The 72,089-nt window shown below is 33.0% G+C and overlaps 4 protein-coding genes and 3 pseudogenes across 4 annotated transcripts; 6 read left to right on the top strand and 1 right to left on the bottom strand.

Moving 5' to 3' along the window:
- Window positions 1-2,440: 2,440 nt before the first annotated feature.
- Window positions 2,441-3,346, top strand: LOC114175102 (pentatricopeptide repeat-containing protein At4g38010 pseudogene; annotated as a pseudogene).
- A 1,426-nt stretch (window positions 3,347-4,772) lies between these two features.
- Window positions 4,773-6,509, top strand: LOC146887543 (uncharacterized). The gene is made up of 2 exons (XM_085670344.1): window positions 4,773-5,750; window positions 5,858-6,509. The coding sequence occupies exons 1-2, from the start codon at window positions 4,901-4,903 to the stop codon at window positions 5,890-5,892; spliced, it is 885 nt and encodes a 294-aa protein (XP_085526470.1). The 5' UTR covers window positions 4,773-4,900; the 3' UTR covers window positions 5,893-6,509.
- A 7,139-nt stretch (window positions 6,510-13,648) lies between these two features.
- LOC146887542 (uncharacterized) lies at window positions 13,649-16,118 on the top strand. Its single transcript, XM_085670273.1, has 7 exons — window positions 13,649-13,807; window positions 13,909-13,980; window positions 14,077-14,176; window positions 14,241-14,337; window positions 15,342-15,462; window positions 15,565-15,744; window positions 15,978-16,118. Exons 1-7 carry the CDS (start codon window positions 13,649-13,651, stop codon window positions 16,116-16,118), a joined length of 870 nt encoding a protein of 289 aa, XP_085526399.1.
- A 3,855-nt stretch (window positions 16,119-19,973) lies between these two features.
- On the top strand, window positions 19,974-20,488 carry LOC114179653 (uncharacterized). Its single transcript, XM_028066064.2, has one exon. The coding sequence runs from the start codon at window positions 20,032-20,034 to the stop codon at window positions 20,377-20,379; it is 348 nt and encodes a 115-aa protein (XP_027921865.1). The 5' UTR covers window positions 19,974-20,031; the 3' UTR covers window positions 20,380-20,488.
- Window positions 20,489-28,224: 7,736 nt separating this feature from the next.
- On the top strand, window positions 28,225-28,742 carry LOC114174973 (polcalcin Phl p 7 pseudogene; annotated as a pseudogene).
- Window positions 28,743-35,586: 6,844 nt separating this feature from the next.
- On the top strand, window positions 35,587-37,477 carry LOC114176591 (receptor-like protein kinase FERONIA pseudogene; annotated as a pseudogene).
- Window positions 37,478-63,874: 26,397 nt separating this feature from the next.
- Window positions 63,875-67,960, bottom strand: LOC114176656 (type IV inositol polyphosphate 5-phosphatase 9-like). Its single transcript, XM_028061766.2, has 7 exons — window positions 67,454-67,960; window positions 67,079-67,186; window positions 66,620-66,968; window positions 65,686-65,870; window positions 65,083-65,191; window positions 64,847-65,001; window positions 63,875-64,375 (listed from the first exon to the last, which is right to left on the bottom strand). The coding sequence occupies exons 1-7, from the start codon at window positions 67,615-67,617 to the stop codon at window positions 64,129-64,131; spliced, it is 1,317 nt and encodes a 438-aa protein (XP_027917567.1). The 5' UTR covers window positions 67,618-67,960; the 3' UTR covers window positions 63,875-64,128.
- Between the last annotated feature and the right edge of the window lie 4,129 nt (window positions 67,961-72,089).

Below are 72,089 nucleotides of genomic sequence, written 5' to 3'. Positions count from 1 at the left end.
GTTGATTTCACTTGACTTAAGTGAAACTTGTTGATTGAAAAACAATTCAACTGATTGACTGCATTCATCTTAGAAATTATATACAACAAGTCTTTTAACCAGTTAAAACTCATTTTAACATATTAAAAAAGACACACTAAGACTAATAAGACATCTAACATATGTCTTATAGCTTACTAACATGATATAATATGTAATCATTACATTTAACACATTTTTTCCAGATTTAATACAATAGAAACATAATCTTCAAGTGAATCTTCATCAATCTTCATCAATCACATGTGATCTTCATACACTTAACTTTATCAAATCTTTGCACCAAGCTTGCTTGTGCCAACACAAGGAACAAAGAATCACATGCATACTTATAGAAAAGTTGATCACCTTGAGGTGATAGGTTATACAGATTCATACTTTTTCAACTGTATGGATACAAGAAAGTCTACATTTGGTTATGTGTATCTTTTAGCTGGAGAAGCGATTTCATGGGAAAGTGCAAAGTAGTGTGTCATTGTTGTATCCTCCATGGAAGTTAAATTTGTGGCATGCTTTGAGACCACAGTTCAGGCTAATTGGTTGCAGAACTTTATTTCAGGACTTGGAGTAGTCGACAATGTTTCCAAGCCGTTGAAAATTTGTTGTGATAATTTCACAACAGTCTTTTCTAAGACCGACATGTATTCCAAAGGTGTTAAACATATGGAGTTGAAATACTTTGTTGTTAAAGAAGAAGTTCATAAACGTAAAGTGTCAATAGAACATATTAGCACAAATCTTATGATTGTTGACCCTTTGACAAAAGGGTTACCACCCAAATTGTATGCTGGCCATGTAAAGAATATGAACATTATGTCTACTGGTGAATGTTAAATGTTGAATGTTAATGTTATTAATGCTTATGTGACACTCTAAGCTCTTTAATGTATAAGTTTATGAAAGTTGTATTTTCTTTTTATGTTTATGCATGCAAATTATGATGAAGAAAAAAAATTATGTTATGCAATTATTATTGAAGAATGACATTATGTTTGAACTCATTATGAACTCCTTATCCTAAAGTTATATTAAAGAGAAAAGGATGATATAATAGTACATGGAAGGGATCATGTCGAGTGAACGATGTGTGACCGTCATAACTCTTATTATTTTTGTATCTTTAATTGTGAATAATGATGAAGCCAATTTATGTAAGGTTCTTTAATGCACATTATGTTTATGTATTAAATCACATAATGTTATAATGTTAAAATTAATTGACGAATTAATTCTATTATGTGACTCATGTGAAATATTATGATGAGCCCAATTGTGATTTAATAAAATATAAGGACCTATTGGTTATTATGGAAAGCCGTAATAAAATAAAATAAAGCTCAACTCAACTTGATAGACGTTGGCTTATAAAAGGGTATTAGGATTTTGTCTTTGGTCATAAGGTTCTTTCACACTAAGTCATCGAGAAAGAGAGTGTGAGAGAATAAAGAAAGGAAAATAGATAGATAGGAAAAAGGAGGTTGAAGAACAGAGATTAAAGAACGCATCGACCTTAGATCTCTCTTAGATCAAGGTTAGTATCATATCATGATTTATGTACGTGAATGTGTGAGAATCATGAATCTTAAAATCCTAGAATAGTTTTCTATAATAAATTATTATGGCACGAAAACTACAAGATAATTTACAAAGAGATGTTGAAGGAGGAAGACCATAAAGGATTGAAATAAGTTGAAATAGAAAGAATGAAAAATTGGTATGGTGTTGAATAAATCTAAAAATAAAAAGTCATCTAAGATATTTACAATATCAATTATTTAATTTCCATGGACAAATGTGAACATCAATTTAGTAAAATCACATTAATTTCATTTAAATAAAATGAAAACTAAATTACAAAAAGAAAATATCAAATTGAAAAAAAAATTATATTGAACCGAAATTGTATATCTCGAATACAAATTAGTGTCGGGCCATTTCAGTATGTAGGAAGCTGAAATAGATGGGAATGCGGGTATGTGAAAGCGCCATTACCCTCATTCACCGTTGCAAAACCCTTGCTCATCTCCTCCAACTTCACTCTCTCTTCATCAAAACCTCCCTGGACCACCACCCTTTTTTCATCTCCCAACTCCTCTTATCAGCCTCCGCCATCTCCCTCCCTTTTGCCACCACATTCTTCCACTCCCTCCCCACCTTTCCACCCCTCTTCGCCTGGAACACCCTCATCAGAGCCTTCGCTTCCACACCCAACCAGCACAACTCCTTCTCCCTCTTCCGCCTCCTCCGAACATCTCCCCTTAACCCGGACTGCTTCACCTACCCTTTTCTCCTCAAAGCCTGCGCTCGCTCTTCCTGCCTTCCCCTCGGTGGGACCCTCCATTCTCTAACCTTCAAGACCGGATTCTGCTCCGATCGCTATGTGGGTAATGCGCTTTTAAACATGTATGCTGATTGCCATGCTGTAAGTTCAGCGCGCAAAGTGTTTGAAGAAATGACTGTTAAAGATGTTGTCACCTGGAGCTCCATGATTGCTGCTTACGTGGCCTGCAACTCCCCTTTGGATGCTTTTCGTGTCTTTCATCAGATGGGGCAGACGAATGAAAAGCCAAACTCTGTCACTTTGGTTAGCTTGCTTTCTGCTTGTACTAAAATGCTTGATGTCCGTGCTGGTGAGTCCATTCATTCCTACGTTATAATGAGTCAAATGGAAATGGATGTTGCATTGGGAACAGCTTTGTTTAACATGTATGCTAAGTGTGGAAAAATTGATGAGGCCGTTGTCGTTTTCAATTCAATGGATGGCAAGAATTTGCAGTCCTGCACTGTCATGATGTCGGTTCTTGCTGATCATGGCAGACATAAAGATGTTATCTCTTTGTTTAACCAAATGGAGGATATGGGGCTGCAACCTGATAGTTTGGTTTTTGCTGTGATTCTCTCGGCCTGCAGCCACGCTGGACTCGTTTGTGAGGGGAAAAGGTATTTTGATCGGATGGTGAGAATGTATGGCATAAAACCGAGTGTTGAACACTATGGATGCATGGTTGACTTGCTAGGAAGATCTGGCTTGATGCAAGAGGCATATGATATTATCAAGGGCATGCCTATGGAGCCGAATGGTGTTATATTGAGGAGTTTTCTGGCGGCTTGCAGGAATCACGGGTGGGTTCCTAGTTTGGATGTTGATCTTCTGTCTAAACTGGAGTCTGAGTTGGGGGCGAACTATGTGCTCACTGCAAATGTTTTTTCCACCTTTGCTTCCTGGAAGGATGCCAATAACATTAGGGTAGCCATGAAACAGAAAGGGTTGGAGAAAGTTCCTGGTTGTAGTTGGGTAGAGGTGTGAAGTAAAATTGATATTCAATATACCTTGAGCTTTGGGAAGGAGCTGTTAGAATTAATTGACGAATTAATTCTATTAGTGACTCATTTGAAATATTATGATGGTCCAATTGTGATTTAATAAAATATAAAGACTTATTGGTTATTATTATGGGAAGTGATAATAAAATAAAGATAAAGATAAAGATAAAATAAAAACCAACTTGATGGACGTTGGTTTATAAAAGGAATTGGGGTTCTGTCTCTGGCCATAAGGTTCTTTTCACTGTAACCCATCAAGTACGTGTGAGAAGAGAAAGAAAGGCAAAGAGATAGATTGGGAAACGGTGGTTGAAGAGCACACAAGATTATAAATTGAAGAACGCATATTCACAGGATCTCTCATGTATCAAGGTTAGCGCTCTATTATGATTTATCGTGTGAGAATTATAAATCTTAAAGATCCTTAATTAAGTTTTACATGTGGTATCAGAGCAATGTTGTAGGATTTATGATTCTCCTCTTATGATGTTTGTTTCCAATTTTTATGAGCCCTAATTAAGTTTGAAGGGTTATTTAAGTTTTCCGCTGCTGCCATTAAAATGCCATTAATTAGAATTTATGCGTGCGCGTGCTTTACTTACTGTAATGGAGTTTTGTTTTTAATTGGAATAAAGGAATGAATGAAAGTTAAGAACATGCATCAATTCAATTTACGCGTGCGTGAAACCTGAATTTGAATCAATGAATGAACAGTACAATGCATGCGTGAACGTGAAAAGTTTGGCATTGAATGAACAGTACATTTGGCATTGAATGAAAAGTTTAAAAACGGTTTATTGTGAATGGGAACGTGTGCTGTTACCGTGAGTGAACGTGTGAAAATGGGAAGTTTCCCAATTTCATATTGTGTGAACGTGCACTGTGAAGTTACATTCCGCTACTGTTAATTTATTTATTAAAATTAAAGTGTAATGCTTTTATTAGTTGATGTCACTAATAAAATTAATATTAATTATTTTATTTATATAAATAATTAATAATTTTATTTTAATTTGCAATAATATTTATGTTTGTTATTGTTAAATTAAAATTAATGAGGAAGCTATATAAAGTTTATAGCAATTAAATGTATGTGTATTTATTTATTTGAAATTAAGTATGATAAATTTTGTTAGTCACCAAAGTGGCCAAAATTTTAATGTTTATATAATTTCAAATTATTAATGTTTTTTATTTTAATTACCCATAGTATGGATGCTAAATTATGAATAATTAAATTTATGGGTTAATTAAAATTCATTAATTATAAGACATTTAAGGATCGTCCAAAGGTTGATTAATTGTTCTCATAATTAATGAACATGATTGTAGATAATTTTGTATGCGTCACTAGTTTTATTTATATACCCAAAGGTAGTAGGTGATTCTAGTTGATGCATATTTTAATTATCAATAATGTTATAATGTGATTAGCATCATTATGTTTATGTTTGTGTATTAGTGGATCTCCCAAAGGAGAACATTAGTATGCATAGAATGATTGTTTATATCTGAATCTGTTTTTACGTTTAGTTTTATGACTCAAAGCATTAATGTTAGGCATGTGTTAATTGCAGTCTCTGTTCCGGTATCTTTACACGCGCTTGCTTCGTCTGTTCCAGTCTTTAATGGGTTGAATTTCCCTGACTGGAGTGAGCAAGTCCAATTTCACTTAGGTGTGTTGGATCTTGATCTAGCTCTTCTAGTTGAAAAGCCGACTGCTATCACGGATGCTAGTAGCAATGAAGAGAAAGCCCATTACAAAGCCTGGGTAAGATCAAACAGACTTAGCTTAATGTTTATGAGAATGAGCATAACAAGTAATATAAAGTCAGCTCTTCCCAAAACTGATGACGCAAAAGAATTTATGAAATTTATGGAAGAGCGCTCCCAAACTGCTGATAAGTCTCTCGCTGGGACATTGATGAGTACGTTGACCACTATGAAGTTTGACGGTTCGCGTACTATGCATGAGCATGTGATCGAGATGACAAATATCGCAGCAAGACTTAAGTCTTTAGGAATGGCAGTGGATGAAGGTTTTCTCGTGCAGTTCATTCTAAACTCATTACCGTCTGAGTATGGTCCGTTCCAGATGAACTACAACACCATGAAAGACAAGTGGAATGTGCATGAATTGCACAGTATGCTAGTTCAGGAGGAGACCCGACTGAAGAACTTAGGAAGCCACTCTATTCAATATGTGAAGAATCAAGGAGCTGTTGGAAAGAAAGTTGCTAAGAAACATGGAAAGGGTAAAGGACCACTAAAGATTGACGAGTCCTCAACTAAAATCCAGAAGAAAAATGACAAATGTCATTTCTGCGGGAAGTCTGGACATTTCCAGAAGGACTGCATAAAGCGTAAGGCTTGGTTCGAAAAGAAAGGTGAGCATAATGCTTACGTATGTTTTGAATCAAACTTAACTGAAGTTCCCCATAATACGTGGTGGATTGATTCTGGATGTACGACTCATGTTTCTAATGTGATGCAGGGATTTCTTACAACCCGAACCATAAACCCAAATGAGAAGTTTGTCTTCATGGGCAATAAAGAGAAAGTTCCAGTGGAAGCGGTCGGGACTTATCGTCTAATCCTCGACACTGGATATCACTTAGACCTTATGGATACTTTTTATGTACCTAGTATCACTAGGAATTTAATTTCTTTGTCTAAGCTTGATATTGCTGGATATTCTTTTAAGTTTGGGAATGGTTGTTTCAGTTTGTTTAAGCGTACTTTTATGATTGGATCTGGTACACTTTATGATGGTTTATATAAATTGAATTTGGATAATTTATATGCTGAAACTCTTATGACTGTGCATCACAATGTTGGCACTAAACGTAGTTTAGTGGATGAACGATCTGCTTTCTTGTGGCATAAACGTTTGGGACATATTTCCAAAGAAAGAATGCAAAGATTAGTAAAGAATGAAATCCTTCCGGATTTAGATTTTACTGATCTGAATGTGTGTGTGGATTGTATTAAAGGCAAACAAACTAAACACACAAAGAAAGGAGCCACGAGAAGCACTCAGCTTCTTGAAATCATACACACCGATATATGTGGTCCGTTTGATGTAAATTCTTTCAATAAAGAGAAGTACTTCATCACCTTTATTGATGATTTTTCGCGTTATGGACATGTCTATTTACTGCATGAGAAATCTCAGTCAGTAAATGCCTTGGAAGTTTATATAAATGAAGTGGAAATGCAATTAGACAGAAAGGTGAAAATCGTAAGGTCTGATAGAGGTGGTGAGTATTATGGAAGATATGATGAAAGTGGACAACACCCTGGTCCGTTTGCTAAGTTCCTTGAGAAACGTGGTATTTGTGCTCAATACACAATGCCAGGCACACCACAACAAAATGGTGTATCAGAAAGGCGTAATCGAACCTTAATGGATATGATTAGGAGTATGTTAAGTAATTCATGTTTACCCGTATCATTGTGGATGTATGCTTTAAAGACTGCCATGTATTTGTTGAACAGGGTTCCTAGTAAAGCTGTTCAAAAGACTCCTTTTGAGTTATGGACTAATAGGAAACCCAGTTTGAGACACCTGCATGTTTGGGGTTGTCAGGCAGAAGTAAGAATATACAATCCGCAAGAAAAGAAACTGGATGAAAGAACAATCAGTGGATTTTTCATTGGTTATCCAGAAAAATCAAAGGGGTATATGTTTTACTGTCCTACCCATAGTATAAGAATCGTTGAAACTGGAAATGCTCGGTTCATTGAAAATGGCGAAACCAGTGGGAGTGAAACTTCACGAAATGTGGAGATTAAGGAAGTTAGAGTACAAGTTCCTATAACTAGTACTTCTTTATCAAGAGTTGTTGTTCCACATGTTGTAGAAACTCACAACAATGAAGAAGAACAACAAATTAATGATCCCGAGGTTAACAATGAACAATAGTAGAACAACCACAATAAATAGTATTAAGAAGATCTCACAGAGATAGAAAGTCTGCTATTTCGAATGATTATGTGGTTTATCTACAAGAGTCAGAAAATGACTTAAGTATTGATAATGATCCAATTTCTTTTTCAGAAGCCATTAATGGTGATAATTCTGATAAGTGGTTAGATGCCATGAAAGATGAGCTTAAATCAATGGCACATAATGACGTACGGGACCTTGTGGAATTGCCAGAAGGATGCAAGAGAGTTGGGTGTAAATGGGTCTTTAAGACTAAGCGTGACTCTCAAGGCAATATTGAACGTTACAAGGCCCGTCTTGTTGCCAAAGGTTTTACTCAGAAAGATGGCATTGACTATAAGGAAAAATTTTCGCCTGTTTCTAAGAAAGATTCTTTTAGAATTATCATGGCATTAGTAGCTCATTATGATCTTGAGTTGCATCAAATGGATGTTAAAACTGCTTTTCTGAATGGGGATTTAGAATAGGATGTCTATATGGACCAACCGGTGGGGTTCGCTGAAGAAGGAAAGGAGCACATGGTGTGTAAACTTAAAAGATCGATATATGGACTTAAACAAGCTTCTCGACCATGGTATCTTAAGTTCAATGATACTATTGTGTCCTTTGGATTTAAGGAAAACACCGTTGATCGGTGTATATATCTGAAGGTCAGTGGGAGTAAGTTTATATTTCTGATTCTGTATGTTGATGATATCTTGCTTGCGACTAATGATCTTGGTCTATTAAGTGAGACTAAGAGGTTTCTCTCTAATAACTTTGAAATGAAAGATATGGGTGAGGCATACTATGTGATAGGAATAGAAATATTCCGTGACAGATCACAAGGATTGTTAGGTTTGTCTCAGAATGCATATATTAATAAAGTTTTAGAGAGATTCAGAATGGATAAATGTTCAGCATCTCCTGTTCCAATACAGAAAGGAGACAAGTTTAGTCTCATGCAATGTCCAAAGAATGATTTGGAACGGAAACAGATGGAAAATATCCCTTATGCATCTGTTGTTGGGAGTTTGATGTATGCTCAAACCTGTACGAGGCCAGATATTAGCTTTGCAGTTGGTATGCTTGGTAGATACCAAAGTAATCCAGGTCTGGAGCATTGGAAAGCTGCAAAGAAAGTTTTAAGATACCTACAAGGAACAAAGAATCACATGCTTACTTATAGAAAATCTGATCACCTTGAGGTGATAGGTTATACAGATTCAGACTTTGCCGGCTGTGTGGATATAAGAAAGTCTACATTTGGTTATGTGTATCTTTTAGCCGGAGGAGCGATTTCATGGAAAAGTGCAAAGCAGTCTGTCATTGCTGCATCCACCATGGAAGCTGAATTTGTGGCATGCTTTGAGGCCACAGTTCAGGCTAATTGGTTGCGGAACTTTATTTCAGGACTTGGAGTAGTCGACAGTATTTCCAAGCCGCTGAAAATTTATTGTGATAATTCCGCAGCAGTCTTCTTTTATAAAAACGACAAGTATTCTAAAGGTGCTAAACATATGGAATTGAAATACTTTGCCGTTAAAGAAGAAGTTCAGAAACGTAAAGTGTCAATAGAACATATTAGCACAGATCTTATGATTGCTGACCCTTTAACAAAAGGGTTACCGCCCAAATTGTATGCTGGTCATGTAAAGAATATGGGCATTATGTCTACTAGTGAATGTTAAATGTTGAATGTTAATATTTTTTAATGTTTATGTGACACTTTGAGCTCCCTAATGTATAAATTTCTGAAATCTGTGTTTTCTTCTTTATGTTTATGCATGCAAATTATGATGAAGAAAACAAATTATGTTATGTTATTGTTTTGTAAAATGACATTATGTTTGAACCCATTATGGACTTCTCGTTTTTAAGGTCATATTAAGGAGAAAGGGATGATATAGTAGTACATGGAAGGGATCATGTACTACTAGGGATCAAATGATGTGTGACCGCCATGACTCTTATTATTTCTGTATCTTTAATTATGAATAATGATGAAACCAATTTATGCAAGGTCTTTTATTGCGCATTATGTTTATGTATTAAATCACATATTGTTATGACATCATATGAGTCAAGTGGGAGAATGTTAGAATTAATTGACGAATTAATTCTATTAGTGACTCATTTGAAATATTATGATGGACCCAATTGTGATTTAATAAAATATAAAGACTTATTGGTTATTATTATGGGAAGTGATAATAAAATAAAGATAAAGATAAAATAAAAACCAACTTGATGGACGTTGGTTTATAAAAGGAATTGGGGTTCTGTCTCTGGCCATAAGGTTCTTTTCACTGTAACCCATCAAGTACGTGTGAGAAGAGAAAGAAAGGCAAAGAGATAGATTGGGAAACGGTGGTTGAAAAGCACACAAGATTATAAATTGAAGAACGCATATTCACAGGATCTCTCATGGATCAAGGTTAGCGCTCTATTATGATTTATCGTGTGAGAATTATAAATCTTAAAGATACTTAATTAAGTTTTACAGGAGCTTCATTATAAGTTTTGGAACAGAGGGGTATGGCTTTTAGGATCATCTTTCTACGTTCTTCTTCTGTTCATTGAATTATGGATTGCTTCTGGTAAAGGGATAGCTGCATAAGGAAGCACTGACTGTTAACTGTTAATACTGACCAGAAATTGTAAATACAGATGAGTTAAACCCAATTTTCAACTCTTTGTATTGTTAAGACAGTGTGCTTTAGTCCTCGAGACTCGGATGTTATATACTTCAGGTCATTTCAATTCGATTAATAATATGTTTATTATAAGTATATTCTTAAAACAATCATGTTTTAATTATACAACTTAATAATTTTGTTATATATGTTAGAAGAGTGAAAATGAGTATTGATAAGTCCTACTTTTTTTAAAATTACAACTAAATATGTTTAATAATATTTTTTCCTTCCTAAATTTTTATATTAATTCTAGTATTAAATGTATTTATATAAAAGTTATACTGATTCGGATATTAATATTTGTTGTTTTTAAATAAATTATTCTTAGTGGTTCAAAATATGTACCACAACTTTTTTTTGCATTATATTTATATTCATAATAATTTATCTCAATATATGCATGATAAAATATGTCGTAAAATGCACTCGTATTTCTTTTCATCCTACGCTTTAACTATAATATTAAGGTTAGTTTTTTTTTTTTTATGGATAAGTGGAGTTAATCCAATCTTATCTTAAATATTTTGAATTTTTTATTAGATTAAATTCACCATAATCCTATCAAAACTTTGTAGATGTCATCTATTACTCTAGTGAAACCATATATTTTAAAATAGTAAATGAGAAAAGTATAATATTTAAATAACACTCACATATCTAATGGATATTAGGACTAACATACATTTTGGTAATTACATTTTTAAAAATTTAGATGTATTACAACATTTTTTATTGGCAGGTGGAACTATGTTGATTTTTTTTTTAAATGAAATAAAAAGAATTTATACTCCCATTTATAGGAAAGATTTATAGGAAAGATAAGAGAATATTTTGTCAAAATGAGAGAAGAACAAAAGTGTAAACACATGTTATTTCAACGCAAACTTTCCATAGCAAATTTCAAAATAAGATACATACTAAAGTTGATAGGAAATAGAAATAGGTAAATTTCAAAATGGAATGAAGATACATACTAAAGTTGATTGGAAATAGAAGTGTGTATTGTTTTTACCGAGTTTGGCTGAGTAGTCTTCGAGGTGGACTGACCAAATTGTTGACATGTGAAATGAACTCTCAATCACTAAGAGGGGAAATCCACCTACAAAGTTTGTTCGACGCTTTATGAGTAGTGATTATGAGAAAAAAATGATAATGAGAAAGTATGTCCTTCGTGTTATTAGACATGTATTTGTAGCCCTTTTAGGGCAATGAATATCAAGTATATATATATATATATATATATATATATATATATATATATATTAATAATACAATTCAAGGTAGTACAAAATGCAACTTTTTAAATGACCCACAAAAACCAAAACACAAAAAATTAACTCAAAAGAGCATTTTCTAACATTCTATTTGTTTGACAAGTGGCAAAGCCTCGTGATGACATGTGTCTCTTAATTTCTAAACCCTAATTCCTTCACACTCCACTCTTCTCTCACTCTCTGCCGTCAACACTCTTCTCTCACTCTCTGCCGCTAACAACTCTTCTCTCACTCTCTACCGTCACCCTACTTTCTTTCACTCTCATCACACTCAATTTCTTTCACTCTCTTCACACTCAACTCTTCTCAACCACACCATATTCATCTCCGATCATGTTTTTACATTCTGATTTCACATTTTTTAGGTTTTTTCCGATCATTTTTTGGTTTTGCCTTCACCGTTTACTCTTTATGTTTTTTCTATCATCTCCGATCATGTTTTCATTTTGTTTTTATGGTTTTTTAGGTTTTTTCTGATCAGTTTTTGGTTTTACCTTCACCGTTTACTCTTTATGTTTTTTCTATCATCTCCGATCATGTTTTCGTTTTGTTTTTATGGTTTTTTTAGGTTTTTTCCGATCAGTTTTTGGTTTTCCATCATATTCAACCACTACTTCTTAATTTTTTGTTATTTTATGTTTCCATGCTAATTTCTTTGTTTTTACAGGCTAATTTCACATTTTTTAGGGTTTCTCCTATCAGGTTTTGGTTTTGCCTTCACCGTTTACTGTTGATGTTTTTACTATCATCTCTGATCAGGTTTTGGTTTTGGTTTTTATGGTTTATTTGTATATTTTTCTGTTTTCCATCATATTCGACCACTACTTAATTTTTTGTTGTTTTATGTTTTCATGCTAATTTCTTTGTTTTTACAGGCTGATTTCACATTTTTTAGGGTTTCTCCGATCAAGTTTTGGTTTTGCCTTCACCGTTTACCCTTAATGTTTTTACTATCATCTCCGATCAGGTTTTGGTTTTGGTTTTTATGGTTTATTTGTATATTTTTCTGTTTTCCATCATATTCGACCACTACATTAGAATTTCTATGTTTTTACTATATGATTTCACAAATTTTATGGTTTATTTCTAGCTTTTTCTGTTTTCCATCATATTCGACCACTACTTTGTTTTATTTGTTTTTAAAGGATTATTTAACATTTTTAGTGATTACCTATTTTGTAGGTTTTGAAGATTGATATACAGGATGTCTCAAAATGACAGTCATGAGTTTAGTCTGAAGTTGGAACTCATTGAGTTCTGTTAAAGTTCATTTAGTTGAAGTTGGAACAATGATTATTCTTTTTAATTTTGATATGCATTGACATTATTTTCATCTCAATTTATTCTGTTCATCTTTTATTGTCAGTGGTTGTTGATTTCTTGGTTTGTTGTTGTATTGTATCAGATGTAACAGTATTAATACATAAGTAGTTTATAAGTGTATGTTTGATTTTTGTTTTTTCATTTTTTTATAAGGAATAGCTCAGTTTTCTTCATTGCAACCCAAGGTGGATTTGTTTTCTCAGGCAATGTTGAAATTCAATGTAGAGGAAGTAATGCTTTTTATGCAAAAGATATCATTTTAGTTTTGATAACTAATAATGTAGAAGTTTTGAAACCAGTATTAAATATCATTTTAATTTTGTTAAAACAAATTAGATATCTCTTAATTATTTTATTCAACCTTATAATTTATTTGTAACCTTATGATGGATTTTTTTTATGTAGGTTTACCCATATTTTATGTTGGAGTCCTCAGTTAATTAACATCAAGTCTTTTCTTTCCTTTATCTTTGATGCAGCTACATGACTGCATCAAGTTACTTCTTTCCTTTTTCAGCTTTCTGATCTCTTCATAGTTTTGTTTTTCTTCTCTCCTTTTTCTTCTTTGTTGTCTTCATATTTCATTTTCTTGAAACCTTCAAACATTATCTTTATTTCCTTTTAAATGTCCTGCAACTTTTATTTTTCTTTTGCTCTCTGCCATATTTTCCTTTTATTCCCCAACATTGAGCCGTGTGAAAAAGAGCTTTTGCTTTTTTCTTTGGTCTTGATATGTTTGACCAGTTGCTTTTCCCACATTTTACTCACTTTGGGAAACCAAAACCAGAGTATGCGTATGGTTTTGGTTTGAATGAACCATGGTAGGCATTTCATAAAAGTTGTTTTTCTTTCTTCTGTCCTCTTCATATGTTTGACAGTTGCTTATCCCGATTTTTACTGAATTTGTGTAACCAAAACCACAACATGCGTACGGTTTTAGTTTTGATGTATTATCTCTACAAATACATCAGACTATTCTTATGTTTTTATGTTCTCTACAAATACATCTATCCATAACTTCCTTTCTTCACTATTGTCTAATTTTTCGTTTTCTTTACACCATGTCTGCTTTGCAAAAACAAACTCAGTCATTACAAGAACTGAACCCGGAGAAGGAAAGTTGGAATATTGTTGCAAGAGTGGTAAGGTTATGGTTTGTAGAAGATTACACAAAAGGAAAATCTTCATTTTCCATGGAGATTGTTATTCAAGACAAAGAGGTACTACACCATACTATAAACGTCCGTCATTTGTTTACTTTTCTTTATTTTTTTAGTTTCCATGTTATATTATAATGTGATATATGAAACTGTTTGTGCAGGGTGTCGTAATCCATGCGTCTGTTAGACGCACACTGATATACAAATTTCAAAATGAAATCAAAGAGGATAAGGTTCACTCCATTTAGTCTTTTAGTGTTTCATGTAATGGTGGTTCTTATAGAACTACAAATCATGCCTATAAGATCAACTTCCAATTTGGAACCAAGGTCAATTTGGTAGAATCTACCTTAGTTCCCAAAATTAGTACCGCATACACCCCTTTTTCAACCATCAAAGCACTTGGTTTTGACACAGATTACTTACTTAGTAAGTATATTATTTTTTTTCTTCTTTGCGTTTAAATTTTTATTCATGTTTTATTTTTTTTTAGATGTCATTGGAATGTTTACTGGTGTTGGAACAAAGAGAGAGTTAGAGAAAGGTGGTAAGAAGACCAAGATGAATGTCATCCTTATTGAATCTGATGGGTAAGAGTATTGTTCTTCTTTTATTTGATGTTTAAAATTAGTCTTATCTAACCAAATTTTACATCATGCAATGGTTATCGACTGGAGTGTACAATACTCTTACTACTTTATTTGGTCAATATGTTGATGTGTTAAATGCATTTCTTGCCTCTGGAGAGGATCAATATGTTGTCGTTGCTTTACATTATTGCAAAGTCAAGATCTTCCAAGGTAACTAACTTTTTGACATTTTGTACACCTGTAGTAATTTTTTAAAAAGTGTTTGACATCTTTATATATTTTATAGATAAAGTTTCTATTCAAAACTATATGAATTGTATGAGGATAATTTTTAACTGTGATGGTGAAGATGCTACGAAGTTGAAAAAAATGTAAGTACATTTTGCATTTTTTTATTTTCGTTTATTATTTTCGTTTAATTTGCATGTTTCTTTCTTTGTTGGATGTGGGATAGTACTGAATCTCCTTCTCAACCTCTTACCCAACTTGGTCAGTCTTCAAAAGTTAGCTTAGAAGAAGATTTCATTAAGCTGCATCCTAGATGCTCAATTGAAGGTCTCAAAGATTTTAAACAGGTTGAATTCTTTTCCTCTCTCTTTCATTTAAATTGTTTAGTTTGAATACTGTGCTTTATATTGTTGCATTATTTATGTTCCAAGAAAGTACTTTTGTAGTGAAGGCTCTCTTTTATTTAAATTGTTTAGTTTGAATACTGTGCTTTATATTGTTGCATTATTTATGTTCCAAGAAAGTACTTTTGTAGTGAAGGCTACTATCAAACATGTTCTAGATCATGATGATTGGTGGTACACATCATGTATTTGCAACAAAGCTGTGTATCCTGATTCCAAAATGTTTTTTTGTGAAAAATGTAACAAACATGTCATTAAGGTTACACCTAGGTAATATTATTAATCTTCATAATTCTTATTTTTCTAATTTTTCTAATTTGACTAATAGACAAATTTGAATAAATGAATAATGTTCTATTTTTTTTTTGTTAGGTTTAAACTTAGACTTCATGTAATTGATGCTACTGATTCTACAACTTTTGTTGTATTTGATCGTGATGCAAGTGCAATGTTAAAGAAATCATGCTCTGATATTATTGACTTACAAGACAAGGTTGAGTATCCTATATAGTCAAAGAAATCATGCTCCGATTATTATATACACAAATTATTTTTGATTAAGTTAAATAATTTGCATTTCTACTTCTTTTTATAGAACACTGCTGCTGGTAACTTGTCTAAAGAGTTTGAAGTCCTCATTGATAAGACCTATCTGTTCAAAGTTGAGTGCAAGAATGATTATAATAGCAAATTTGAGCAATCATTCAGAGTTAAAAAAGTCTGCATGGATGAAGAAATCATTGAAAGCTTTAGTGGTGTTGAAGTTAAGTTTTTGGTAAGATCTGATTTATTTCTGTTTAGGCTTTTTCATATATATAATTTTAATTTTACTCTTTTTTTACTTTAATATATTTGTTAGGATGTATACTCTGGAAATGAAGAAGAAAGTAAACTTAAGCAGATTACAAATGAGATGCATCTGATACCATTGCAGAGGTATGTTAATATTACAACTATACTTCTTTTTCTAAAGTTTTTATATGCTAACTTTTTCAAGTTTATTTTTAGGATTTGCTGATCAAATTCACTGAAGAATCAAATGATGTTGAGGCTCTAAGTGATCATTTGAACATTATAGGATCAAGCCCTGTTTCTACAGAGGAGGCGTTGGTCAATAAACCAGTAATTGAAGTTGAAAATGATGAGTAAAAAAAAATATAATTTATTATCAATAATAAAAAAAATCTCGTGCATTACATGGGTCAAACAAACTAGTATATATATATATATATATATATATATATATATATATATATATATATATATTAACAAATTTTGTTTCAATTTGTGAATTTATGAGTCTCTTCTTTGTTTCAATTAACTCTTTTTGGAGGTCCTATTTCTTTCCAACTTTATTGTTTTGTGTCTTTTCAAATTCCTTGAAGTTTTTTCTAGAGTTATCTTTGACCTCTTGAGTCAAGATTTAGATTTCACAACATTTTTCACTATAATTGACACTCTTTGCTTAAACTACTAGAGTTTTTTGCCAAGTGCTAAAGGGGATTTAAGTGGATAAAGACAAGAGAGTACTTTCAAAAAAGAGCCTATAAGTGTGATACCTAAGTGAACTTTTGAGTGAAAGACGAGTGATTTGAGTGTAAACACTTAGTGAGTGGAGAGGTCCATTTTAAATCTTTTGCATATATTACTTGTGCTAACCATTTACTTTGTTTTGTGTTAATTGTTGTTTTTATAACTCTTGTTGTAAGATATAGCAATATTGAGCAATTTAACATGTTATAATAGAGACATTATTCTAGAAATTGTTTTACATATTGGTTTACCTCACCTACTCCTCACAAAACTCCATTGGTTAGAGAACATGAAAGTGCTAGAAGAGTGACCCTAGTGTTGCAAATTTGCAAAATACAAGGAAAACATTGCAGCTCTTGGAGACCTCATAAAAGGAGAAAAGAGCATGGACTACAAGAGACACCTCATATCAGTTTGGCCTTGGTGAGGGATGTCAATGCCTTCGCCTCCACCCCAACCTCTTCAGCAGATTTATTCTCACATTCTACCCCAACCTCTAGATCACCTCCAGTTCCATAATCCTCTCCAACCTCTGCAGCACCCGCAATCCCAACCTCCACATCAACCTCTAGAGCAGCTCCAATTCCAGAATCCTCTCCAACCTCTGCAGCATCTGCAATCCCAACCTCCACATCAACCTCTGGAGCAGCTCCAATTCTAGCATCCTTTCCAACCTCTACACCAGCTGCAATCCCACCACCTTCCACACTAACTTCTGCATCAGCTGCAACCTCATTACCACAATATTCCAACAAATGAACTATTTGAGGTTCAGACACCATGTGTACAACATAAAGATGCACTTGGCCATTCAGTATGCCAATATTCACCATATGGCTTGCACCTTTGTCATCACTTAGCAATTCCAACCTTCCTTCCAACACGGAACCTCCACCCACTGAACACCACCTCTCCTTGACATTTATATATCCCATTTCCTTCAGAACTGATAATATTTCAAAGTAGCTCCACCTGTCTGGGTCACATGCCAGAATATTGGTCTCACCCACGTATTTCAGTGACCCATCATTGATAAACTTCCCTGTGAACTATGAAAATGCCTAAACAATAATACCAAATTTACAATCAATACCACCTACACACCGAAAACATTTTAAAATGGGGGACCACAACTAAAACACCGTCACTTTCACACAAACGGTGGACCACCACTAACATCAAATTCATTAAACAAATACAGACTGAACCACATTACAAAAAAGGGCACATTGAAACTATTAACGCATATAAAACCACAACCCTAAACAATACCATCAGAGCAATTAAAAAAAATGCATACGAATCAAAAAACCCTAAAAGCATCACATGAACACAATCAAGCACAAAGGTGGCTAAGCTTCAACAAACGCACCTTTGATCCAAAATGCACTACTCTACAATGTCATTCACACCTTCAGATAACGATTTCAGCTTCGGATTGAAGAAAACCCCCAAATCGCCTTTGTCTCTGCCAGCTTCTCACTTCGCTTTCTCCTTTGCTCGAGTAACGACCTTAATTCGAAATACCCCCTTTCAAAATTATTAACACAATTTCATTAATTTTAATAATTTCAATTTTTTATTTGCAATTCCACGTCACAAATTATTTAAATACCACGTGTCGAAAAAATGCGTCAATGGACTACCTTAATAAGTCAACGTTAATGATTTTAACGGCATCGATGAAAATAGACCTGATTGATGTACTTAAACTTATTTGGAGACCAAATTGATACTTTTTTTTGCGAGATATCAATTTGACACACTTTACCCAAAGTGGATACCGTATAAGTAATTAAACCTTTTATTTAAGAATCTCTTTGTGTGTTTTTTACTTCAAAATGGAGAATTTTTAATTGAAAACATTTTACAATTTTATTATTATTAAATTATTTTCATAATGTACAATTATTTAAAAATGTTTTCATAAGATAAAAGTAATGTACGATAAAAAATAAATTAAAAAAAGTAACCATATGTGTTTTTCTTCTTTTTTAAACTTATCCAAAAGCTCCTTCCTTATTTATGAATCATGACTAAGCAAAAAAAAAAGTACAAATTATTTTATATCATCTCAAACAATAATGGGTAAATGCACCACATTAACTACAATAATAATATTCACAACCTCATGCTGTCACATGTCCTATTTGGTAAGTTTCAAGTAATAACTTCTCACCTAATTACTTAATATTTTTGAATTATATATACTTTGGAAACTTAACTATATTGCACAAAACCATTTATATTATCGATTTTCATTTCAAACGTTTATTTATATTTATTAATTGTTATATGAATATAATATTTTATTTTTAAAAGAGTAGGAGAGGTGGTTGTATAAAATTAAGTATTAAATGATCATCTGCATACTTTCAGAGAAAAAGAGAAAACGAAGCCATATTAATTACTGATTTTTATGAATTTCCCAAATATAATACAGAATGATAATGATAGACATATACATTTTGATGGATACAATATTAATAAAATTGGAGATCTAATTTATATAACATATTAATTTACTTTTAACCTAAAATTTTCAAAAATGAATTTATATATATTTTTTATAAAGTTTTAAAAGCTGGATTTATATATTTTTTATCTATAAAGTGCTCAACTTTAATTATAATCTATATCTTTATGATCTTTATAATGTAAAACTTACCCTTATATTTAGATTTAGATTTTCGATAATTTGTCTTAAAAAAAGTGAATCATTTCTACATTAATATCTTGTATTGAATAGAAACTTTCCTAATTCAATAATAACCTCTAATTATATCACTATTTTTTAGCACAAAAACAAAATACACTTCTTGAAATTCTTGAAAAACTTTTAATATAAAAATAATAATTAAATTACTCTTTTAATTTTTATTTTTGTTAAAAATTATAAAATTAGTTTTTTTATCTTTTTATCTCAATTTAATCATGATTTTTATAAAAAATATTAAGTTATTAATTTAGTCATCGTTATTAATTTTTCACAATATTAAGTTAAAAAAATCACAAATTAACACTTGATATTTTAATACCATTTATAAAAAGCTATAAACAAAACCAAATTTAATATTTAAAAAAAATCAAAATCAAATTAAAAAAAAATAAAAAACTGAAAGAACAATGTGGCATTTCTTAACAAAACCAATTAATTTGCACAAAGATATCTATCTTTCTTATGTATTCATATACAATTTAAAAAATGATATTTTAATCCATTTTTTTTATCCACTTTTAATTTATCACTCTCTTATTATCCTTTGATCATTTATTTTAATTTTTTGTAATGATGTAATATGATAATCTAAAAATAATAAAAATAATGAATTAAAAATAGGTAAAAAAAATAAGTTAAAATGTCATTATTTTTGCGATTTGTAGGTACCGTTAGATTCCCCCACACATATTGAAAATGTAGTGAAAATGTAGGGCAGTAAATCCAAAAAGACAGCTGGCACAGTGCAGCATCTCAGAAGAGAACAACACAAATAAGTGTTGAGTGAGTCCTTTGGTCCTTTACAGTGGAATGGGTTGTTCAGCGAGCAAATCAGGGTCAGGGTTGAGCTTCTCAGAGACATGGGTGGTGATGGCGGGAACAGCTGTGATTTGTGGGTTTGTGGGATACATAGTGTATGATGCAATTATGGCGACTGCATCAGAGTTGGTGCAACGTTTGGTGGTGATTTCTCCACTCTTGTTGATCATCATTGTTCACTGCCTCTCCACAGGGACCCAGATAAGCTTCCCCATGCCGGGATCTGAGCCCACCGCCATCCACAGAGCTGGTGGTTCTCCCTGGGGTGTTGCCTTTCTTCTGCTGTTACTTTTCTTTCTCATCTCCTTCCAACCTTCCCTTCATCAACTTATCTCTTAGCCTCTGTGCTTCTAATTTTACTTCAATGCTGTACTTTCGCTTCTGAAAGTTTCCATCTTTCATGAAAATAAATGTTATGGCATGTCTGGTGTTCGAATGCTGCTTCTAATTTTAGTCTTTACGGGTAGTTTAGCTTCCAGCAAGTATCTTGCAAGGGACCTCTTTGGTAAGTGAAGCTGTGAGATGATAGTTCTTTTCGAGGGAGGCATAATAAATGAAACAAGACTTCAATAATTCTTCTCATCTTTAACTAAAAATTAGATTTTTAATTTTCATTTTATAAATTAGTCCGTAGATTTTTAGTACATTTTTCAGGTTCATGGATATATATTTAATTTAATTTTAATTTTAATGTTATAAATTTTAATTTTAATTTCATTTTATATATTAGTATGTAGATTTTTAATACATTTTTCAAGTTCATACACATATATTTTGAGCGTGTAAATAAATATTAATGAATGCTGTCACGATAAATTAAACAATAAAAAGCAGATTTTAAAAGTCTCTAATATATTTTAAATAATGAAGTTTAAAGATGTGTTATTTTGGAAGGAATAATTTAAAAAAAAAAATGATTTGGATGAATTTGAGGATGAAATTTATGTTGTTCTTTACAAGAGATTTGTAAATGATAATAGAATTGATTTGAAAATAAAATTTATAAAAATTAATGATTAATTTAATTGATGTGACTAATAAAAAATAAAATTTAGTAAATAATAAAATAAAATAATCAAATTGTCAATAGTATTAAAAGTAATATAAAATTATTATTAATATTTATTATTTCAATAAAATAAATATTATAATATAATTGATTTGAAAAATTGATTATTTTATTTTTTTTCTTTTTTATTAACACAAAAAATTTAAACATTTGTAATAATAATAATAATAATAATAATAATAATAATAATAATAATAATAATAATAATAATAATAATAATATTCATGAATTCGGAATCGGGTACAACAAAAATGGAATTGGATAAATGCTTCAAAAGCTTTTTGAAATTGGAATCAGATCCGACTAAAATATATTTGGTTCCATTCACTTATTCAAGAATACATCTGGTTCTAATAAACCAGTGAGTTTCGCACTACTATCTTCGTGTCTCTTTGTCAATGACCAATAATAATGGAAAGGGAGAGAAGTGTTATGGAATATAATAATTAGGACATATTGATAAGATGTTATAGATCACCCTCAAATCTTCTCTTAGTAGTGCGTTCCATTCTTTCTCATTGAGCGAAAACGAATACGAAAAATCTCTAAAATCATCACTCTCTATCACCTTTCAATCATAAATCTTTGAAAAAAAACACACACTAAATGTAACTTAATTTAAAAAAATATTCATTTAAAATGAAATTTTTATTTAATTATATATTATATATTTATTTGATTTTTAATTAATGTAAAATCTTTTATATTTTATTTTTTTACTTTCACTCAATCAGATGAACTTTCAACCATTTTCTACGGTTTGAAAACCTGCAATTTGGTTAAAGTTCCCATCTTTTTGCTGAAAATAATTGCTATGTGATGATCTTTTTCTGTTTGGACTTTTTCTGTTGGAGGTAATATCCAAAAGTAAGTACATCTATTTTTGCAAATATCGTGCTGGTAAAGTATGTTTGGATTTAGTGCGCACGAAAAATAATGATTTAACCTTTTTTGTTTCATTAAGTATGGAAATAAAAATGTAAAACCATAAGTTCCATTTTAGTTGGTCTTTTTTACATCTTATGCTACTCTGGAAGAGTCGAAATTTTGGTTTAGCTCCCTCGGATGACTATTAACATTTTCCGAGGACTATTACATTAGTATAGAATGCACATAACTTCTAATACACTTGAAAAATATATGAACCTCTCTATATTGAGACAGGAAATCAAATCATGAAAAAACAAGTTAATTGAGTCCTTGTTCAATTTACAAGTTTATACATACATTTAAATAATAAATTACAGATAGATAGTAAAAGACACACAGAGAGTAAGATAACAAAATTATGCTCACCTGAAACCTTCTCATCTCAGCATCAAATGTCTCTATCAAAGGTTATTACTTATCTCTTCCTGCTTTTTGCTTCTATCAAGGAACTCGTGTGCAAATTTAAAATAGGCTCTCTACAACAATTCGACCAAACAATGAACTACATGGAATTGGAAGCATGCTTTATCACAGAAACCAATTACCACTTTAACTAATTGTATGCGAAACTATATCAATCTGGTAGAACGAAAATATTGGACTCAAAATTATACATAAATTTAAATCTAATAAACATAAACCCTATTTGAAATATAGTCATCAACAACATTATTTAAAAATTATACAATCTCATTCTTCATCATCTTCTTTTCAAGGATTATTAGATGCATCCTTAGAACAACCCCTTCATTCTTCCATCTTCATCATCATCTTCAATAATATCACACATAATGAAATAGAAAATAGAAGTTAGAATATAAAAATTATTCATGAAAATAAAAAAATTAATAAAATTTAAATTAGAGAAGTTATAATCACCAAACCTATGCTTCCACATTTTTTTTTTGTAATAGACAACTTCTATACACTAGTGTATTTTTGGCTATCTAACTCGGTCTTTATATCTCGGTTGCAGAGCAAACAAAGTATATAAACATGCAGTGACAATTTTAAAATTTTTGCAACTTTTTATGCCTCGGTTATCACGATACCCAAGGCAGAAATCTCCATTCTGCCTTGGTTCACACAAACCTCAGGCCTAATGCCTAATGCCTGCCAGAATTTTTAACTTTCCCGCTATTTTTAATTTTTCATTTTTAACGAAAATGGTTATGCCTCGGTTGTGCAGGAGCCGAGGCAGAAAGTGGTTTTATGCCCGTATTTTTAATTCAACCGAGGCAGAAGAGTTAGGTTAAAAAAATAGCCAAATCATAAACAGTCACCACTTCGTCTTCTTCTCTACTCGTGAGGTTCTTCTTCTCATTTTCTCTATTCTTCTTCTCACAAGGTTTCAGACCCAATCTTCTCCAAAATTCCAAACTTTCTTTCACACCAACATCCAGATCCAATATGCAATCTCAAACTTTCTTTCGTTTTACATTCAAGCCAATTTAGTTTTGAGTTTTATTTGGGGGGTGGAGTGGTGGAGTATCAAGGTGGTTGGGTATGCTCAAAGGGATTTGGAGGTGACACACATGGTGGTTCGATGACTAGCGATTCTGGTTTGTTCATGGTGGCTAATGGTGCAAATGTGTGCTACTTCGCTCTAGTGCGTTGTTCTTCATTCTGTGGTGGTTCATCTCAAGAATGATCTATTGTAGTTTTTTGAATGTTATTTTTGCAGGTTGTGTGAAGGTGGTTGATGTTAAATTTGCTTCACGATGTAGGTGCAAATATGATGGTGTTTGCATTTTCTGGTTAAGTCACGAGGTGTGACGCGATGGTTGGCATCACAAATCTGTTGCGTCAAAGATTCAAGTGTCTGCAGCATTCTCCAGCAAATAACTGCTCAGAGGAATTAGAGAAATCCTATCAAGGGGCAATCGTCTGATTTATTCTTAAAATTTTTAATGCACATTATGTCTTGGTTCCCTCTAGAACCGAGGCAATAAAAAAGAAATATGCCTCGGGTCATAACCAAGGCAGAAAGGTCACCCCTTTTTGTCTCGACTGGATATGCCTTAGGTATTAAATTGAAGCCAAATCGCCAAAATAATCATGACTAAAACCCTTTTCTACACTAGTGATACTTATTCAAAATCCTTGAACCAATGCTGAAAGCAGATTTATATGCAATTGTAGTAATTGAGATACTTAACAAGTCTCTAGCCATGACTAAGAAATCTGAAAAATGTTGACTATTACTCTTCCCCTATTCAATAACATCCATACATTTAGTAATATCAACATCCAATATTGGCTTATCCAAGTATATATGAAGTTGATTTCTTCTTATTTTAGCAACATCCTAAAGCTTGCGTTTCTTTATTTTCTAACATAAAAAGGCAAATCAAAGTTTAAATTATATGTATATATAATAATATTAAATGACAAAAAAGTAAATAACTTACATCAAAAGTGGTTGGCTCGATTGAAGCAACTAAAGATGACATTGACAAATCACTATACTTATGCTTTAGAATTAGGGAAGTTGAATTCTTGGAACAATATTCAAAAGCTTGTACAAATTTTCTTTCATCTTCTCTAACTTTACTTCCTAACAAAGAGGATTTATCTTCTCATAACAATATCCCAATATTTTCAACTTCATCATTGGGTTTAAAATTGACTCAAATAAAAGGACAATGCTATATTCATCCTAATATTTATTAAACTTCACCATCACCCTTTCAGCCATATCTCTTATGACTTGATCTTCATCTTTTAAACTTCCCATTAGAAGGGTTTGGAAGTTCCAAACTTATAAAAAGTACAAGTTTGATGTATGATAAATTGAGGTAGAAATCATATTTTTAATTTGATAAAATGCTGACAAGAAAGCACTAATTTTTTCTATTCTTTTCCATTTCTCCTTAGACAGACAATACTTGTAATTCTCGTTAACTAGATGTAAACTTGCAAACAAACGTTCGGGCAACTTGAAGCATAAAAAAAGTTGAGTTCCAACTTTTAGGAACATCCATACACAAATCACTTTTTGCATCAATGTTCTATTTTTTGAAGACATTGTTTAAACTTCATCATTCTAAAGCATCACTAAGAAATTTCAATTCTTCTTGCATAATCACAAATTTAAAATGTGTCTACAACAACACATATGTAAGAATTCACCATCACAAACCAAAGAATTTTGCAAAACAAACTGACTTTTTAAAGTTTTTATAAAAACATCATTGTTAGAAGCATTATCCAAAGTCAAAGAAAAAATTATTTTCTCAATTCCCCAGTCATGCAAAATTCGATTTATCTTCTTTGACAACTCAAATTTAGTGTGAGGTGGAAGGAAATGGAAAAAGTTTAGAATTTTGCTGCACAACTTCCAATTTGAGTCCACAAATGTATTGTTAAAGTAATATAACCCTCAGTAGTTAAAGACGTCCATAAAAAAGATGTCAAACAAATCCTATTTGATATTTTCTTGAACTCTTACTTTAGCTTGGTTTTTCCTTTCATAAATATTCTCAAAGCATCACTCTTGATTGTATTTCTAGAAACTAAAGTTACATAAGGATTCATATAAGTTATCCAAGTTCTAAGCTTTTTATACTCAACAAATTTGAATGGTAAACCGTGTTGGATAATTGAATTGGCACACATTTCACAGGAAACCATTTGATCTAATTTTCTTGGTTTCAACATTCCGTGTCCGTCCACAATCATTTGTCTCATATCTTCAAATTTGCTTTTGCTACATTTTTCAATGTGACGCTTCAAATGGAAGTGCCATATTTTTTGCTACCAACTATGTGTTTTTTGATATAACCATTACCCCTGCCCTCTCCTTTCCACAATCACCAACCTCAATCCTACATTAGTGTAAAAAGCCCATTTAACTTTGTCCAATATGTCTCAGATTTAAGAAAAACGAAGCATATCAAAACATGATGACATTTTTGAAATTATTGAGAACATTTGGGCTTCGATTCTATTAAAAACTGAAGCATATACACGTTTAGGCTTCAATTGTCTAAAAACAGGTGCCTAAAAGTTCCCATTAATTTTAAAAATGGTGGTGTTCGTCACTACGTCAAAACCACCATTGTCTCTCGTCGCGTTGGTGGTGGTCGCTGCTGTAGGCGATTCTATATGGTAGAGTTATAGTGTTGGTTCGTGTCTCAATCGTCCTACACTCGTGGTGGTTGCAATCATTTGCACTCATGGTGGTTCGTCGACATCATGGAGTCATGGTGGTGGGAGGGATGTGTGTTTGCCTGAGTGTGAGAGTGAGATGAGATGATGAGAGTCTGAGTCTGAGAGATGGGACGACAAAGTCAGCAAGCAGCGAACAAACAACAAAAACACTACAACACACGTTTTTCTTAAAAAAAAATGGGTCGCAGGCTGACTCTGTTAAACTCATAGATTGGCTTGCTGGGTTGACAGATTGGGTGAGCCAAGCTAAGATAGGTTGATGGATTGAAATCTCAATTCTAACTCGTTTTTTTTGGACAGACTAACCCATCGAATTTGACCCATTTTACCATCCTAATTATTCAAAAGAAAAGTAATTTAAGGCTAAGTAAAATTACGTACATTTTAATATGTATAAGGATGTTTGCATCCTCCTCAAGTGACTAATAATATCCATTGCAAGGACATAGTATAGCCATATATACAATGATATATACAATGACATGTATTTGGATAATTTGTTGAAATTTATATTTAACTTGAGTTCCAATTAGATTTATTTATTTATTAATGAATTTATGTTCGGTAAAAGTTGGTTAAAATTAATAAGAACAAAATTCTTCAACATTATAAAATAATCTTTTTATATCTAAGTTACTTTAAAAATTGATCATAAATATGGTTAGAGTAAAACAGGAAAGATTTGAGAGAATAAAGAAATGATACAAGAACTTAAAATAGTTTGATATATATAATGTGGATATATACATTTAAGACTATATTAGAAAATATTTGATTTATTTAAAAGTTTTAAATATGTTATTTATACAGTAATATACAATATAATATACCTCAATGATATATACAAGAAAGATGAAAATCAAATTTGACAATTCTAATAATTTTTCATTTAGTTTGATTTAAATCACCACGTAGTGTTTTCATCATCAATTATCCTTTAAAGTTAATTGAGAAAACAAAAAATCTCAACTTTTCTTAGCCATCAGATATCATTGGATTATCTGATATTAAGATTTTCAAGAGCTAAAAATCTCCACCACTTATTAGGTATATTATAAAATGACACTTTACGTGTTAAAAAACAAATTTTGTCAAATTTTATAAAAAAAAATATTTGTACAAGTACGATAGTCTTTTCTAAACCCTTTATTTTCCTATACTCTATTTCCCAAACTTACGTTCTCACACTATTGCATTCTCAATTCCAACCGGTGCCCTCAGTTAGTGAAGGAAGCGCCATAGAAAAGAGTCCGTGAAACAAAGAAAGCAAGGTTAAACTTCATGAGCAATATTGCTAAGGTGCAACATTTGAAGTAGAAGGAAAAGGGAGGAGAAGCAAAAGAAAACGAAAATGAATTTACACTCCAAGAAATTTATTAAAAATAATTAATCATTATTAACTAAGTTAGGAAGTATTTTTTAAATTAAAAATTATTAGTCACATAAAAAACTTATAACATAATTAGTTAGAGACGGCGTGCCGCGTGCGGCTGATTGATGTTTATCTTTGACGATGCAAAATGCATTTTAAAGTACACAATTTTCTTACAATTTTATCTTCCTACCAAATGTGCTCATATGTCAGGCTAAAATCGCTTTGAACCAAAGACCCAACTATTACAAGTTTTTGTATCCACCTCATAAGCTACTTGACGATTTTCGATATAAACAATACATAATTTTCTAATAATTTTATCTTTAACGTTGCAAAATGCATTTTAGAGTACATAATTTTATTACAATTTTATTTCCCTAACAAATGTGGACATATAAACAGTCTGTGTTTCTATTAATATGCAATAAATTTAATTGCGCATCTTAAAATGAATCATAATTTTTTTATTCTTTTACATTCTCCACACACATGAAGGTTAAACTCATACATGAATATGATGACACAAAATTGGTTGCTATAAAATAAATGGAGAAAACCTTTTTCTTTTTGGGTGCATGTGGTGATCCGATGATGTAGCAAAACAAGAAGAGCGAGTTTGTAGACAGAGGCACCTTTCGTTTTTTAATTTGTTAAATATATCTACCCCTCGTCTCATTTCAACATTATTGTTTATTCACATGAGAGAGATTTAGTTTCTCTGGTCATCGCGAAGAAGAAAAAAGCATGGGTGATCAAGATGAATGTGCACGCGTTTTCAAGCGGTTTGATGTGAACGGCGACGGCAAGATCTCGTTGACGGAGTTTGCAGAGGCTCTCAAAGTGTTGGGATTAACCTCACAGGAAGAAGTTGAACGTCGAATGGAAGAGATTGATACAGATGGTGACGGTTCCATCACGTTGGAAGAGTTGATTCAATTTCGTGATGCAAACCCTAACTTGATGAACGAAGTTTTGCAGAAACTCTGATCTTTTCGTCTTTTCATTTCTTCGATTCCTGTTCTTTTGTAAAATCACTTTTCTATTTATCCTTTTAGCATCTCCAATTAATTAATAGCTTTCTATTTGAGACATATATGTTGTAAAGTATTTTGGTTCATATGGTGTAACATGATCATTTTATCATCTTGATGTTAACGATGTTTTGAAAAACTTTAATCTTTTTCATCTTTTTCATTTTGTTGTTCTTATTTTTCATAAAAATCGCTTTTCTATGTCATTTTAGCATCTCCCTAGCTTTAAATTTGAGACATGTATATTATAAAATGCTTTCATTCGAGGATATAGTATAACGTAGCGGTAATTTTAAATTATAACGCTTGATCCAAGTCTAAAAGTAAAAGTAATTTTTTTTAATATGAATATGTTTTCAGAACATAAAATTTCACACGAAACCGAGTAATGATATGACAAGGTGAAACTTATTTAAAACAAAAGTAGTATTTTTTTTTTCAAGTTTTATTTAAGAGCTTGGTATGCGAGGGAAGTCTCCCTCAAGTTCCATCATGATCCACCACTCCAACTTCTTCATTATTTTTCTTTTTTTAAATATGATTTTGGTCTTTCAACTTTTAATGAAAATTAGAATTAGTTTCTTTTGAAAATCTTGAACCAATTTAGTCCTTCAACTCTGTAAATGCGTGAATTTAATCATTTTAACCAAATTTTATTAAGTTTATATTTAACGTTTCAAACACATTTCATTATAGTATTTTAGTTTGTTTATACCGTTTGACATATTTTCTCTTCAAAGCTGAAAAACACATTTGAAACGTCAAATAAACTTAAAAAAATTTGGTTTAAAGTAAATTCATGCATTTCTAAATATGAGAGACTAAAATGGTTCAAGGTTTCCAAAAGGAACTAATTCCAATTTTCACTACAAGTTGAAGGACTAAAAACATATTCAACCTTTTTTTTTAAGTTGAAGTAAGTCCATCTCGGTAATCTTTCGAGTTGAAAAGCAATAAATACTTTACTTTATGATTCTTCTTTTTGATGAAAAAAAAGAGAATGTATGAAAGTCACACATTTTTATTTAAACACTTCATATAATTTTTTATTTTGAAATAATAATGTATATAAAACACTTTTCATTCACGCTAGTGATACAGACTTTGTGCATAAATACTATATTAATTTTCATTCACAGTCTGCTAAAAAAAGGTTGGAAAATGAGAAGAAAGGTTTGGAGGAGATTGTGAGAGACATTGTCAACATCGTGTAGGTGAATCCCACCGTTATCTGCGAGATCGTCCTTTCCCAATGGGTTTGGCGAGGTTGAGGGAGAGTCTTCATCTTGAATGCAAATCTCAAATCACAATTTCTAGAACAAGACTTCATTTTGTTTGCAAACATTCTACCAAAAAAAAAGTTGATTATATTAGACCAAAAAAGTGGTTATATAGGCTACACAATTGGTTAAGTTACATCGGATAATGTTTATGAAGCATTCAATTCCATATTCGTTTAATGTTGATGACTCATTCACAATTTCTGGAATAATCCTTCATTTCTTCATACAAACATTCTACCAAAAAAAGTTTGTTATATAAGATAAAGAACAATTTTTGGAATAGTCCTTCATTTCTCTATACAAACATTCTACTAAAAGAAAGTTTGTTATATTAGATAAAAGAAATGGTTATATAAGTTACACAATTGGTTAATTGGTTAGGTTACCTCACAAGGTGTTTATAAAACATTCAATTTCATATTCTTTAAAGATTGATAACTCATTCACAATTTCTGCAATATGCCTTCATATCTCTTTGCCTACTAAAACAACATTGGTTATATTAACCACTCATCGATAGTTCCTAGAAATATACTTTAATAATTCTTCATTTACTTTTAGAAAGAAAAAAAATGAGTTAAGTGAGTGCAAAAATGTGGTTTAATCAATTATAAAATTGGTCAAATGATCATATGACCTTAAACCACTTGGCTTTCATCAATAGTCTTTATAAAAATTTAAATTTCTTTATTTTAAAATTGTAACCAATGATTGAGTGTTTGTGGAAGCACACTATAGTTACTCTTGACTTAGACTCTGTTAACAAGTGGCTAAATCAATTCAAATAAGTGGTTAAACATGTCATATAATAGGTTAAATGATCATATTGCTTTAGACGACCACTTGACCTTCAATAACAATGTTTATAAACCTATCAATGTCTTTAAATTTGAATGCTTACCATTGATTAAAAGTTTCTGTAAACATACTTTAATTATTCTTCATTTACATTTGAGAAAATAGTAATGGGTTAAGTGAGTATGAAAATGTGGTTAAATCAATTACATGACCTTGTACAACTACTTGGTTTTCCACAATAGTCTTTATAAAGATTTGAATTTCTTTATTTTTGAATATAATTTCTCTTGATTTAGTCTTTGACAACAAAAAGTGGGTTAAATAAATTCAAATAAGTGATTAAACTTGTTATAGATTTAGTTAAAGGACCATATTACCTTAAACAACTGCTTAGCATTCTTTAAATTTGAATGCTCATCATTGATTGGGATTTTGTGGAAACATACATGAATTATTCTTCATTTACATCTGTGAATAAGAAAAAAGTGGGTTAAGTGAGGGAAAAAATGTTGTTAAATCAATTATAAAGTTGGTTAAATGATCATATGACCTTAGACAACCACTTGGCCTTCAACAATAGTCTTTATAAAGTTTTGAATTTCTTTATTTTAGAATGGTAATCAATGATTGAGTGTTTGTGGAAACATATTATAACCACTCTTTGCAAAAAAAAAAAAAATGGGTAAAATAATTTCAAATAAGTGCCTAAACAAGTTAAACTAACACAAAAAGGCTTTTCACGCCAAATATTTTAGGTTTTTTACGTTTGACATAGGTCAAATGTAATTGTGGTCTGATAAGATATCAGACATACATTTACGTTTGATGCATATAACATACGTAAATTTACGTGTGGTGCATAGATAACAAACTTAATTTGTTATAAGATAACAAACATCAATTTTTGGAATGTTTTTCTTGTTAGGAACAAGGCAACAAAGGAAAGAATAAAAGAGAGAAAAATAAACGACACGAAGAATTTAATGTGGTTCGACGTACAATGTGTATGCTTACGTCCACGACTACACTAGGAAGTATTTTTATTTTGATGTGTATCAAACTTTACAAAGGGTCTCTTATATAGCAAAATAGAGAACCACATTTCACAATTCTAAGCAACGTGAGACTAAATCAAGCACAATAAACTAATAATTCTCCCACTTGGGGTTTGATTTATATTATCACCTAGTGTAGTGCCTTCATCATCAATTTTCTTGAAGGCCAATTGAGGCAATGCAAAGTCTTAACTTAGTTGTTGTGACAGTCTTGGTCAACATATCAGCTGGATTCTCTACACCTGGAATCTTCAACAAAAATAAGTCTCCATCATTTATCAAGTTTATGATAAAATGATACTTCAATTCAATGTGTTTGCATATGGAATGAAGAATTGGATTTTTAGCAAGATAAATAGCAGTTTGACTGTCATTGAGTAACGAAGAGTCGTTTTGCTATTTTCCTAATTCTTTTAAAAGATTCTTCAACCATATCATCTCCTTTGCTGCTTCTGAGATAGCTACATACTCAACTTCAGTGGTTGAGAGGGAGACTCTTCCTTGAAGTTTGGACTTCCAACTTATAGTTGTACCACCAATTGTAAAAATGTAACCTGTTGTGCTCTTTCTACCATCCAAATGACCTCCCAAATTTGCATTAGAAAACCCCTGTAAAGTGAGATTACTTCTTCTAAAAGACAAATGCATCTTTGAAGTGCCCTTCAAATATCTCAATATCCACTTCACGCCTTCCCAATGCTCATTTCCAGGATTTAATAGAAACCTGCTCACAACTCTCACTACATGTGCTATGTCAGGTCTGGTGCAAACCATAACATATATCAAGCTCCCTACTATAGATGCATATGACACTTTAGAGATGTGACTTTCTTCTTCCTTTGTTTGAGAAGTTTTCCTTTTTTAGAACTTTAAGTGAGTTCACAAAAGTGTATTCCTGGTTTTATCATTTCCAACATTAAACCTGCTAAGCAATTTTTCTATATATTTTTCTTGAGATAAGTTCAGAATACCTTCAAATCTATCATTGGAGATTCTCATACCAAGCATTTGCTTTGCTGGACCAAGATCCTTCATTTCAAAATTTTATGACAATTATTTCTTCAACTTGTCAATTTCTGCCATATTAGCACTAGCAATCAACATGTTGTCCACATACAAAGCAAGAATGATATAGTTGTCAACATATTCCTTCACGTAACAACAATGATCTTCTTCACATATGTGAAATCTTGAGTTTCTCATAAACTCTTTAAACTTCTTGTACCATTATCTCGATGCTTGTTTCAATCTATACAAACTTTTATGAAGCTTGCATACAAGATTCTCTTTGTCTTGTACTTCAAAACCTTTTGGTTGTGCCATAAAGATTTCTTACTCAAAATTCCCATGTAGGAATGCAATTTTCACATCTAACTACTCTAGATGAAGATTTTCTACAACTACTATACTAAAGAAAACTTTGATGGTAGTCATCTTGACAATAGGAGAGAAAATTTCTGTGAAGTCAATTCACTGTCTTTGTTGGAACCCTTCCACTACGAGTCTAGTCTTATATCTTTTGCTGCCATCTGGTTCTTCTTTTAACCGATAGACCAACCTATTTTGCAAAACCTTCTTTCCTTTTAGTAGCTTGGTTAAAGATCATGTTTTATTCTTCTGAAGAGACTTTATCTCATCTTCCATTGCTAGCTCCCACTTAATATATTCATCTCCCTGCATAGTCTCAACAAAATGCATTGGCTCACCAACATCAGTTAACAACAAGTAATGCAAAGGAGAATACCTTTGTGGTGCTACAATTTTTCTGCTAGATCTTCTAATCAGTATTTCAGGAGTTACGGACTGTACTATTTGTTCAAGTTCTGACCCAAGCTTTGACTCAAGCTTTAACGACTCTACTTCTATATTCTTCCTTCTATTGACTACATCACTTTCTGAAATTTCTTCTAATGATACATGCTCTGACTGTTTATTCATGTTTTCATTAAAAGTAACATTTCTACTTCTAATAATTTTCTTGCTTTTTGTCATCCCAAAGCTTGTAGCCATACATGTCAAATCCATAACCAATGAGATAACATCGCTTTGCCTTAGGGTCCAATTTATCTATGCTATTAGAGTCTAACATAATATATGAAGCACAACAAAAAGCTTTCAGATGTGAAAAGTTTACTTCATTTCTAGACCATACTTCTTCAAGTAATTGATAGTCTAAAGGAATTGATGGTCCTTTGTTTATGAGATAGGTTGTTGTGCTTATTGGGTCTGCTCAAAATATCTTGGGTAATCCTTGCTGGATTCTCATACATCTTGCTTTCTCATTTAAGGTTCTGTTCATTCTTTCTACCATACCATTTGTTCTAGTGTTCCTAGAACCGTCTTGATTATTTTGATCTCGTTCTTTGAACAAAACTCCTTGAAATTACTACTGTCATATTTTCCACCATTATCAGACTTCAAACATTTAACCTTTAAACCTATTTGAGTCTCAATCTCCTTTTTCCACCTTTTAAACACAGGAAACACATTAGATTTATTTTTAAGAAAATAAATTATACCTTTCTTGTAGAGTCATTAATGAAGGTTACGTAATATTGTGAACCTCCAAGGGATTTCACTAGAGCTGGCCCTCAAACATCTGTATGCACACTAGTTTTAGTCTTTCAACTTTAGATGACTTACTTGTTTTGGAGAAGCTAACCATTTTCTGCTTTCCAAATATACAATGTTCGCAAGGTCCAACATCAACATGCTTCAAGTTAGGTATTTTACCTTTTGAGACCATGAGCTTCATTCCTTTCTCACTCATATGCCCAAGCCTCTGATGCAAAAAAAAAAATGAATTGTTGCCAACTTCTACAACTAATATCATATCCTCATCTGCAATCATGTAAAAAGATCCTCGCTTATTTCCATGAGCAACAACAAGACTACCTTTCATTACCTTCCAATGTCCATCTTTAAAGGTGGTGTAATGTCCTTCATCATCCAACTACCCTGTAGATATTAAGTTTCTCTTTAGGCAAGAATATGTTTGGCATTATTCAAAGTCCACACACTTCCATTAGAGGTTCTAATGTTAATATCACCTTTTCCCATAATATCAAGATATTTTCCATCTATAAGGTAGACCTTCCCAAACTTTTTTGAAACATAGTTAGATAATAGTTATAAGGAAAGTGTAGTATGAAATGACACACCTAAGTCAATAGAACTATCTAAACTACATAATAGTGCATCTTCAATTGCATCAGTTGCTACATTTGCTGATTGATCATCATCTTGCTTGTTGTTGTTGTTGTTGTGCTTTCTTGGAGCCCTACATTGATTTGTAAAGTGAGATCATTAAGTAGTGAGATCATTAATAGCTTTAAGTGGAATGTAATTGCAATTTATGTGTCTTTTGTAATTCCAGTGGTTAAAACTTCTATATAAGCTGAACCCTTTTATCAATGAAGACAAGTTGAGTTTTGTTCAGAAATTATCTTTTTTCTATCTATTAGTGAGAGTGATTCTCCTAAGTTCTTAAGTGATTCAAGAACTCTTAGTTATATCAAAGGACTTCCACCTTTTCATATTCATCTTTTCTTCATTCTTAACCCAAATTCAGAAGAAAAAAAAACAATTACTGATTTTTAAGCCAAAATTATATTTCAGAAAGTGAACTTTTACCTCATTTTTTAATCACATCAATTGGAGTTCAACAACCGAAGATATTGACGTTTCTACAGTACTAACCAGATTGAAACTTCAACCTTTTTTTTCTAATCCATTTTTTACTAATTTTCCAAGTTTCTTAAAGGTTATAATTCTAAAGATTCGAAGTCATTTATTGTACAATTGGGGTTCAGATTAAAATCCTACACCACCTTGATGACATGGTGTACTTTTAACCTGTGTAGGAGTGCACTTTGAGACATGGTGTACTTTTAACCTTTTCCAATTGGCACCGGTTGGTGTTGGAGTGGTGGTGTACGCCACCTTTAGTGTGCCTCTATCATTTTTCAATTGTGAAATGGAAGTACTTACAAAAAGCAATGTCACTCAAAGGTTCTTCGTCTTTACTTCTACCTTTCTTCACACCCTGGTTTCCGTCCTCACTAATCTCTTTTCTCACTCAAAGCTAACCACACTCTCCTAACCAACTTCAACGCTTCACTCCATGCAGACAACCTTCACCACACCCATCCCGCAGGAACCTCAACAAAAGAATACTACATCAATGTGGAACCCAAACGAAGCTTAATTATAACCTTCACACCAAGCTCCAACACTCATCCCAAAGCTTACGCCTTCATCAATGGCATCGAAGCCATGTCATGCCAACTGATCTCGATCAAGCACTCACCAAATGTACAAGTGAAAGCTCCACTTTGAAGCCAGAGCACAGAACCAAGGTTGTTAGGAACAAGATTTCCACACCCTCACACCCTCCTACGTCACTCAAAGCACTACCACCCAAACCATCATACCCAAAAATCATGAAACTTCCATTAATAGCCTCTGTTGTGGCTGCGTCGTTGTTACTATTGTCGTTCGTCATCGGATTCATAATCTTCCGATGCGTAAGAAGAGTTAAATCCGAGAGAGATAGCAACTCGGAGTCTTCAAGCACGCGCTGCCGCGAGTTTTCTCTGGCGGAGATAAGAGCAGCCACCAACAACTTCGACGAGCGTTTAATCGTGGGCAGAGGAGGGTTCGGGAACGTGTACAAGGGACACATCGACACGAGTCACAAGCCCGTGGCCATCAAGCGGCTCAAACCGGGTTCGGACCAGGGCGCACACGAGTTCCAAACCGAGATCAGGATGCTCTCGCGGTTCCGCCACGTGCACTTGGTTTCGCTCATCGGGTACTGCAACGACGGCAGAGAAATGATCCTCGTCTACGATTTCATGGCGCGTGGGACCCTCCGAGACCACTTGTACGGCTCAGGCGAGGCGCTGTTGTGGGAGCGGCGGCTGAAGATCTGCCTGGAGGCCGCACGTGGGCTTGAATTCCTCCACACCGGCGTGGGGCGGCAGAGCGTAATCCACCGTGACGTGAAGAGCACAAACATCCTGCTTGACGAGAATTGGGTGGCGAAGGTATCGGATTTCGGGTTGTCAAAGGTGGGACCGAACGCGTCTCACGTGACAACAGACGTGAAGGGTAGTTTGGGATACTTGGATCCTGAGTACTATATGAGTCTTTGGTTGACGCAGAAATCTGACGTGTACTCTTTCGGCGTGATTTTGCTTGAGGCATTGTGTGGGAGAGCCCCTATAGCGAGCAGGGTGGAGAAGGAGCAGGAGTTTTTGGTGGCGTGGGTGAAGCGGTGTTTTCACGGTGGGAATGTTCATGAGACGGTGGATCCAGTTTTGAAAGGTAGCATGCGCCCCAAGTGTTTGAATAAATTCGTGGAGATTGCTCTGAGTTGTTTGAATGATCATGGGAAGGACCGGCCTCTGATGAGAGAGGTGGTGAAGGGGTTGGAGTATGCGTTGAATTTGCAACGCCGCTGCGAGCAAGGTGAACGGGAAATTGGGTTGACAGAAATGGAGCGTCATGGCGAATTTGACGACAAATTTGCTTCTACCAGCAGTAAGGCTACGACGACATGCAGTGAGGAGGAACAAGCTTTGGTGCATGCCATGTTCTCTGACCTTGGAAATGGAAATCAAAGACCACGGTAATTAGTATCGTCAAACTCTGCTAGTATCCAACCTGTAAATCACGGAGAAATACTAACTACTGGCTTAATGTATGGATTTACTGCCAAACTCTAGATGTTCCTGAACTGTAGTTAGTAAATATTTACATAATAGTAGTTAAGTGGATCATATATTTTTCGTATAAATCGAAATCTCAGTTGTTACAAATTTATATTTTACAACAATAAATTATGGGTTAAGTATGTTTTTAGTCTCTGAATTTTGGTCCAAAATTGGAATTCGTCCCTAGTTGAAACTTCGATAAATTTTGGTCTCTAAACTTTAAAAATAAATAAATATAATCCTTTTAACCTAATTTTGTTAACCATTTTTTAGGTTTTGAATGCATTTTTCAGTAAATATTAGAGTTGTTTATGCCGTTTGACACATTCTCGACTCAATATTTACTGAGAAATGCGTTCGAAACCTAAAAAAAATTAACAAAATTGGGTTAAAAGGACTATATTCATTCATTTCTAAAGTTTAAGGACCAAAATTTATCAAAGTTCTAACCAGGAACGAATTCCAATTTTGAGTCAAAGTTCAGGGACTAAAAACATACTTAACCCATAAATTATATAAGTTTAAACTCAATCGTTATGAATGAAAACGCGGTGTTATTTTCGAAAATAATTAGATAAATTTATATATTAGTTCACAATCCTATAGATGGAATATATGTGTGTTTAAAATATTTTGTACACCATTTTCATTTCTACTTAGCTCATGTCCATGTACTTTTTTTCTCTCATTATTCGCGCTCTATGCTTCTTTTCTCCTCCTGCTCAAATCATTTACTTCTTTTTCACCTTGAGCTTGCTGTCATCATCATGTCACCCCTCACTCGCAATAGGGCTGAGAAAAGAGAAGTTATTCAATTGAAACCGAAGAAATCTGAAGCAAATTTGAGTATATAATTAGCTTGGATCGGATAAGAAGATAATGTCAGATAAATAATATTAGTTAAAATGGATAATTTTGGTCAGATTTAGATACAGCGTTAAAATTGTATGAATACTCAACTCAATTTGAATTTATATTTTAATATTTATAAAGTGATAAATATATTTTAAATCTAAATCTTTTTAATATGATACTATTTTATTAAAATTTAGCCTTAAATTATTTAAAATGATAATTCTTTATAATAATTATTATAAAAATTTTGTGTTGTTTGATTGACCATTATTATCCACCACCATCTAATTATGATGGGTTTTTGTGTTATTCTTTTACGCTAACCATCAACAAACTAACTGCCTAATAGCCCACTCCACAATTATGCAATACCATGGGGGTCAACTTGTACACAAATAATCGAGTGACGCATGGTCATTTCCAAACTTTGTGGGTCCACACCACAATACCACCTTCACTTTTGACATTGTGCCTCTAACTTTCGCTTTTTTCAACGACCACAGTTGTCGCTACACCCAGATCATGTACAAACACATATATTACATCTGTTCTTTAAGATAACTTGCACAATATGTGACACATATTATATAAAATATGACACACTTATTACATTACTAGCATCTACATCAAAATTTATAATCAATATAAATATCAATACATAATTAGTGTTAAATACGAATTTTATAATTTATATTTATATTTATATTTATATTTATATTTATTTTTATATTGTATACATATTTTATAGAAATCAGTTGGATTTCTTTTGCATTTGAGAGATGGATTTCAAGTTTTCTTATGTTTAACAAATTTAGGTTAAGTGTCCTAGAAGTTGGAAATGGGACATTGGTACTTCAATTTTTGTGTATGAAAAATTCTATTGATAGCTTTAAAAAAAGGAAACTTTGTGCTTTAAAAAAGAAAAAAAAAGATTTTGCAATGAATGCTATTATAAAAAAAAGTTAGGTGTCTCGTCTTTCCTTGGTCATGACTTTAGGAGCAAAACAGGGAGATTCCAAGACTGTTATGTGCTTTTAATTGAATGGTAAAGTAGGATCAAAGTTGAAATTGGGGCCATCATACGTTGATTTTTATGCAAATCTTAGAACTTTACATATGCAAATGAAAATACTTTTTGCTTTCTTAACATTATCATCAACTTTATGTGATAAAAAATAAGAGCTGCATGTAAGGTTGTGCGAAAAGACGAACTATGATTTATATACAGGATATTGAATCCACATAAAATGGAATTAATGGTGGAAAAACAACCTTGTATAAATTTTTGTACACAATATAACTAATATTCAAACGAAACATGTTTGTAATATATACTTTAAAACATACTCTATATTATTAACAAAAAGTTATTTAGAAATATTATAATTTTCTTTTTGGATGTAATGTAATAAACTTTTATTTTAATTTTAAAAATACAAAAAAATTATTAAATAATGACTAATTTTAGTGAACAAACACTATAAGAAATGTGTTATTTATCGACGGATTATTCCTGACGGATAAAGTGCCGCCAGTAATTACGTCTTACCAACGATATTTTTGACGGATAATATCAGGTTGATTATCGACGAATTATTCGTCGGTATGTCGTCGATAAATGCGTATGTTTATTCTTTTAAAAGGACCTGTCATTAACATCATCGATAAAGTACATGTATTTATTACCGATGAATTATTCTGTCGGTAAGTCACTACTTAAAATTAATTAAAAATAGAAAGGGCTTTGACGCACATTTTCACACCACACAACGCACTCCCTTTTGTCAGTTCTCCACTTCATTGCCTGCATCCCAATCTGGTTGACGTTTAAGGTTTCACCGTTGTCGCTTAACGTCGCTCTGTGGCCAAGGTGGTCAGTGCATCTCCATCATAAGCCTTCACTCCCCTCCGTCTTAAGGGCTTTGCTCTGTCGACTATGTCCCAAGCTAGTGGGGGTTGCTCCATCACCTGAGGTCGCGACGTTGCTAAGGTTGCTTCGTCCCCGTGGTCAGTGCATTTCCATCAGAAGCCTTCGCTCAACTTTGCTGACATACGCGAACCTTTGATGACCTACGCGAACCTTTGCATTATCTGCATCACATTCGTCAGTGGGATTCTTCATCCCCAAATAGGTTAGTGCGAGATTCAATGTATGTGTTCTGCTTAAACTGATTTGTGCATCCGTGAAGATTAATTCTCTACTTGTCCTAAATTGGTGTTGTGATGAATTGATGCTATGATGAATTGATGTTGTCATGAATTGGTTCTATGATTAATTGAGATATTTGTTGTAATTTGTAATTGATTGTATAATTTCAACCTTAAATTTTGATATACTTCATTCTCTTGTCATGGATCATCTGTTTTGTTCAACTTCAATTCAGAATTGAAACTTTGATTTGTTTGGTTAATTGAATAGGAATTTGCACAATTCTAGTTTATAACACGGGAATTGTGGAACCCTAATGGGCTTGGTTTATTCAAGAGGGCTTCGTTGGGATTTAACATTAAAATTTTTTTTCCTAATTTTTAAGAATAATTTAACTAGTAAGATAGTTGGGGTTGGAAGTTTTTGTCTGGTAGTTTGCCAAGCTTAGTTGGTAAATTGGCAGTTTTTAAATTAGGGATTTGGGGATTTGTGTTGCTAATGGGTTTTTGAATCGAAAATGTTGTGTGGTTGAGTTTATTTTAACCTGAACATGGACACAATTTGGAACGAAAATTACTATTCTCAGTTTTGAAAGGCATTTTTTTTTGTGTCAATTTAAGCTATGTAGAAGTTGATATGAAATGGGTTGTAAGTGAAATGAAGCAAATATATTGAAGAAGCTTTGATGTCTTTGGTTTGTCTTAAAGCTAGTGTGAACTGTTCAATTGAACATGCACTTAAGGCTAATACAATTTTTTAGAGCCAAATTCAATGGCTAAAAAAGAACTATGTTACATACATTACTGCCACAGTTAAGTTTGACGAGTGATGCAATCTAGTGGCACATGTAAATTTGAATAATTTTTTATTAAACTAAATCAATTATAGAACCTTCAACTACACCACTGAATGGATCATTCGTTTTCTGTTTTGAGTCTTATATACAGTCACTAACACACCTAATTGTCAACTAGCTACTCTAGTTAAAAATACCAAAGAGTCAATACCAAAAGCTAACCAAACTAAGTATGTTTGGTGGAATGAGTGCTTCCTTCTTGACAATTTCACTCTATTCCAATCACTTTTAGTGTTTCTTGAGGACTTCTAACTCTTGAATCACCAATTTGAACTACATATTTCAAAGTCAACCCTAAGGTCAAACTTCCATCCTAGAAATGCTCTTCAAATAATTAAATTGCTCCATATCTTTTTTCATATTCAAATATCATTGTCAGTTAATTAATGTGACACACAAAAATGTCATATCATTGTGTTTTTAATTTTTTTAATTTATAAGGTTTAAAATAATATTCTTTAACTGTTGAATAAAATGACTTTTCCAAAGTTTTTGATTTTTTATGTTGTTCAAGACAGGTTTTTCATCTTCCAACTCGTTTTGCGATTACTTAATGTCACACCCAACCTTCATAAATCTGATTCTCATTTTACAGATATTAATAAGTTTTAAAATCTTTTTTTAAATTGTTGAATAAATTGGTTTTGCACTAATGAAAAAGCTTTTCCTGTTCCAATGTTTATGATTGTTTGCACTGCTCGAGAACTTTTTTACATCTTCCAAGAAATTTTGCAGTTAATTAATGCACACCAAAGCATCATATCATTCAAATTTTTTTTATATCTATATTAATTTATTAATGTATACATTAATAAATTAAATCATCGAAGATATTTACTTGGCTTCTCTATGAAGTTTTTATCAATATTGAAGTCTTATATGTTTTACATCCTTAATTTTTATTATGCATAAGACGTTTTTTAGTTTTTGTACAGTTATCAAAAGTATGGAACCAAAGAACTTTTTACCAGCAGGATCAGATTCTTATCAACCATCCTTATCCAAAGGTATGCACTTTATGTGTTGTTGTTTACACAAATAATCTTTGTTCTTTGAAGTCCATCTCTTAGTAATCTATAAATTATACTCATGTACTTTGAAGAAGAGAAATACCATAAATTATATACTTCATATGTTGTTGTCTATAGAATTAGGGTTTTTCCTTTTTTTTTCATTTCTGAAATAACATCTTTTTTCTTCAGTCTCTTTTCTTTTTTTGTTGAATGCTTTTTAGGCCAGTATGTATTTGCAGATTTGCATTGTTTCCACAATATTGTTACAATTAATGGTTGATTGCAAAAGACATCACAACAACACATTATGTATTTATTTTTAAATAATATATTACATGCTTTCTGTTGAGCATAATTTGTTTGTATTACTTTTCCTTTTTTTATGTAACTTGTGAATACATGCATATGAAAATGTAATGGTTTCTGACATCAATAATTGATATTTTCAGTTCACACAAAACGATGTTAGTATGAAATCTGCGTTTGTAGGTCAAAAGTATATATTTCTATAAACATCATATGTCTATCACTTTTGCAATAGCTTAGAACTCCATGTTTGTAGAAACCTAATTTGATTTTTTTGTCCTTTTTTAATTCTTCTACCATTTGAAAGTAAATACCCCAATAAAATTTCTACCTTAAGTTTTGCAAGAATTTCCAAATCCATGTTAGTATTAATCCTTAAGTTAGATGTCAACTTTAATTTTTATGCATTGTTTGACCAAAGAAAAAGCTAAAACTCTATATCTACTTTTAAACTTTTCATTAATTATATAATAAAATTAATATGAGGACATTTATTTATATTTGTTTTATTTATTTATTTATTTTATACTTTAATTTTTTTGTATTTATACATCTATAAATATGTATGAGGTCACAAATCTAATACTCGGTTGTCTACTTCTGAATTTTGTATACCGTTGCTGTAAGTTCTATATGTGTCTCTGTGAAGTTCAACAGCAAAGCTAGAACATAAGTTATGTTACTCCAGAGAAAGAGAACTGAAATATCATTGTTAAGGTCATATGTTCATGGTTTGTTCCATATTTCAGTAAACAGAGGTGTCCTTTCTCAATGGAGTTGGTTATTCAAGACAAAGAGTTAATATTGCGTTTAAGTTTTTCCAACATTTTTATGAAGAGATTCTTGGTAGGTTGAACATGTTATTTATATTGAGTTTTTGCAGGGAGGTAAAATACACTCGTCCATTACAATACTCTAATTTACAAATTTTAGAATGAAATATATGAAGACCATGTTTATGGAATCCAAAATTTCAGTGTTGCTTTGAATAGTGGAATATACTAAACTACACACCACCCCTATAAGATTAACTTCTAGTTTGGTACAAAAGTTACTTTGTTTGATACTAACTTGGTTTTAGATATCAAACCATAATACACACCTTTGTCGATATTGACTACCACTGGATTTAACACTGATTATTTAGTGGGTAAGCCAATATTTATAGTTTTGTATTATTTTTTCTTTTTTTGTATTAATATTTATTTATTTATTTCATCATTTTGATGTATTATTATGTAGATATCTTAGGATTACTGATAGGAGTTGGAACTGTAAGAGAATTGCAAGTGGATGGGAAAACAACAAAATTAAATGTCATTGCCATATAAGTTTATGGGTACTTTACTTGTAAAGTTGAGTACATACATTTTTTGTTGTTGTATAAAAATAATGATTTCACATAACATTTATTGAATTTGTAGGTTTTGAATAGAATGTACTTTTTTTGGCATTTATGTGATGAACTAAATGTCCAAATGGAAAAGTACAAAATGCTACAATAAGTATAGAGTTTGCTAAAGTTAAAATTTTTCAAGGAAAACTTGTTATTACACTATTATGAATGTTAGTTTGAGATACACTATTTTGCAATTTAGATAAGATTCAAGTTCATAATTGTAAGTATTGCACTAGGATTAAGTACAATGTTGATTTCAAGGAGGCATCTGAACTAAAATCAACGTAATATTTTATTTCTTTTTCATTTGATTATAAATTACAAATATTCAATTATATCTATTGTGTTTACTTTTTTTTCTTGACAAAATGTGTGAGAACACCAAATCTCCATCACAAGGATTAACTCAACTATCCCAGAGTTCTAAACATACTATTTAAGATGACTTGTTAACGCTTACACCTAGGACAAACATACAAGGTCTCAAAGATTGTAAAGAGGTAAGAATATATCAACAATTCCAAATTTTTTATTCACATGACTGTTGTGACTAATTTTTTTTTATTGTGAAAGGTAACCCCTTACATATTGTTTAGAACCATTAAACATATTTTGGTCGAGGCTGATTGGTGGTATACTGCATGTGTTTGCAACAAAGTTTTTTATCCAGATTCTAAGATGTTTTTTTTTTTTTTTGCGAAAAGTGTAAAACCATGTTATGAAAGTCTTTCCAAGGTAATTTTATTATGTATTACATTTAATTTCAATTGAAATATCTTCTGTATTTTCCACTTTTTTTTCATAAATAGCTTTTTCTATTCATTTTTCAAATATAGGATCAAAATTCGAGTCATTAACTCATCCGATTTAACCACATTTGTGCTGTTTGATAGGGATGTAACCATCTTTTTCAAGAAATATTGTGTTGATATGTTATAAAGTCATGATAAGGTCTACTTTACAATAAGAATTTAGATATATTAAATAACAACTTAACTTATGAACATTGGTATATATTAATAAAAATCTACTTACCTACACTACATGTTATTACTTTGTTAACATCGTTAATGTTGTCATTGTCATTATTACGTCCATTAGTTCTTTGTCTGCTATTGTCGACATCTGTATTCACTAAATAAATAAATTCATAGTAATTTAAAAATCTTCATTTTCATGGGTTTACAATAGGCATAAAAAAATAGGATGAATGTAGAAATATACCAAAACTACTATTGTTTGTTGTAGTAGAAGTTGGAGATTGTGAAAGGTTTAAGTTTTTCTTGAAGAACTTGGTATATTGTTTTCAATCAATGCATTTAATGAAACTTATGTTATTATTTTTTTAAAATTAAATTTGATGTCTATTTTTCAACAACTAACAAAGATCACTCATCATTTCTGGTATAAAATATTGCATTCATATTTTGGATGTTGTTGATGGTGTTTGGACATCTGTCAAATAATTATTGTAATAGTAATGAATGTAACAAAAAAAATACTTAATTCTTTGATATAAGAAGAATTAGCTTATAAACAAAAGACTTACTAAAATCCAATTCAGTTAATGACTTCCTTTGTGTAACATTTTGTAATAATTTATCAGATTGACTTATTTTGTTGTGTCACCAATAAACAAAACATACTTCATTATGCATGTGCATTTTGAAGTTCAAGTCAAAAACATATAAATAGTATAAAATTTAGATTTAAAGTTAGTTATAATAAGGAAACCTGATATGTTGCTACTTCCAAAAGCATTGTTGGTATATTTTTTTTCTTCAATTTTCTTCTTTGTTATCTGCAAGAAAAAAAAATGACTAATACAAATGAGCACTTTATAACTATTTGTTATTGTTAGTTTTGAAATGGTTGAAATGCCACGAAGGGGGGGTTGAATTGGCTAGTTAAAAAATTTAGGCTACTTTGAAAGTTAAAAACCACCTTTAATTAAATCAATTAGATCACAAAGTTAGGATGCAAACACTACTGAACTGTATACTTTCAATCGGTCAAAAATAGAGTTAATCGATTGATTTTACTAAACAGATTCTATTATGGTATAATCAACCGATTGAAACAGAAAAATAGTTGACTAAAATACTGGGAAAAATGCAGAAAGCAGATTCGAGTTTTAAACAAGAAACAATGCACAACAATGATCAAGCAAGTTCCAAATGAATATGAAAAAGATGATTAAACCACAAGTTCTTTAAACTTTAAAATGAATATGCAAGAGAGAAAGGTTAGAGAAGAGAAAAGACCACGAGATTTTTATACTGGTTCACTCAAACCTGAACTACATCCAGTTTGTCAAGGCAACCTGAGCTTGAGAAAGATCAAACCTCAGTGGTAGCACAACCCAGCCTACCACAAACCACTTTCTCCAAGCTTCAAACCAAGCCAAAAGCTCTAAAAATTGATCCAAATCAATCTTTAACTACTGCAAATTGTATGATCACGAAGGAGAGAGTTTCCACGAGTTTCCAGAACAATTTCGTGTTAAAAAATTATCAACAAACCTCTCTTTCAAAAATCATAACTTTTATAGTCAAACTGTTACGAAATTGAACAGGTTGATTTCCAAATCAATCGGTTGATGAAATCAACATGTTGATTTCACTTGACTTAAGTGAAAACAATCAATTAAAAAATAAATCAATTGATTGAATTAGTTGCAGTTTAAGACCAATGCAGCCAACCTTTTAACCTGTTGAAAAGCCATTCAACAGATTAAAAGAGACATTTTAACCTATTGAAAAACCATTCAACATATTAAAAACCCAACAAAGACCAAATACATGTAATTAATGCTACAAGGTCTACAATATGAATTACAAACTTCAAATACACTTTCTTAATGATGTAACTATGTGGAGAGCACACGTTCTAGCCTTGAACAACATGAATACCACCAAATCTCTTTTTCTTCATCAATGTAGACTTCATTCCAATGGTAATGACTTCAAGATAGTTCAAAAGGGCTTCATTAAATCTTCATCAAATCTTCAAGAAGCATATCACCTTGGCTTCTCATGTCAAAAATTTCCCCCTGATTGGTTGAAGCCAACCTCTATCTTCTTCTATCTATCTTCTTCTATCTTCCATTGTAAATTACTTCCATATGTTGGATACCATTAAATTGATGAAGTGACACCTTAGCTTGAAGCTTGTGTGTAACATCCCTAGGGAATATTACTTAAAAATAAATAATAAAAGAAATAATTATATTAATAGTCATCTCAATAAAAATCCCAACGCGGGAAAAATTTAAATTCATTAAAATAGCGCGCCAAAACTCATAACTAAATCCATAAAATGTTACAAGTTCCCAAAATTTGTATTTAAAGCATAAAATACACATGAGCAAAACCCTAGCTCTAATCCCACTGCTAGCCCTCACTCCGCCGTCTAGTCATCCTCAGCATCACCTGTACCAACATCTGCTCCCGTGTAACGAATCACACGATCATCGCCATACACAAACACACAAATAAGAAAGGGTGAGCTAAGAAAAATAAAATAAGCGATATACAATATGCAAAATATAGCATACATCCATCTTATTCATTCTACATAATTCTTGGCCAAGACCTTAACCCCAAGACTTATCAGTCTTCAAATCATACAATTGGTTAGCCTTGGACTCGGAAACATGATGCTCACACGAACCTGCCCGCTCGTGGTCCTGCCTCTATGAACCTCCCCACTCGTAGTCCTGCTCTACAAACCTCCCCGCTCGTAGTCCTACTCTACGGACCTGCCCGCCCGTAGTCCAACACATGTGATCCACCAGCCCCGTACCTCCCCGCATGTGGCATCTCTCACCGTGAGCACGGAACATACGAACCTACCTCGCTCGTATCCCCATGTGAGAGTAACTTGATATGAACCTCCCCGCTTATATCATCACATGTCAATTATCATCCATGAACCTACCCGCTCATGGCACAGCATCTCCCGATCCAAGCAAAGCATCATTATCAGTTAAAACAACACACACAACTCATAACCTGCCATGCAAGCGCCTGGCGCATCCACCAGTACCGCTTGGCGAAACAGGTTCAGGCCGCCTGGCGATTTTCGTCCCACCGCCAGGCGCTATGTTCTCGTACAGGAGCTCGCTGTCTCGCGTCCGCCTGGCGGATCTCGTCTCACCGCCAGGCGCCAGCCTCTGCAGACTCCCTTTCTGGGTCTTCGACCGCCTGGCGCACCCAGTTCAGCCGCCAGGCGCTGTGACAATACCATACCAGTCATTGATTTTCACCTCTCTTTCAATTATCCCACACTTCCTTAATCTCTCCCAAGGTAGTAAAATAACCCTAGTTAATCCCATTCTCGTTCTGGATTCCTAGCCATCCTCTTGACTGATTTCAGTACCTATCATCTCTCATTCCAAACTCCCTATCGTACCTAAGATTCACCAATTTTCTTCCAACATTCCAACATAATTTCTCCTATTTCCTCATCAAGGCACACAATACATTTTCTCATACCACATTACTTACTCAAATGGCTCTATCACAGTACCACACCACAAGGCATAGGATTTTTCCCCTTTCCTTTATCAATAGCCAATGACTCATCTCAACTCAAAGTGAAGCCACTCATACAATACCCCATAGCATTTTACGTATTTATTTCACAACAACAACAATATACACAGTCTATCTATTAGTCTTCAATCCTTCTTTTTCTACACCACCTTAACTGTTACCTCGATTCGTTAATTCACCCATCTCATGTCCCAATTATATCCTATCAACCAAGCTATACATTTTAACCTTGAAACTTTGCATTATGATCATTACTTGCTCTACCTCAAATTCCACTTCCTATTCCAACGTCCCTCGCCAGTGTTTATCGCGCCTATTCAGAACACAACACCCCAACTGCCACTACAGTCGCCGCCGCCTGGCAGCACTCTATTTGTACCAGGCGCAACAGATTTTCCTATCCCAGTTCGTGATCCCTTCTAGCTTGATTTGATACCCAATTTAATTACACCAACCTCACTAATCCATATCAATTTTTCCAGACCAGAACTCAAATCAATCCAAGCCCCAATTGAAATATTATACCCACATGGTATTACGCACAACATCACATTCAGAATCCAAAACAATCCAAGTGCCATTCAAAAACCAAGAACACCCGTACCCTGTGACTCCCCGCCTGGCGGATATTCAACCTTGCCAAGCGGTTCAAGCCAAACTCAAGAACAACATTGTCCTACTTCGAATTCCAATCGATTACCGCCTAACCCAATATTCAAAAGAAACTTTAACATATCAATTTCAATAATCCAATTGATTATCACGCAAACAGCATTACAAATCACCAAAATAGAACGCAACAGTGTCGCGCCGCCTGGCATGAATTCATCGCCGCCAGGTGGTTCATGCCAAAACAAGAACAACACACCAGTCTGATGTGCCGCCTGGCGGTAGGGGATGAACCGCCAGGTGGTTTCTGGAAAAATCCAGAAACTTCAATACAACAGTGCAGAAAACGATGCAGTGATCATGTTACGATTCATGGCATTGTACAATTATTCGATTGCAATAAAAAAAACAATAAAACAACTCCCCTAACCTGGATTCCTTGCCAAATTCGAATCTGTATGCCTATCCCTTCACAAAACCTTCCTAGCCTTTGTTTCCAGTCCAATCCTCGGTGATTTCAGCCCCACCACTTCTCTCAATCAACCCCAAAACTCTGAAAAACCCTTGCTTATGGTGAGTACGAATTTACAGTGCACTCTTTCTCTTCTTATGACCTTCTCTCTTACAATCACTCTCACTTATTACCCTTTTAGTGCTTTACACGAATTTGAATAAAAGAATTACACCAATGCTAGTCCAATGTTTAATTACCCCTTTGTTTTCTAACCCTTTCACATTCATGCTAAAGGAAAAATTGGCAAAAAGAAATTATTTAGTTCTCAACAAGGTTTGAACCCACACTCATGCACATACCAAACTAAGGCCAAACCACTCAACCAATTCATATTTCATGATAACTCCCACAATTCTAGGAATTTATCATTACACCACACATTCAATATATAAATACACAAAAACGTATAATTTAAATAACATCCAAGTGGCACACATAGGACTCGAACCCAAGTCCTCACACACAGCCAAAGTACTCTCAACCACATAAGCTAGTACTTTTCCACATCATAATTCCTCACATTAATTGCTTTAAATGTTCTTATTACCCGTCCTAATTAAATAATTAATTAAATAACTATTTAATTTTCTCGGGTCTTACATTGTGAACCTGAAAAACATTTATAGTAGCAATACACACAAGCTAGAAAGCACACACATATGCACATGCTCCCCTATCAATAATATGGGTTCAAATTCATATTTGATTATTGATTCCAATTTTAATGCTTCTACTTAGTTCAATGTGATCAATTTTCCATTTTCCAATGTTTCTCCGCCTTTGGATTCATCAAAAAGAACAAATGCATAAAGAGAACAAACATTACATATCCTTTCATTAATACTGGAACAAAATACAACCAACAAAATCTGAAAATAGAGAAAATAGGCATAAAGCTGATATAATCAGCCAGCTAAAAATAAAAATAATCAACTGAAACTGACAGAGCCTAAACTGAAAAAGCACAAACACATGGATGCAGTGCATGATCCTAAACAACCAACACACTCAATCATCCTGAGGATCATTTCTAGTCTGGAATGAGTTCAACATGTCATGGATATGATGGATTTGGCCATCCAATGCATTGAATCTCTCATTGCAATAATTGTGATGTGCATGTTGGGACAATTGAGCTCATGCAGCTGGTTCAACACCATCCTCTCAAAATGTCAATACACAGGGCCTCTATCGTCTAGAAGGTTGTAGGGAATTAAGTCGATGGGTCCAGCAGTTGGTTCTTCCTCTTTATTTGCACCACTTGAGCCAGCTTCATGGTCATGTGCACCACCAACTACAGCACCAGCAGTTGTACATGCATTTCCCACCTTGAGAAAGCCTATTTTGTGCAGATTTTGGTTGGAGGTATGGTTCAACAGTCCAGTTGACTCTTCTAGCTCATCCTCTACATCAATTCCAAAGTATTCTATGAATTTAAACACCAAAACCACATATGGCAGCCTAAAATCCGTGAACCTCTTGGCCTTGAGCATGTGATCATGAAACACATAGATCCAATCCACTTGAATGTTGTGTTGGATGCAGTACATGAGTATCAAATATCCCTCATTCAATGTTGAATGGTTGCTACCACGTGGAACTATGATTGTTGTGACTATCATAGCAAGAAGCCTTTGATCCACCTTGAGACCACAAACATGGAAGTGCTTGATTTCAGCAGCAAGATTCCTTAAGCATTGGCCATAACATTGAACCTTGTTGAATTCTGGAATAGCCACAGTTTCACCTTTCCTCACTTGCACACCCCTTATTTTGAGTCCAACCACATCTTTCCAAGCCTTTTTGTTGATCTCCATTCGAATCCCCTTGATACTTGATAATAGCATATCATTTTTGAACTCCAAGTTGGTTAAAAACACCTTCACCAAGTCTGGATAAATTTTTCCTGAAAGTTCAAGGAATGTCTTCAACTTTTGATGCTTGAGTTATTGAAATAGACTCCCAAAGCCTTCAGCTCTCAACCACGAAAACCTCAACACCTTAGGAATGTTGATTTGCTTTCTGTTCATCTCAATGAGGAACACTTGAATGTTGTCCTCATGATCCTCAAACCATGCTTCAATTCTCCCATGACTTTCGTGATTTGGAGACCTTGGGGTAGGAGGAGTGGAGTGCTCATCATCAGATTGGATAACTCTTTGTTGACGACGAGGCATAATGAGTGTGGATATGATTGTTTCTAAGATAAGTATGATGCAAATGCAACAATACAAGTGTAGTATTTATAATTGAACAAGCTAATTTTCAGAAACAATCGATTAACTAGTGCAGATTTTCCTAATTAATTCGTTTTAGGTTACCCAAACCAGATTAATGTAGTCCAAAACAGTATCTCACGCATTCATGGCATTTTCAATGTGTTTTTATGAGTGAATCAATCAGTTCAAATCATGTGAGTTGTATGCACATTGGAATTGTACACTAAACATGTTTTTTGGTCAAACAAATTAGTAAAAGCAACACATGGCTGATGAAATAACTGTTAGGAGCAGATAGTACATGCCAAAAAGATGCTTTCTTTGACTGGGTCACCTGTACAATTCAATTCGTGAGTAAATGCACAATTTAAGTAAAATCAACATGTTAAAAAATCATAGTAGATCAATTTTTCATCATTCAGTGGCAGTTTAAGGAAAATAAACATGTTAAAAAATAAAATCAACAAGTTGACAGATCATGAATTGTGCAAACAGAGGCAAATTTAAGTGAAATCAATACGTTGAAATTAAAAATCAACAGGTTAAATAAGACAGTTTTCAATTTTTGCATATAACAGCTGATTTTTATGAAACCAATGCATGAATACATGAGATTAACATGCTAAAAACACATCAGACCACATTCTTGATGTTTAATATGCCTAGTTCAGTTCGTAGCTTGTTAAACCTATCTTTAGCCAATGGTTTTGTAAACAAATTCGCCAATTGATTTTCAGTTTTAACAAATTTGATTTCACAATCTCCCTTTTGAACATGATCACGAATGAAATGATGCCTAATCTCTATATGCTTGGTTTTAGAATGTTGTATTGGACTCTTGGTTAAGTTGATGACACTAGTATTAGCACAATACAAAGGTACCTTGCTTAGCCTTACACCATAGTCCAAAAGTTGATGCTTTAATAATATGATTTGTGCACATCCATGTCCAGCAGCAATATACTCAACTTCATCAGTGGAAAGTGTCACACATGCTTGCTTTTTGCTATTCCATGAGATTAGACTTGAGCCAAGCAAATGGAAAGTACCAGTTGTGCTTTTCTTATCCAATTTGCACCCTGCATAATCTAAATCCATCATGGACATCTCAAATTCTCCCTGCATAGAGCTTCTAGCCTAGCTACAAATGCATAAGTTTCATCAAAGTCAATGCCTTCTTCTTGATTATATCCTTTAACAACTAGTCTAGCTTTGTTCTTTACAATATTACCATCTTCATTCATTTTGTTTCTAAAAACCCATTTAGTTCCAATTATATTCATATCATCAGTTTTAGGCACTAGAAACCACACATCATTTCTTGTGAATTGGTTGAGTTCATCTTGAATAGTAACAATCCAATTACTGTCATTCAAAGCATCATTCACATTTTTAGGTTCAATTTGAGATACAAAAGCAACATGCTCACAAAATACAATCCTACGTCTAGTAGATACTCCTTGCTTGATATCACCTATGATGTTGTCCTTTGATAAACCTTTAGGCTGGATCCAATCCTTGGGCAAGTAGCTGTCTATAGCTTTTTCAGTCAGTTGTTTTTCCTTTTTCAGCTGATTGATTTCCTGTAGCAGAGGGCTTTTCTGCAGCAGAAATCTGCTCCTGCAGTAGATCTTCTTCATCTGCATTCTTTGGCACTTGATCTTGCAACTTTGGGTTAGTTTCATCAAATACAACATGCATAGACTCTTCAACAGTCATCAATCTCTTATTATAGACTCTATATGCATGACTTTGTGTAGCATAGCCTAGAAAAACACATTCATCCACTTTTGCATCAAATTTGCTAAGACTTTCTTTGCCATTATTTAAGATGAAACACTTACATCCAAATAATTTTAGGTGACTTAAAATAGGCCTCCTCCCTTTGAAAAGCTCATAGGGTGTTTTCTTTAAAATTGGCTTAATCAACACTCTATTTAAAACATAGCAAGCAGTGTTGACTACATCAGCCCAAAAATACTTAGATAGTGAGTTTTCATTCAACATAGTTCTAGCTAGTTCCTCAAGTGACCTGTTTTTCCTCTAGCTAGTTCCTCATGGTGCAGAAAAATTATTATTAATGCCATGCTTTTCACAAAAGTGTTTAAACTTTTCATTTTGGAATTCCCCACCAAGGTCACTTCGAATAGACACTATCTTGGAACTCTTTTCATTTCCAAGCATCTTTGAATGTCTTTTAAAAGCATGAAACATGTCATTTTTGGCAGCTAAGAACAAGGTCCATGTGTACCTAGAGAAATCATCAACAATGACTAATGTATAAAGATTTCAACCAAGGCTCATGGTTTGAGATGGACCAAATAGATTCATGTGAAGCATCTCTAAAGGTCTTTCAGTTGAAACAACATTTTTGGGTTTAAAAGAGACCTTGACCTATTTTCCTTTTTGACATGCTTCACACACTCTATCCTTCTCAAACTTGAATTTTGGTAATCCTTCAACCGGTTGTTTTCTATTCAGCCGATTGAAATGCTGCATATGTATGTGACAAAGTCTCCTATGCCATAACCAAGTGTCATCCTCTTTTGTAAGCAAACAATGGATGCTAAATGATGCATCATGCAGATCAAGTAGGTATATGTTATTGACTCTTTTGCCTATCAAAAAATACTATCACATGCATCATATATCAAACAATTATTTGGTTCAAACATGACTTTAAAGCCTTTATCACATAGTTGACTTATATGTATTAAATTGTGTTTGAGTCCTTCTACCAGTAGCACATTCTTGATGTTGAAAGAGGATCCATTGCCTATGACTCAATTTTCAAGGATTTTTCCTTGGTTGTTGTCTCCATAGGTTACAAACCCTTTCTCCTTCAACTCCAACTTTGCAAATTTGGTCTTATCTCCTGCCATATGTCTTGAACAACCACTATCAAGGTACCACAAATCTTTCTTATCACCTTTTATGACCTGCAAAACAGATTTGGATTACTTGGTACCCTTTGATAGGTTGGGTCCGTCATGGTTACACCTTTCTAGATCCTTTTGGGATCCATTTCATAACCCCTTTAGGAACATCATATTTTCTAGCATGACAGTTCTTAATAACATGACCTTTTTGCATATAGTAGTTGCATGAAATGAATGACATGTCACTTGGCTTACTTTTTGAAAAGAAACTAGAGAACTTCTAGGTTTTCTTTTGAAAAGAAGGATTGTAAACAAGTCCAGCTTTGCCAAACACACAGTTTTGAGAACCAAGAACAACCTCTAAGTTTGTTTCCCCTCTTGTGAACCTTGCACAGGTCTTTATAAGGTATTTCACTTGATTTTTTTAAAATTGTGCAGTTTTCACAAAGTTTTTCAGCCGATTGATTTCTAAAACAGTCGGTTGAATTATTATAAATCATTTCTAAATGCTCAAAATCAGTTTTTAAATCAGCTGTTTCTTTTTCCAGTTGACTAACTTTGTTTTCCAGCCAATTGTTTAAGCCTTTCAACCGATTGTTTAATGCAGAAATCTTGTTTGCTTCATTATGCAACTCTTCAAAATCATGCAACAATTGATTATAGTCATTTTTGTCTAGAGAACTTACTTGACTAGAGGAGGATGACTCATAACCAGCCATGAGGCACAAGTTGGCTTCTTCACTCTCATCTTGTGAGGAGCTACTTGTTGTTGAATCATCATTGTCCTCCCATGCAATGTATGCACGCCTCTCCTTTGGCTTCTTCTCCTTTTTCCTATCAACACTTTTCTCCTTCTCTTTGTTAGCATTTGGACATTCAATTTTGATATGTCCTTGTTTTCCACAATTATAACAAGTAAAATTTGAATAGTTTGATTCATTATGTTTGGAAGTATACCTCTTGGGGTTACCTTTGCTACCTTTCCTTTTGAGATACTTACCAAACCTTTTGAGAAGGAGATTCAAGTTCTCACTTTCTCTTGATTCAGCCACCTGATCCTCGAGTTCCTCATTCTTCTTGGTGCTAGTCTTCAAGGCTATGTTCCTTACCTTTTTCTCGCTTGACTCAAGCTGATTAAGCCTTTGCATCTCAATCTCATGCTCTCTAAGCTTGCCAAACAATGCAATTATAGTCAAAGTGGATAGATCTCTTGTTTTTGAGATCGTCGTGACCTTTGGTTGCGAAGATCTATCAAGAAATTTCAGCACCTTGATGTTTAACTCTTCTTTGTCAAACTCCTTACCCAAACCCATGAGATGGTTGACTATGTGAGTGAATCTCTTTTACACATACGCTATAGATTCTCCTTGTTTCATCTTGAATAGCTCATACCCTTGAATCAAGGCATGCTTCCTTGCTCTCTTAACATCATTGGTTCCTTCACGAGTCACTTTAAGAACCTCCCACATTTCCTTGGCACTCTTGCATTGTGAAACACGAAAAAACTAATCCATGTTGAGAGATGAAGTGAGAATATTCTTTGCATTGCAATCATATTGGGCTCTCCCCCTTTCTTCCTCAGTCCATTTAGTCCATGGCTTATCAACCTACACATTATCAACAATATGCTTAGGAGTATATGGTGCATTTATGATTGCATCCCATATCCCTTGATTTATTGACTCAATAAAGATTTTCTCCTAATTTTCCAAAATTGGTAATTAATGCCACTAAACATAGGGGGTCTATGAATTGAGGCACCTTCAGCAAAGGGTAACTTGTTTTCAGCCATTTCAAGTAGTTCAAAAACAAATTTAGGACCTTACTTGAGCAACTTTCAAGTACCTAGCTCTAGATACCAATTGTTAGTTTTAAAATGGTTGAAATGCCAAGAAGGGGGGTTGAATTGGCTAGTTAAAAAATTTAGGCTATCTTTGAAAGCTAAAAGCCACCTTTAATTGAATCAATTAGATCACCAAGTTAGGATGCAAACACTATTGAATTGTATACTTTCAATCGGTCAAAAATAGAGTTAATTGATTGATTTTACTAAACAAATTATTTTCTGGTATAACCACCCGATTGAAACAGAAAAATAGTCGACATAAATATTGAGAAAAATGCAGAAATGCAGATTCGACTTTTAAACCAGAAACAGTGCACAAGAATGATCAAGACATGTTCCAAATGATTATGCAAACATGCTCAATGCTGCAGATGTCATGAAAACATGCAAGAACATGAAAAAGATGATTAAAACACAAATTCTTTAAACTTTAAAATGATTATGCAAGAGAGAAAGGTTAGAGAAGAGAAAAGCCCACAAGATTTTTATACTGGTTCACTCAAACCTGAGCTACATCCAGTTTGTCAAGGCAACCTTAGCTTGATTTTGCACTATTTCAAAAGATTTACAAAGTATCCACCCTTACACTTTTAAAATATGCAAAAACCACACAAAAGACTCTTGAATCACACAAGAATCACACCAGCACAATAAGAACCCTCTTGCAGACCTGGAAAACTACCAAGCACAAACAGAAAGCTTGAGAAAGATCAAATCTTAGTGGTAGCACAGCCCAGCCTACCACAAACCACTTTCTCCAAGCTTCAAAGCAAGCCAAAAGCTCTAAGAATTGATCCAAGATTAATCTTCAATTGCTACAAATTGTATGATCATGAAGGAGAGAGTTTCCACGAGTTTCCAGAACAATTTCACACTAAAAAATGATCAACAGACCTCTCTTTTGAAAATCACAGCTTTTATAGTCAAACTGTTAACAGGTTGATTTCCAAATCAATCGGTTGATTTCACTTGACTTAAGTGAAATCAGTCGATTAAAAAATAAATCAATTGATTGAATTTGTTGCAGTTTAAGACTATTGCAGCTAACCTTTTAAGCTGTTGAAAAATCATTCAACAGATTAAAAGAGATATTTTAACCTGTTGAAAAACCATTCAACATATTAAAAACCCAACAAAGACCAAATACATTTAATTAATGCTACAAGGTCTACAATATGAATTACAAACTTCAAACACACTTTCTTAATGATGTAACTATGTGAAGAGCACACGTTCCAGCCTTGATCAACATGAATACCATCAAATCTCCTTTCCTTCATCAATGTAGACTTCATTCCAATGTTAATGACTTCAAGATAGTTCAAAAGGGCTTCATTAAATCTTCAACAAATCTTCAAGAAGCATACCACCTTGGCTTCTCATGTCAACAATTACAAAATTATACCTTTTTATATGAGTACAATGACATGTTACAAACTTACATGAATGTTTATTACTTCTTGTATGCAACCTTTCTTGTAGCATTATCTTCCTTCTAAGCCTTGCAGTTTGACAATCCTTTTGCTCCATTCCAAAACAAAACTTGGAATCCTTTGAAAGATTACAATTGAAGAAGAAGCAATTTCAAACTGTTCACTCTAGGCTGGAAAAGTGTTTACTGATTTATTGTTATATTCATGAATATATTTCTTAAACTTTTTCTTTAACATTGTACCTCTAATCAGTATTACGGAAGCAGAAATATTTGTAATTGTAATAGAAACTAGTTGTAAAAGTACCAAAAATTTTCAGCAGTAGATAAATAATAGAAATAAAAAGAACATACAGTGTAGACTATTAATAAATCAGAAACAATCATATGAATAGGAATTTTTTGTAGTTATTTTGTTTTTTGCAGCTAACAACACGTGTCTTTTTTATGCAAGTACATCAACACTTGTCTTTTTTATGTAAGTACTACAGATAGTACAACCCACAAGACAATTTAATAGAAACTTGGTTCAAAGTTCTATGGTGAAACATTCAGCAAATTTAATTTCATTAATTGTCAATATAAGCACATATTATCAATATCTGCACATCTTAAAACAACATACTTCGATAAATATGATACGTAAGTATGATAAATATGATGACAGTGTACCACAACATAAATCGCAAAGGATTTTCAATATTTTGGTTAAAAAAAGTTCAATTCAAATGGCTTTCCTGATACTATATCAATCAAACAAATTTGCAGAAAAATAATAACACAATATTTCTATACAACACTACTACAACCATCCTCTACCTTTTTCGTAAACAATATGATAATACATTCTTTATTTACAGTACTAAAATTAGGTCTGAATGAAATTATTAAATTTTGTCTATAATATTTGTCACTTACAACCAATGTTTGATTAAACTTTCATCATAATCTATTTATTTGTATTCATAATAATTGAACTTAAAGTATCTTAAAATAGCTTCAAAGTAATTTCATTAATGCCAAATAAATACATATTCATTGTTGAGAATATAAAAAGTTCTAGCTTGACAAAGTACACAAGTAGCACATATCAAAATAGTATCAACAATTCCAAAAAAACAACATAAAACAAGCTATGAATTAAAAATTGCAATATGTTAGCACTTTGACATTGTGATTGCTTTTCATCTGGTCCACTTCAAACACTAGGTCCATAGTTTCATCAAATCCATCAGCAGTACAAAATTCCTTCCAACCACTTCCAATTTTGTTAGACTTCTTTGGATGATTTCTCAACAGTAGTTTGCACTTGACTATCTTGCGCGGTCCATGAAGAACAATGTTTTTAAATCTTCCTTAATGAAGATAATTGTCAAAATCATATGGGAAATTGTAACATCCCATTTAAAATATAATATAACTAAATGAAACCTTACACAAAATAGTAATAGGAACAAGGTCCTGGAGTAAAGCCACTACTCCTTACAGTTATCCAACAAAAACATAATTGAACTAGGGCACACCACGATGCCAATAGACAAGTAAAGAAAAGGGTCAATAGTAACTCAAAATATAACCCAAAAGTAAGATGCTACATGGGCCATAACCCTAGAGAAAAGCCTAAATAAACAGAAATCCAGTCCAAGTAGACTATGCAGCGGAACCTCTATCACCTTGATGATCACGGGGAGTTCTCACATCTGCTCACATCAACAAGTTGATGATCATCGCAAAAAGAGAAAACCACACAATAGAACATACAACAGACAAAAGGGTAAGCTAGAGCGAAAAAAGATTTATCATACAATCATATACACTTTCACAGTCATATATACATACATCATTCAATCATGTTATGACTTTCCAAACAATACACTACGACTCGAGACACGACTCATCCAAATACATATAATTAGTCAGATTCAGCGGATGCTTGCACTTGTGGTGGATTTCCCTGCTCTACCGAGCTGCTCACCCCCGAGCTAAGTGTTATAATGTCTCAACCCCCACACACAAGGTTAGCCCTTAATGAGTTTCAGGCCTCCTACTACTCTCACCACATGAGTCAGTCCGCTCTATGTGAGACTAACTGACTCCTTAGAGCGTCAGGATGCAACCTTACCTTGAATCCTTACTAAATTATATAGATGGGGCACCACTATGAACTCCCACTAATAGGGGTCATGGAATTACTTCCTCACCAACTGAGGCACCACTATGAGGTCTCACCTAGAGGCTCATGGAATTACGCCCTAACCACATACCATTCATGTTTCGTCATCCAATATGTACTGGCCATGCATATAAATCTCATGCCAACATTCATAACCAACCTTCAATCATTTTCCATCCCAAAACCATGCCAAAATTCATCATCCTTAGCCCATGAATCATTTCATACATACATCATACCCAAATCATGTTAAACTCACAAGCCACAAACCATAATTCATCTTGCTCATACAAAATCACTCAATTCATGCTTAAAAATGTATATTCAGTCCAAACATATAACCAACATCCAAAAACAAAGAAACCACAGAACAAACGCACTTCTTGCCCAACTCCTCGCTCAGGCGAGAGGTTTCCCTCGCTCAGGCGAGCTCCCTTTGCCTAGGCGAGAGCTCGAAAAGAGGAACAAGGAGCATTCACATTCTCTCACTTAGGCGAGTCCTCCTCGCCTGAGCGAGATGGCTCTCGCTCAAAACAGGAGCTCGTCGCCTGGGCGAAAGCTCGCATAAGCTCCAAGGAGAAACCCTTGAGGCTCTCGCTTGGGCGAGACTAGCTCGCCTGGGCAAAAATACTAGGGTTCTCCAATGTTCTCGCGCGTAGAACCAAGGATTCACAACCACACAGAGTTTTAGCATTTTTCCAAGCACGCACCACATCCAATAAACCATCATGGCATAAAATCATACCAAAACAAGCATAAAATCAAAGAACAGACAAAACCCTAGCTTCCCTTACCTGGAAATAAGCTAATGAGGGACTTCGACACTTAAACCCACGAACACAACAGCTTCGAGTAGTTTTAAGAGCTGTGAACAGAGATACGGATAAGGAAATGGGGTCACTACTGTGAACCTCCAATAGGGACTAGGAAAACAGCTAAAGAAGGAAAAGTATAAGTTGAGGGCAACTTACGTGGAGCAGAAATGGTTGAATGAACTTGAGAACGAACGGGATCCAAAACCCTAGCAGAGAGTAGTAGCTGCTCAATGAGGGGATGAGGGAGACTGATTTTCTGAAAGTGAAAGCAACGAGGGTGTGTTAGCTGGTTTAGGGTCCTGGTTCCCTTGTGGGCCAGCCCTAGGCCCAATTGATTTGGGGGCAGCCCCCTTTAATTAGGGAAGAAAAGAAATAAAGAAATTAGTGGGCCTTACAAAAATCCTAAAAACAGAATAAGTGGTTTGATTAAATTAAAAATACAAATTTAATCACATAATAAAATTTAATAAAAACTAAAAATCAAGTAAATATATTAAATATAAATATAAATATACAATAAACATCCACTGAGTAATTTAAATGAATTTGACCAGATGGCTAGCCTGGCATTGGTATGGGTTGAGAAATATGCAAAAATACTATCGATCCTCTGAAAAGGGGTTTATTTGCCACAAGTCTTTTAAAAAACCTACCAATAGACAAATGTTTGCATTAATTGGGGAAAACGGTGATATGGAAGCAAGAATGTCCCACATATCCAAAATAAATACTTGTTGACATGCGTAGCTTGGATGATGTGTTACTTGAATATTTGATGAAGCTTTGTTGATGCATTGTTGAAGTAACTTGAAGCCATTGCTTTGGAACCATGCCTACATTGATGAAGTTATGGAGATTTGATGTTACCCGAGTTGATCAAGTCTTATATGCATGCTCTCTATATGGATAAATCATGGGGAAAAGATTATAATTCACTTTGTAGACCATTTAGCATTTATTAGATGTATAGGGTCTTTATTATGTCTTTTAATCTGTTGAAATATTTTTCAACAGGTTAAAATGTATCTTTTAATCTATTGAATGAATTTTTAATAGATTAAAAGGTTACCTGCAGTAGTCTTAAACTATGACTTGTTCAATCAGTTGATTTATTTTTTAATCGATTGATTTCATTTAAGTTAAGTGAAATCAACCGATTAATTTGAAAATTAACTTGTTGAATTTCGTAACAATTTGACTATAAGAGCTGTATTTTTCGAAAGAGAGGTAAGAAGACCATTTTTGAGCGTGAAATCATTCTAGAAACCTGAGAATTCTCTCTCTTTCGTAATCATACAGATTGCAGCTGGTGAAGATTGATCTTGGATCAGTTTTTGAAGCATTTTGCTTGGTGTTTGTAGCTTGGAGAGGGTGATTATGGTAGGCAGGGTTGTGTTACCAATGAGGTTTGATCTTTCTCAAGCTTTGCGTGTGTGCTTGTTGGTTTTCAAGGTTTGCAAGAGGTGTCTTGTTGTGCTGGTTTGATTTTTGTGTGATTCAACAGTTTTTTGTGTGTTTTTACATATTTTGAAAGTGTAAGAGTATAAACTTTTTAAGTTTTTTGAAATAGTGCAAAGTCAGGCTCAGGTTACCTTGACTAATTAGATGTAGCTCAAGTTTGAGTGAACTAGTATAAAAATCTTGTGCATTGCTCTTTTCTCTAACCCTTCTCTCTTGCATTCTAATTTAAAGATTAAAGAATTGTGATCTAAACCATCTTTTTGACATTCTTGAGTGTTTTGGCATTATCTACAACATTGATCATGTTTGTATAACTCATTGGAACTTGTCTTGACTGATCTTTTACATTTATCTTACTTTAAATCACGAATTTGCATTTATGTATTTTTCCTAGTATTTTAGTTAACTTTTTTTGTTATTCAATCGATTGATTATATCAATACTGCATCAGTTTAATAAAATCAATTGACTAACTCTATTTTTAATCGGTTAAAAGTGTATAGTCCAATAATGTTTGCATCCTTACTTGTTGGTTGGGTTGATTCAATTGAGAACATTTTTAAACCTTTAAAAGTCATCCTAATTTTTAACTAGCCAATTCAACCCTCTTTCTTGACATTTAAACCATTTCAAAACTTTAAGAGTAATGTAGTCATCTTTTAGTTCATAAAACTTAATATCCAACTCTATCATTATTGAATTGAATTATATTTATAAACTTAAGCACTCAAAATACTCCATTTAAAATATTTTGGTTCGATTGAGTCCGTTTAAGTTAATAAGTACCAATATCATTATCACTCCTATTAAATGAGCTTGTCAAGGATCAATGACAACAAGAGGTCACGTTATCGAAATCCATGATCACACAATCATATTAGAAGCTTTCCTTATTTATCTCTAATGATATACCATTTTGTCATAGAAGCATCACTTAGCTCATTTTTGTCTCACCAATTGCATGTATTAAATGATATCTTCTACGTATATATGAATAAAAAAACACAATATGCTCATTTCATGTACAGAATACAAGAAGGTGATGTTCTCAATTCCTACCAAAGATAACAATTGAGGGCCTTAACTAACTCAATAATTGGCTAATAATATATTTTCTATTTTGGATGGTATATAGATTTTTGTTTCCATATTTTATATTACATAGAGCATGCAATTTATTTGATTCTCAGGTAGATTATATTGATTTATTAATTTGTAGTGGGGACTGCACGTGGTTTTAAGCTTTATTTCGGAATTTTAGTTTTTTTTTTCCAATAGATTTCGACATATATTTCCATGTTATCCCAAACAAAAATACTAGATAATTCAACAACCAAGTTTAGTTTATAATATGTCATCTCCTAGAAGCTTCCCATTTTCCTTCCACTGAATTTCTAGCTCTTATTTCCTTTTTATGTAAAATTAAACATTTATATATACATCCATCACACCAAAGGTTTTTTTTTTTTTTAAAGAAAAAGAAAGGAAAAAAAAAAAAAAAAAACATGTGCAACCTGAACAGAGTGCAATGCAAAGTTTTGAAGTCTCGTTTGAGCCACATTTTTGTGCAATGAGTCATAGCCGGAAGCTAGATCGTTTGGTACGTACAAAATCATCAGTGGTGGAAACTTCAAAGGGTGTTTTAATTTGGTCGAATCTTTCTGATAAGAACAAGCTTTGCAAGTTTTTCATGAACTTCGGTAAAACCCTGACTTCTGCCGTAAACATTGCCTTAACAGGTCTGTGATCTGATAGTTTTGATTCAATTCGAGTGTACTCAACTTGCTTTAGACCCTCTCCATGCCACACTATTCGATCGCACCTACGTTAACCACAAACAATAATCTTAACAAAAAAACATATGTAAAATTCCAACACATTTTTTTTATTTATTGTTCAATTGAATTTTAAGTTTATCATAAATTTAGATATTTTAATTAAGTCTTCACTATTTTTTTTATCTATTAAATACTAAAAACTTTTACGTTTTTTAATTTATATAATTTAACTAGATGATAGTTCAGTCATCTTATTTATTTGTTTGTGTATGTTAAAAGAATGTGATATTTTATAAATAATATAAAATGATATCGTCACTTGTCATTTTACATTAATTTTTATATCATTTTATTTTAAATAAGAAACATACACCCCATTAAAAAAACTGGAAAAAATAAAAAAATTCAATAAACTAAAAAAATTTAATAAAAACTTAATTAAAAATGTCTAAATTTATAAAGCACTTAAAACTTAATTAAAATTGAATTAAGTGTGGGTTTATGTTTTGTCTTACCATGCTGGTGCTCTTCTCTTCTCTACCTTTTTCCCCTGGTAGAAACAACCATAGTAAATGTCTGAATTCGGACAATATTTGTAGGTTGGTGCAAATTCTATTGCTCCTTCATGCCACCCTCTCAACGTGTTTCCACTCATTAGCTCCATTTTTAACTTCATTGAAATAGTTAAGTTAGAAATTATTTTAAAGGATTCAATTCAAGAAGATTTCGAAGTCTCAGTATATATATATACCTGATCATTTTCTAATAAGGAATCCCAGTCTCCTTTTTCAACAAGCAAACGTGTGGTTTCTTCTGGTAGAGAAATTCTGTAGTTTAAATCTCCCAGCAATATTACATGACTGCACAATCCCACGAGTGGTTAATTAAATTAGGTGCCTAAAATAATACAACATATTGCACATCATTGTTACCGTCATTTAAACATGCTCTATTTTTTTAAGACAAATGTTTCATTTCAAGAGAATAATACAGATTAAAGAATGTAACCAATATCTACTCACATTAAAATTAATTCCCAACTTTCTTATTTTCCACCTTTTACAATCTCTCAAGTAAAATAAACCAGTGGAGAATAACATATTAATATTTTGAGGGCATGATTTCTGTTGGACATATTCAAAGTCTAAGATTATGTCATTAATGATGCTTCTTCATAAAACACATTGTTTATTCCAAGAACCAACAAACCAAGTGAAACGATGTATTTAATATTTGCACCTTGTTTACATGTTTTTTTTTTTTTTGTGGGAAAGGAGCATAATAATTAAATTAAAAGCAAGGGGGGCAAAAATATTAATAATGAGTTTGTTGGACTGTTTCAAAGTTCACTTACTCATGGTCAAGAATGGTTCTTGGTAAATCAAGCAAAGGGCCTCTGGGAAAGCTTGTCCTGGAAAAAATTTCAGTAACATTAGAGTTTCTGTATTTCTCATCCCCTTCTCTGCCACCTGAAGCTAAATGACTGCACACAAAGCAGAAGCTTGTTTCATGTAACTGAAATCTCACTGATACAGAACCCTGCAAATTAGTAGCAGTTTTGAAACACAGAAGTAGGATTTTAGATAAACAATTCTGATGTGAGCTTAGACATAAAAAAGGTTTATACATCATTTATTTGGACTTCTGATAGTCTTTTTTTTTTTTTCATAAGTAGAGCAAATTTGCTTGCAAATTACAAAAATGGACTAGTTAAAAAAAATTACAGGTCATGGAATTAGTCGTATGGACTCAATGTGATTTCAACTTCAGATTGGCAGAAGTCGTAAAGATGACGACGACTTCAGTTTGTACAAAAATCATTAGAAATTTTGAAAACTTTAATCTGTACAGAAGTCGTCAGAACGGCTGACGACCGTACTTTTTCAAAAATTCACTCACGATTTTGTTTTTAAGTTATTGTGAGTCCACACAACTTATCCCATAACCAATAATATTGTTTTGACTTGTACACTTTCGTAATATCTGGCCAAATTTTCCCTATATGCTAAAAAAAACTATGATTAGGGTTTTCCTACAACAATGTTTCTGCTCATTTCAGTTTCAAATGATTCTCACATTAATTTTAGTTTAAGGCTGTGAATGATGGTTATGAATAAACTCTTATGTGATAAAACTTTTTACCGAACCTAGTAGTCTACCAAGAGTGCCTTATGTGCTTTGCAAAAGATTGATGTTGACAGTGATGACTGTGAGGCTATAGTACAAAACAAATACGTATTTGTTGAGGTGCAAGAGTAACATCAATTCAGTGGGGTTTGTTGGGTTACCTTGTTTCCTAAGCACCCCATTATGCCACAACCTACACATGACACACTTGGATGCCGAATGAATGGACAAAGATCTCTTCTTGTCCACACAGATATGAATATTCCAACCATTTGCTTGCTAATGATGCATTGAACATCATCATGTGGAGCTTCACAGAACTTAGCTGATTTTTCTTTCTCATTCAGACACTTATTCTGCAGATTTTCACCATCACTTTGATCTTTACCCCTCCTCTTATGTGATTTCTTGTTCAGAGCTTCCCTGATTATGGAATTCCATTTCATGGAAATATCATTGTTTTCTGATCCCAATACGTTTGATGCTTTTAGAGGCACTATTTCTTGAAACCTGGAATAAAAAAAAAATGAAAAAACTTAGTCATCAAAGCTTAAGTTTCTTTACTCACATTACAAAACGTTTTGTCTATACTAGAAAACCTGAAGCATTTCTGACATTACCCTAGTATATAGATGTCACAAGAGTCGTTGCATGTCTCCAATAAATCATCTATATTCAAATCTTCTTCTGGTGCAATCCCACCTACGTTCCATGTACTAACAAATACCCTTAACATGAAATGAAATACACCATATCAGAAAAATTGAAAGGAAAGAACAAAACCATAGAATCTGAACAACCCAGAATATAACTTAACTTAATCATGCTTAGAAGCTGTTTGGATACAGCACTTAACTGAAAAAGGTTAAATATTTCAAGTAAAGAAACTCTGGAAAACTTAGTCAGTATCCAAACAACTTTAACACTGCAGTTTTCTGCAGGTTTGAAAGTACCCACATAAATAAACTACAACAGAAGGATAATTTTGTTCTTACTTGCATTTCTGTGTGCCCTTGTGATCATTATGAATGGATCTTGAGTTGTGATCAAAGTCTACAATACCCAGCAAGGGTTCTTTACAACTAGGATAATCTGCTATAAAGTTGGTGCTTCCTAGTCGCTTCTTGAATATCTTATTAGCCACTAATGTAGGCCACATGTCCAAAAGAAATTTGCATACACAAAGTGAGGTCTATAAAATTTGACAAATGAATGATTGGGAGAAGATGATAATACTAGAGGTGTTCACTGTTGCTTCCTTTTCTGGCATGGCATAATGTGGTGTTATTGGAAACAGAAAGCATTATATAGAAAGTCCCAAAGTAGAAATAACAAGGAGAATGAAAAAAAAAAGCATTGTGTTGTGCAGGTTGAAGAGGAGGAAGGGGTTTCATTTCATGTGACGTAAAAGATGATGCAGGTTTGGCTCCATAGATCGTCATATACATATTTGAAATATATGAAGATTGTCGCCATAGGAGAGAGATAGAGAAAGGTAGAACAAAACATGGGTCTACCCTTCTTGCACATTTGAATTTTTCTGTTTGTTGAGTAGATTTTAAAGGATATCTTAATGTTTTCGAAATTTAAATTGTTGAAGATTGGTGCAAGTGGAAGTGTGGTCCAAAACAAAATTGGCAAGTAGATAAATTACTTGTTATTATTGCCCCTATCTACAGGTAGTCAAATTTTGCTGACATGTCAATAAAATATGACAACTTTCTTCTTCTTGGTGGTTGCTTCAAGAACCACTTCTACTCATGGAACTAAATACCCCTCAATTTGCAGCATGATTATATATATTTATATAGAAGATGACAAACATAAGTGATGAAAAAACAATCACAAACTAAAATTAGTGTAAATACAAGTTAAAAACAAGATTTGTTAAGTAAAATTATGTATAAACGTTCTTGTGGCATGCATATTTTTTCAGTATAAACAATCGCTTTTGAGGGATTGTGCCCAACTAAACGAGATATTCTGCAGATTCCAATTGTTAATTAGGATGTTATTAAGAATTTTAATTGAGAGTCCAGCAAGAAATCATTGGATATGAAACTACATCTTCACGTTAATTAATTAAAAGTACATGTGTCCTAGAGTAGTAGACCTTTCTGGCCGGTGGTTAAATATTTTACGCCAGGGTATCTTTTGCAGTTATAGAAGATAATCCAGTTTCAACAATAGTAATGTTTTATTATATAAAAAAATTATTTAATAATATTTATTTTTTTTAATCCAGTTTATCCTACCACTTATTTTACTGAAAAAACATATTTTTTATAAAATTTATTAGTCATATAATACTTCAAAATTTCTCAGTAAAAAACTTTATGATGAATTTTAATGTTATACATAAAATTTTGTGATGAAAAATATAATGAAGAAGAAAACATTACGTGTTGTTAATTGTGACAGGAAAATTTACCACAAAATTGTTGTAATTTAAGAAAATTAGTGTTGTAATAGCTGACAAAATCACGAATAAAAAAACTTTTCGAGACGTGTAGAATCATTGTCCTTAAAAACTTATTCGTAGTGTATTGCGTAAGTCTCCAATATACAACAGGAACTTCTCGAGATTTTCGAGGATCTTAGAAATTAACAAAACAACTCTTAAAAAAGAGTAAACAAATAAATCCAGGATAAAAGAAGAGATAAAAGAGAGAAAGGGATGAGAGAACGAGAGAATAAATGAGAGTATGAAAGTGTTTTGCAAGGGAATTGATGCACCTATTTATAGGTGAAGGATGGGTGTAGGATGAGTGAAAAATCCCATAATTCACGGAACAACAACAACCCATTCAATGTTCACTATAGCATGGTTTGCGGAAAGGAGAAAAGCATCGTTCAAATCAATTGTTCAGCAAGATATGCGGAGAAAATCTTTCCAACTTCTGTGAACGTGGCAACGAAAAATAAGGGTTGTTAACTTGCAGCTGCACCTAATATCTTTTGCAATATTATCTTTATAACACTTATTTTATAACAATCCCGCATATATTGCTAAAGATAAGAAAGGGAAGTGCATTTCAATGACATAATCCATTGAACCTTGTAAGTATCTCATAAGTTGTGCAAGTGCAATTCAATGTTCCTGATTAGGACATTGAGTGTACCTACTCAGTCTACCTACTGCATAAGCAATATCAGGTGTTTAAAAGCTCATTAAGTGTAATAAGCTCCCAATTATTTGGGCATATTGAGGTTGAGAAACAAATTCTCCTCTATTTTTCATTAATTTAGAGTTAGCATCATAAGGAGTACTTACTAGTTTGAAGTCATAATATCCAAACTTCCTAAGAAGTTTCTCAATCTATTATTCCTTGAGATAGTAATATACTATCTCCCTTTCTTATGATTCTAACACCTAAAATCACATTGGCTTCACTTATGTCTTTCATTTCAAAATTAGATCCTAGAAACAATTTAGTTCTAGAAACTATGTCAATGCATGTACCAAATATTAACATGTCATCCACATACAAACATATAATAAAACATTCACCATTTTCAGATTTAGAATACACACATTTATCAACATCATTAGGTAAGAAATCATCACATACTAAGGCACTATCTAGTTTTTCATGCCATTGTTTTAGTGTTTGTTTTAACCCATACAAAGATTTTTAAAGTTTGCATACCTTATTTTCTTGACTAGGGACAACACATCCTTCAAGTTGAGTCATATAGATTTCCTCTAGTAAATCACCATTTAGAAAAGCAGTCTTAACATCCATTTGATGTATCACTAACTTATGGGTAGTTGTTAAGACTAACAACACTCGAATTGAGGAAATCCTAGTCACAAGGGTAAAGGTGTCAAAGTAATCTATGTTGGGTTTTTGAGTGAAACCTTTTGCTATTAACCTTGCTTTATACTTATCTATGGATCCATTTGACTGATACTTTTTCTTAAAGATCCACTTACAACCAATGGATTTTGCTCCTTTAGGCAAAATCTACTAAGGTCCAAGTATTATTTTTCTGAATTGATTCAATTTTAGTCCTAATGGCTTTATCTCACTGTTTTGCATTAGGAACACTAGTAGCCTCTAGAAAGCTTGTTGGATCATTTTCAACTAGATAGGTATAAAAGTCGTCTCCAAAAGAAGTTTCCTTCCTTTGTCTTTTACTTCTTCTCAAAACTTCACAGATTTCATCATTATTATTATCTATAGATTGTTCAAGTGTCTCACTAACCTTTAAAGGAAAAATATGTTCAAAGAACTCAACACTTTTTGTCTCCACAATAATATTATGTTCAATTACATCACTTTTAAGAACAAGAAACCTATAGGCAGCATTATGAGATCAAAGATGTGTTGGCTTGGGTTAAAGGTCGAGTCAGGCTAACCTAGGTCGAAGAGTGAGACAGTCTAGCTTGGATTGAGGGTCGACATAAGTTGGTCGGAGCTGATGGTCGAGACTAGTTGGACCGAGCCAAGGATTGAGACGGGTTAGATTGGGCCAACGACAAAAGTTATACAAAATTCAATTTAAATTTCCTTAATAAAAAATGGATTTTAGATTTAAAACTTGATCCAAATATTTGGATCTAGATTTAAAAAATTCCAAACTTGTTGTTATGCAAAAATAAATTTGGATCCAAAATATGATGCAGTTACTTGGATCTAGGTCGATTCTCAAAGAACACATTCAATTGTATTCAATCTTCATTATTGGTCTTGTACAAGATAATTTAGGGGTTTTAGGGAATTAAAAAAGAAAAATGCAAATTGAAATAAGGAAATCAAAATGGAAAACTGAATTACAAGAACATTAAAGTGTTGAAAACTAAATTACATGAATATTAAAGTGTTGAAAATTAAATTGCGGAAATATTAAATTGAAAAACCTAAAGTGCAAGCATATGTGAAATCAAGAATATGTAGAAACAAAATTGATGAAAATAGAAACAAATCAACTTCAAATTCAACAACATAAAAAAGTCAAAATATTCTAATCTAGATTTGATCTTGATCTTATGAATTGATCTCAATATATGGTTCCCCATCATTGAAGCGTAAAAATGCAACAACAATGAGAAAAATGTAGAAAAGGAGACGAAAAGAAATGAACTAAAATAAGAAGAGAGAAAAGAGAAAATAGTGAAAAGGAGAAAATTGAAACTTTGAAAACTCTGCAATGAATTTTGTGTATAGTTTTCAGCCTTTGAATTATGAAGCTAATGTGGGCCTAATATAGGTTTCAATAAAGTCCTTGAACCCAATTATAATAAATAAGAAAGGGCTTCTCTCTGCACCTCCAACCCTTTCTCCTATACCCCCAATAATTTTTATAATTCCATCTTTGCCCATGGTATAAAAGGTAAAAAGTAACTGAAGAAAGAGAAGCTGCTAGGGACCAAATGGAACCATTTTTGCTGCTAGCATGAACAACATAAGTTTCGATACCCACAACATTAACATAGTAGAAGCCTATTACTATCATGTCAATGGGGTATACAAAATGGGATTTCCCAAATTCCCACCCTTTACATTTAACTTCACTGTAGAACTTTTGCCTTCAACTCCAGGTATACGCATCAATATCTAAAGTTGATGAAATTAATGATCAACTTTCAACTTCAAACATTTATATCTTTGAGGTTTGGCTCTAAAT

This window comes from Vigna unguiculata, chromosome 3, assembly GCF_037176805.1.
Source record: "Vigna unguiculata cultivar grain cowpea cultivar isolate G323 ecotype 2 chromosome 3, ASM3717680v1, whole genome shotgun sequence".
Taxonomy (NCBI): Eukaryota; Viridiplantae; Streptophyta; class Magnoliopsida; order Fabales; family Fabaceae; genus Vigna; species Vigna unguiculata.
This window is presented reverse-complemented; position numbering and strand designations above follow the sequence as displayed.

What these genes read in the sequence shown, in the direction of transcription:
- LOC146887543 (XM_085670344.1), top strand. Translation starts at nt 4,901, where the DNA reads ATGACTCAAAGCATTAATGTTAGGCATGTGTTAATTGCAGTCTCTGTT. An exon ending in GGCTTGGTTCGAAAAGAAAG is followed by an intron (nt 5,751 to 5,857) that starts GTGAGCATAATG and finishes AATGTGATGCAG; the next exon opens with GGATTTCTTACAACCCGAAC.
- LOC146887542 (XM_085670273.1), top strand. Translation starts at nt 13,649, where the DNA reads ATGTCTGCTTTGCAAAAACAAACTCAGTCATTACAAGAACTGAACCCG. An exon ending in TGACACAGATTACTTACTTA is followed by an intron (nt 14,177 to 14,240) that starts GTAAGTATATTA and finishes ATTTTTTTTTAG; the next exon opens with ATGTCATTGGAATGTTTACT. An exon ending in GTGTTGAAGTTAAGTTTTTG is followed by an intron (nt 15,745 to 15,977) that starts GTAAGATCTGAT and finishes GTTTATTTTTAG; the next exon opens with GATTTGCTGATCAAATTCAC.
- LOC114179653 (XM_028066064.2), top strand. Translation starts at nt 20,032, where the DNA reads ATGGGTTGTTCAGCGAGCAAATCAGGGTCAGGGTTGAGCTTCTCAGAG.
- LOC114176656 (XM_028061766.2), bottom strand. Translation starts at nt 67,617, where the DNA reads ATGTGGCCTACATTAGTGGCTAATAAGATATTCAAGAAGCGACTAGGA. An exon ending in AAGGGCACACAGAAATGCAA is followed by an intron (nt 67,187 to 67,453) that starts GTAAGAACAAAA and finishes TTTCATGTTAAG; the next exon opens with GGTATTTGTTAGTACATGGA. An exon ending in CCTTATTAGAAAATGATCAG is followed by an intron (nt 65,002 to 65,082) that starts GTATATATATAT and finishes ATTTCAATGAAG; the next exon opens with TTAAAAATGGAGCTAATGAG.